The sequence below is a fragment of the Pecten maximus genome, chromosome 8, assembly GCF_902652985.1.
Source record: "Pecten maximus chromosome 8, xPecMax1.1, whole genome shotgun sequence".
NCBI lineage: Eukaryota > Metazoa > Mollusca > Bivalvia > Pectinida > Pectinidae > Pecten > Pecten maximus.
The window spans coordinates 39,723,113-39,795,201 of NC_047022.1; the positions used below are offsets into that span (position 1 = coordinate 39,723,113).

At 35.7% G+C, this 72,089-nt stretch overlaps 1 protein-coding gene across 1 annotated transcript; it reads left to right on the forward strand.

The window, feature by feature from the left end:
• The first annotated feature begins 23,792 nt into the window (after positions 1-23,792).
• Positions 23,793-25,861, forward strand: LOC117332320 (putative uncharacterized protein YHR217C). The gene is made up of 2 exons (XM_033891205.1): positions 23,793-23,864; positions 25,358-25,861. The coding sequence occupies exons 1-2, from the start codon at positions 23,793-23,795 to the stop codon at positions 25,859-25,861; spliced, it is 576 nt and encodes a 191-aa protein (XP_033747096.1).
• Positions 25,862-72,089: the final 46,228 nt, after the last annotated feature.

Sequence of the window (72,089 nt, forward strand, 5' to 3'; positions counted from 1 at the left end):
AGACAGACAGGGCTAGGACTACCAATGGTTACCGACAGACAGGGCTAGGCTTACCAATGGTTACAGACAGACAGACAGGGCTAGGCCTACCAATGTTTACAGACAGACAGGGCTAGGACTACCAATGGTTACAGACAGACAGACAGGGCTAGGACTACCAATGGTTACAGACAGACAGGGCTAGGCTTACCAATGGTTACAGACAAACAGGGCTAGGGTTACCAATGGTTACAGACAGACAGGGCTAGGACTACCAATGTTTACAGACAGACAGGGCTAGGCCTACCAATGGTTACAGACAGACAGGGCTAGGCCTACCAATGTTTACAGACAGACAGGGCTAGGCCTACCAATGGTTACAGACAGACAGGGCTAGGCTTACCTATGTTTACAGACAGACAGGGCTAGGCTTACCAATGGTTACAGACAGACAGTGCTAGGCTTACCAATGGTTACAGACAGACAGGGCTAGGCTTACCAATGGTTACAGACAGACAGGGCTAGGCCTACCAATGTTTACAGACAGACAGGGCTAGGACTACCAATGTTTACAGACAGACAGGGCTAGGCTTACCAATGGTTACAGACAGACAGTGCTAGGACTACCAATGGTTACAGACAGACAGACAGTGCTAGGCCTACCAATGGTTACAGACAGACAGACAGGGCTAGGCCTACCAATGGTTACAGACAGACAGGGCTAGGCTTACCAATGGTTACAGACAGACAGGGCTAGGCCTACCAATGGTTACAGACAGACAGACAGGGCTAGGCCTACCAATGGTTACAGACAGAGCTAGGCTTACTAATGGTTACAGACAGACAGGGCTAGGCTTACCAATGTTTACAGACAGACAGGGCTAGGCCTACCAATGTTTACAGACAGACAGGGCTAGGACTACCAATGGTTACAGACAGACAGGGCTAGGCTTACCAATGGTTACAGACAGACAGGGCTAGGCTTACCAATGGTTACAGACAAAGCTAGGCTTACCAATGGTTTCAGACAGAGCTAGGCTTACTAATGGTTACAGACAGACAGGGCTAGGCTTACCAATGGTTACAGACAGACAGGGCTAGGCTTACCAATGTTTACAAACAGACAGGGCTAGGCCTATCAATGTTTACAAACAAACATGACTAGGCCTACCAATGTTTACAAACAAACGTGACTAGGCCTACCAATGTTTACAAACAAACATGACTAGGCCTACCAATGTTTACAAACAAACATGACTAGGCCTACCAATGTTTACAAACAAACATGACTAGGCCTACCAATGTTTACAATTTGTAAATAACAAGCATATCGAACGTTTTGACTGAAAATGATCGTAAAAATGTCAAAAGTTTTATTTTTGAAATGCTTTATCGGTTACCTGGGCATGACAAGTAGACCGTGAATCGTCGTTGGTCAAAGAAACAGCCGAGATCGTATCTGACCGTTACGGCCACAGCCTGTGTTGTTACTGTCACACACCGGTCAGGCCACATCTGGACTGACACCCGTTAGACGGCGTGCAGGAAGTATAAAATGGAGGATTAAAATCTAATGCTTGTGTTTAATCACATTTTTATACACCATGTACGAGGAAGTGTGGAAGTAGTCTTTCTAAATGTGACTCACATATTGATTGTATGATAACGTATGCTAACCGTTTACCTGTATACATAAAATTTGCATGATACTGTCAATTATATTACTGAAAAGTGTGCTTACTGTATTTGAAGAAAACATTACTTGCTACACACTGTCGGTTGCTCGATACATGTTCCAATAACCAATGAAATCTTCGTGTATGGTGTTTTAGTGACAACATCATAAGAACTCTTCATTTGTCACGTGACCAATAGAGCATGAAGTAAAATGTATGAACATTGCTAAATTGAATGGGTAATAATTCAAAATTGTTAAGTACTTTGTCATAGAGGTGACAGATCATATGGGACCCCTTATCTCGATTTAGTAATGACTCGTTAAAGCGCACAAAGATTGTGTCCTTTTTGACGTGATATATGATTTGTTGTGACAGAGCATTTTCTTATCTGGTTTTGTTCTTACCATCTTGATTCATGTGTTTAAATATTTCAGAATGATTCGTGATTTCGTAGGTAGATATCCTCTTTATGTTTTGAACAATAACTCCTTTACATAAAGGACGTTGACCTTACCTTTCCTTGTCACTTTCCATTTAGGGTCTTTGGTTTATATATATATAACTATCCTAGATAAAAAAAAAACAATTGAGAATAGTAAAACGAAACTGTAATTCTAACTCAAAATCGAGAAATTGAAGGCAAGATGTGAACAAAAAGGATATGCATGAACGAATACAGAAATTATAAGACCATGCGTTCCGGAGGTAAGAGTCCTCGCCTAAAGATGAATCTCAAAAGATCCACTATAATAAATCTTCAGGAAAAGGAGTTTGCTTTCATCGAAGTATGTAATTTAATCTTGATTTGATTTAGATATTCCAACGGCAACGGGGTTGGATGTATGTTGAATTAAAATCCTTTCCTTGCACTCTATCGATACGGTAAGGATATAATCGCTATACTGTATTACGTGTGTTCATGTCAAGTTTGTAGTTTGGGAAATGTTCCCTAACAGGCTTTCTCTTAATTTTAGATTTAGTGACAGCGATTTAAGACTTCATCGAAACTTCCCATGTCCCCGCTGTCGTTAAGTACGAACAGTCATTAATTACGCGAGTTCATTTGTTTTATTGAAATGGTAAAATATGTACTACAGGGAAGAGTAAGGCATTCGGTGGCCTACCCTATAATACCAAACTGTATGACACTACTGTGTGGCCTATTGTTAACTATGGAGCTGCAATGTGGGGTAGCCGACAGTATAGTTGTATCAGTGCTGTACAAAACAGGCCATGTCGGTCCTTTTTAGCCCTTAGCGTTTGGTGCGTACCACCAGAGCTGTTGGACCCCAGTAATTGTACGTCAATGTACAACTGTCTATAGGCAATGGAGTAGACGTTTAAATGATTTACCTAACGATAGGCTCAATAAACACTTATTCGTGTATGCTTATCACAGAAGTTGTGTGTACGTGATAGTTTAGGTCATTAGATATGTCAATATTTGATAATGGTCCATTTGATACTTAAAATCTTATATATGTTGGTGACCAGAGAGGTTTAGACAAATTTATAAATGAGTGAAATTTGGATGTAAACAGAGATCAGATTAGCAATGGGAGACAAGGGGGAAATAAGTTGAGGTTATACAAACTGTTTGAACATAATTACGAAACTGAGAAATAGTTCATTGTTTTAATGCCTAAAGCTCATAGAAGTGCTCTCGCAAAATTCAGGAGTGATGTAGCCCCGTTATGTATGGAAACCGGACGGTATGGGAGATTACCAATTGAAGATTCCGAGATATTGCGTTTTAATTGTACAGACCAAGTAGACTGTGAGCATCATGTTTTATTTGAATGTCCGGTGTATGTTGACATAAGTAATGAGCTCCATGCCCATGCTACATCTTTTATTGATAACTATATGAATAATAAGGATAAAATGTTAGCACTCCTCAGTAATTCTTGTGTATAACGTTTTACTGCCAAAACCTGCTACAATATCGTATGTCGCCGGGGGCAAGTTCTTTATAAACAGTTACTAATTGTGATATATTATAGTGTCTCATAATTCCAATATGGAATTACATCGTATCCAAGTGTTGTATGGAGAATGTGTTGTTTTTACACGAACTCTTTTTTTATTATTGGTATGTATGTATATTGTGCATATGATGTGTGACACTTTAATAAAAAAAAAATTGAATTGGATTGAACTAAACAATTAATTCTGATATTAATCAAACTACTTCCATTTAATATAGAAGCAAAAATTTACATTTGCGTCTCATTAATGAAAGGGGGCCGCGGTGGCCAAGTGGTTAAGTTGTCCCGACACTTTATCACTAGCCCTCCACCGCTGGGTTACGAGTTCGAAACCTACGTAGGGCAGTTGCCAGGCACTGACCGTGGGCCGGTGGTTTTCTCCGGGTACTCCGGCTTTCCTCCACCTCCAAAATCTGGCACGTCCTTAAATTGGCACGTCCTTAAATGACCCTGGCTGTTAATAGGACGTTAAACAAAAACAAAGAAACATTAATGAAAGCGTATTTATCAACCATTTAATAAATACAAAATGTATATATTTATAACAAAACCGAATATTTTCAAGTATTCTATCTGTCGAACGAGCAAGTCAGAGAAATAAATCAAAATAATTTACAGTGGCTACAGACATGAAAAGTGATTTTTTTTAAATCTAGTAGTCCGTTTTAGTGTGTACTCGAAATACGGTCACGTGTAGGTGTTAGGTGTTACCAGTTTTAAATCCTTAAAAAACGCGCTTCAGACAATAACGATGAATGCATTCTCTGCTGCAGCGCCATCTATGCTAACCAATGTTATTATCAATTGCACTGTGTCGATATACAAACATACTGCTACACGATTTATTGTGCATGGAAATCTTTATATTGGCATACGTGGACAAACCAATAACCATTTAAAATACATTCTCAGTGCCGGCAAATTATAGAATACACGTTGTCTATTGTTTTAATTTACGATGCCTCGAATCGATAAAGGAATATTAAAAATTGTTATCCTATAACACGAGACATCAAAACACCCCTGAGATTTAGTTAAGCGATAAAATTCTCCAAAAGCCTTTATAATAATTAAACGCCTAGCTACCCGCTGTAATGCATAACACTTCCTTTCTCGTCAAACACTGATCAGACTATGCTTCTCGTCCGTTTCATATAGGAGTTTTACCAGATAAAATCTGATTTCATCTCGCTAATTAACAGATGAGCATTTTACAGCCCAATTTGTTGACGAGTATAGTTGTATATCACCGACACACGCTTCTAAAGGAAATGTCACGTCTTTGATTCTGAAATCGCAGAATGATAGCATCATCTTCATTACTAATCACCGCCAATCACAATATATTACTGAGCGTGCGAAGGTTGGAAATATTGTGGAGCGCGCCACTAGAAATTACTAGTAATGATACATTTCCACCGGCATAAAACTCATTGGAATAAAGTAGAGAAGAAGAAAAAAGAAAGTGTAAAACCGATAGATTAAGAGATGGTGGAGAAGAGCGTCCAGGAGATTGGATTGATGTATAGGCCATTGCTTGATTTGGCGTAGCGCCTATGGTGTTGTGTGGTAAGATTACATACCGAACTAGCGATACCAACTTTCATTAGCAAAGAGGGTGGCATTGTGACGCTCACGTTTAATCATAAAACCGGTCTGATCAGAGCTTTGTATTGTGTATTTATGGATATTGGGGAAGGCCATATTCGCTTCTTGGTCGAAATTTCATTAATGCGACATGGTCTTAAAAGATATTTTAATTCAATTCCATTTCTATACTATCTTTTCTGTTCTAAAGAAAAAAGACAAAATTAATTTTTGTTTTCATCTGAAGATGAATAAGAATAGTTTCGCAGTAGTATAAGGTATTATATATTACTGAAATACTTTAAGTGCGTAGATAACGAAAACGGCTAAATGTATCCAGTGATAACGTTTTTGTCTTTGTGACGGGATAGGTATTCGGATATCAGGTTTTTTTTCTCTGACGGGAAAGGTATCCGGTGTTAACGTTTTTTGTTTCTATGACGGTATAGGTATCCGGCGTTAACATTTTTGTCTCTATGACGGGATAGGTATCCGGTGTTAACGTTTTTGTCTCTATGACGGGATAGGTATCCGCTGTTAACGTTTTTGTCTCTATGACGGGATAGGTATCCGGTGTTAACGTTTTTGTCTGTATGACGGGATAGGTATCCAGTGTTAACTTGTCTCTATGACGGGATAGGTATCCAGTGTTAACGTTTTTGTCTGTATGACGGGTAAGGTATCCAGTGTTAACTTGTCTCTATGACGGGATAGGTATCCGGTGTTAACGTTTTTGTCTCTATGACGGTATAGGTATCCGGTGTTAACGTTTTTGTCTCTATGACGGGATAGGTATCCGGTGTTAACGTTTTTGTCTGTATGACGGGATAGGTATCCGGTGTTAACGTTTTTGTCTGTATGACGGGATAGGTATCCGGTGTTAACTTGTCTCTATGACGGGATAGGCATCCGGTGTTAACGTGTTTGTCTGTATGACGGGATAGGTATCCGGTGTTAACTTGTCTCTATGACGGGATAGGTATCCGGTGTTAGAGTTTTTGTCTCTATGACGGGATAGGTATCCGGTGTTAACGTTTTTGTCTCTATGACGGGATAGGTATCCGGTGTTAACTTGTCTCTATGACGGGATAGGTATCCGGTGTTAGAGTTTTTGTCTCTATGACGGGATAGGTATCCGGTGTTAACGTTTTTGTCTCTATGACGGGATAGGTATCCAGTGTTAACTTGTCTCTATGACGGGATAGGTATCCGATGTTAACGTTTTTTGTTTCTATGACGGTATAGGTATCCGGCGTTAACATTTTTGTCTCTATGACGGGATAGGTATCCGGTGTTAACGTTTTTGTCTGTATGACGGGATAGGTATCCAGTGTTAACGTTTTTGTCTGTATGACGGGATAGGTATCCAGTGTTAACTTGTCTCTATGACGGGATAGGTATCCGGTGTTAACGTTTTTGTCTCTATGACGGTATAGGTATCCGGTGTTAACGTTTTTGTCTCTATGACGGGATAGGTATCCGGTGTTAACGTTTTTGTCTGTATGACGGGATAGGTATCCGGTGTTAACGTTTTTGTCTGTATGACGGGATAGGTATCCGGTGTTAACTTGTCTCTATGACGGGATAGGCATCCGGTGTTAACGTGTTTGTCTGTATGACGGGATAGGTATCCGGTGTTAACTTGTCTCTATGACGGGATAGGTATCCGGTGTTAGAGTTTTTGTCTCTATGACGGGATAGGTATCCGGTGTTAACGTTTTTGTCTCTATGACGGGATAGGTATCCGGTGTTAACTTGTCTCTATGACGGGATAGGTATCCGGTGTTAGAGTTTTTGTCTCTATGACGGGATAGGTATCCGGTGTTAACGTTTTTGTCTCTATGACGGGATAGGTATCCAGTGTTCACTTGTCTCTATGACGGGATAGGTATCCGGCGTTAACGTTTTTGTCTGTATGACGGGATAGGTATCCGGTGTTAACTTGTCTCTATGACGGGATAGGTATCCGGTGTTAACGTTTTTGTCTCTATGACGGGATAGGTATCCGGTGTTAACTTGTCTCTATGACGGGATAGGTATCCAGTGTTAACGTGTTTGTCTCTATGACGGGATAGGTATCCAGTGTTAACGTTTTTGTCTGTATGACGGGATAGGTATCCGGTGTTAACGTTTTTGTCTCTATGACGGGATAGGTATCCGGTGTTAACGTTTTTGTCTCTATGACGGGATAAGTATCCGGTGTTAACTTGTCTCTATGACGGGATAGGTATCCGGTGTTAACGTTTTTGTCTCTATGACGGGATAGGTATCCGGTGTTAACTTGTCTCTATAAAGGGATAGGTATACGGTGTTAACTTGTCTCTATGACGGGATAGGTATCCAGTGTTAACGTTTTTGTCTCTATGACGGGATAGGTATCCAGTGTTAACGTTTTTGTCTCTATGACGGTATAGGTATCCAGTGTTAACGTTTTTGTCTCTATGACGGGATAGGTATCCGGCGTTAATGTTTTTGTCTCTATGACGAGATAGGTATCCAGTGTTAACGTTTTTGTCTGTATGACGGGATAGGTATCCGGTGTTAACGTTTTTGTCTCTATGACGGGATAGGTATCCGGCGTTAATGTTTTTGTCTCTATGACGGGATAGGTATCCAGTGTTAACGTTTTTGTCTGTATGACGGGATAGGTCTCCGGTGTTAACGTTTTTGTCTCTATGACGGGATAGGTATCCGCTGTTAACGTTTTTGTCTCTATGACGGGATAGGTATACGGTGTTAACTTGTCTCTATAAAGGGATAGGTATCCGGTGTTAACTTGTCTCTATGACGGGATAGGTATTCGGTGTTAACTTTTTTGTCTCTATAAAGGGATAGGTATCCGGTATTAACGTTTTTGTCTCTATGACGGTATAGGTATCCGGTGTTAACGTTTTTGTCTGTATGGCGGGATAGGTATCCGGTGTTAACTTGTCTCTATAAAGGGATAGGTATCCGGTGTTAACTTGTCTCTATGACGGGATAGGTATCCGGTGTTAACGTTTTTGTCTCTATGACGGTATAGGTATCCGATGTTAACGTTTTTGTCTCTATGACGGGATAGGTATCCGATGTTAACGTTTTTGTCTCTATGACGGGATAGGTATCCGGTGTTAACGTTTTTGTCTCTATGACGGGATAGGTATCCGGTGTTAACTTGTCTCTATAAAGGGATAGGTATCCGGTGTTAACTTGTCTCTATAAAGGGATAGGTATCCGGTGTTAACGTTTTTGTCTCTATGACGGGATAGGTATCCGGTGTTAACGTTTTTGTCTGTATGACGGGATAGGTATCCGGTGTTAACTTGTCTCTATGACGGGATAGGTATCCGGTGTTAACTTGTCTCTATAAAGGGATAGGTATCCGGTGTTAACTTGTCTCTATAAAGGGATAGGTATCCGGTGTTAACGTTTTTGTCTCTATGACGGTATAGGTATCCGGTGTTAACGTTTTTGTCTCTATGACGGGATAGGTATCCGGTGTTAACTTGTCTCTATGACGGTATAGGTATCCAGTGTTAACGTGTTTGTCTGTATGACGGGATAGGTATCCGGTGTTAACGTTTTTGTCTCTATGACGGGATAGGTATCCGGTGTTAACGTTTTTGTCTCTATGACGGTATAGGTATCCGGTGTTAACTTGTCTCTATGACGGGATAGGTATCCGGTGTTAACTTGTCTCTATAAAGGGATAGGTATCCGGTGTTAACTTGTCTCTATGACGGGATAGGTATCCGGTGTTAACGTTTTTGTCTCTATGACGGGATAGGTATCCGGTGTTAACTTGTCTCTATAAAGGGATAGGTATCCGGTGTTAACGTTTTTGTCTCTATGACGGGATAGGTATCCGGTGTTAACGTTTTTGTCTGTATCACGGTATAGGTATCCGGTGTTAACTTGTCTCTATAAAGGGATAGGTATCCGGTGTTAACTTGTCTCTATGACGGGATAGGTATCCGGTGTTAACTTGTCTCTATAAAGGGATAGGTATCCGGTGTTAACTTGTCTCTATGACGGGATAGGTATCCGGTGTTAACGTTTTTGTCTCTATGACGGGATAGGTATCCGGTGTTAACGTTTTTGTCTCTATGACGGGATAAGTATCCGGTGTTAACTTGTCTCTATGACGGGATAGGTATCCGGTGTTAACGTTTTTGTCTCTATGACGGGATAGGTATCCGGTGTTAACTTGTCTCTATGACGGGATAGGTATCCAGTGTTAACGTTTTTGTCTCTATGACGGGATAGGTATCCAGTGTTAACGTTTTTGTCTGTATGACGGGATAGGTATCCGGTGTTAACGTTTTTGTCTCTATGACGGGATAGGTATCCGGTGTTAACGTTTTTGTCTCTATGACGGGATAAGTATCCGGTGTTAACTTGTCTCTATGACGGGATAGGTATCCGGTGTTAACGTTTTTGTCTCTATGACGGGATAGGTATCCGGTGTTAACTTGTCTCTATGACGGGATAGGTATCCAGTGTTAACGTTTTTGTCTCTATGACGGGATAGGTATCCAGTGTTAACGTTTTTGTCTCTATGACGGTATAGGTATCCAGTGTTAACGTTTTTGTCTCTATGACGGGATAGGTATCCGGCGTTAATGTTTTTGTCTCTATGACGAGATAGGCATCCAGTGTTAACGTTTTGTCTGTATGACGGGATAGGTCTCCGGTGTTAACGTTTTTGTCTCTATGACGGGATAGGTATCCGGCGTTAATGTTTTTGTCTCTATGACGGGATAGGTATCCAGTGTTAACGTTTTTGTCTGTATGACGGGATAGGTCTCCGGTGTTAACGTTTTTGTCTCTATGACGGGATAGGTATCCGCTGTTAACGTTTTTGTCTCTATGACGGGATAGGTATACGGTGTTAACTTGTCTCTATAAAGGGATAGGTATCCGGTGTTAACTTGTCTCTATAAAGGGATAGGTATCCGGTGTTAACTTGTCTCTATAAAGGGATAGGTATCCGGTGTTAACTTGTCTCTATAAAGGGATAGGTATCCGGTGTTAACGTTTCTGTCTGTATTACTGGATTGGCTCCGGCGTTAGCGTTTATATATATATATATAAGTTTATCCTTTTGATGAACACGTTTTTTACAGATTTTTTCCAATATCTAGATGACACGAATCTACGAATTGTTAATCAAAAAATTGTGTTGAAACATCTGCGCGTTAATGTTGCAATAAAAACATGTCCCTTTAGGATATGTTAATATATAACCATACACTCCTTAATCGTATATAAGGTGATTGGGGAAAAAAATACGGAAAATTCAGAACGCCATTTTCTCAACACGACATATTTTGCCAAAGGTTCATAACTACAGTCGTGATAAGAGGTAGCTCTGTGTTGCGTGCCAAGTTTCTATAACACAGAGAAGCCGACTCGTTGTCGTCCGTCATTCTAACATTGGTATTCTGATTTTTCAGACGCCAATCGACAGAATTATTATTCAAATCTGTTGTTATCACTCTCTAACGCTGTGGTCCGGTCCGTTATCACGCCTAGACGTCTGCAGTACGACCGGAAATGACCATAGCTCTCGTAAACGTGATCAGAATTGTCATGTTGGTGAGACACCGGCAAAATGGCTTTGTTTTCGTCCTGTATGAGAGCAAATCACAAGCTTGTTTATGTATGATTATATTTGATATTTCCACCTCTTCCCCGTGGTGATTTAACAGGGAAGACGTCCTATTGAATATGTATAACGAATATGTATATTTTATACAAGGTTCCCATAAACACTGTTATCAGATACCGTAACAGGGGTTTTATTTTGAAAAGTGTCGTATGTGTCAAAACACCAGGTACAAAAGTGTTCCCATGTCAATACATTTATAAAACACATAACTTTGTAAATTGTAGGATTTATACATTTATTTGGAGAGATAGCATCAGCTATCGTGGTCTTTTATCGCTCGCTTTATCTCGGGCCATGTACACGAGTCGCCCGAGGCACAGCAAATCACTCGGCCTACCTCCACGGCAGGGAAGGCACACCGGTGAAATACACATATTAGCATATTTAAATGACATTAACATTCATATAATCATTTCCCTAATAGAAACCCTTTTATTTTAATACCAAATGAAATGTCATGTTCTTGTTGCCCCTTCCGTCCTCGTAATATATCGGCATGAATGCGATCATTTGCATAAGCGATATTTGTTAACAAAGAACACATACATATGTAAGACCTTTTCAATGCGTTTGTCGACCTTTGAACGATCTGATTCTGTGGTTAATGTATATTGCTAAATAAGTAAAAGATGTGAACCTGTTATTCCAAATGTAAAAGGCGGGGCCTGTTAGTTAAAATGTATCTGTTTTATTCATATATGAAGATAACATGCGACGCCTGTACTTTTATACAAACACCGAGCTGGTTTTCAAACAGTCATTTATTTTATTTTATTTATATTTTTCGACTCTCGACGTTTTGAATTACACTAATTGTCTGTTGTGAGAGACAATTAAACAAGCGGAGTAGGAGTCATCCATGATTACCTGATCAGATGGTAGGCAAACCCCCATGGGAACAGTCGAACTTTGTCGAGATGCTGATCACCAGAGTATAGGCTGCTGAACGCAATGTCCTGCCAAAAGAAAAGGCATACCCTATTCCAATAATACATTTGCCCAGGTCAAAGACGTGTACGATATTACATTTGGCACCAGGCCCGAGTCTGAAACAGGCTCTTTGAAATCCTACTTTCTTTCTGATTACATTAGAAGATGAGCGCGTGCACGAAATAGTCACGTCCTGGTCTCGAGGGTTATTAGTAAAGAGAGCCCGAAAGTGTTTCTATATTCGTACTAATGCTTTATAATGCCTGGAGGTCTACCCTATTGCATAAGTATTCTGAAGGAAGGATCCAAGCGATGATGAAAATAAAGCAAATTCATTTGACCTGAGCTTTATGTCACGTTTTGATTCATTTTTTGTACTGACGCGTGTACTTGTCGTTATTTTGAAATTAAATATCTAAAATTAAGATAATTATTACATAATAACGTGTACACACCCTATCTCAATTTCTACATCAGATTTGACTATTCTCATTTCCTTGATAAGATTTTTTACATCTCTGACGATTCATAGAAGGACGAAATACCCGTAGGAAGCTGTGTATTTTATTCGTTTATGCTCTACTGTATATCTAACTCTCAATTTTATTGAAATATGTTTTCGTTGTGTTTTTTTCGAACATTTTTTCTCGGATAACTGTTTAACTTCTTTATTTAGTTGTAAATTTGCACTCTCTTTGGTGACATGACAAATACCTAACGTCTCCTCTCTGACGTTATACCTCTGCCGTTGTCTTCTCTCTGACCTTATAACCCTAACGTTGTCTCCAATCTGACGTTATAATCCTGACGTTGTCTCCACTCTAACGTTATAACCCTAACGCTGTCTCCACTCTGACGTTATAACCCTGACGCTGTTTCTAGCCTGACGTTATAACCCTGACGCTGTCTCTAGCCTGACGTTAAAACCCTGACGCTGTCTCCACCCTGACGTTATAACCTTGACGCTGTCTCCACTCTGACGTTATAACCCTGACTCTGTCTTCATTCTTACGTTATAATCCTGACGCTGTCTCCATTCTTACGTTATAACCCTGACGCCGTCTCCACTCTGACGTTATAACCCTGACGCTGTTTCTAGCCTGACGTTATAACCCTGACGCTGTCTCCACTCTGACGTTATAACCCTGACGCTGTCTCTAGCCTGACGTTATAACCCTGACGTTGTCTCCACTCTGACGTTATAACCCTGTCGTTGTCTCCACTCTGACGTTATAACCCTGACGCTGTCCCTACTCTGACGTTATAACCCTGACGCTGTCTCCACTCTGACGTTATAATCCTGACGTTGTCTCCACTCTGACGTTATAATCCTGACGTTGTCCCCGCTCTGACGTTATAACCATAACGCTGTCTCTAGCCTGATGTTATAACCCTGACGCTGTCTCTAGCCTGACGTTATAACCCTGACGTTGTCTCCACTCTGACATTATAACCCTGACGCAGTCTCTAGCCTGACGTTATAATCCTGACGCTGTCTCTAGCCTGACGTTATAACCCTGACGTTGTCTCCACTCTGACGTTATAACCTTGACGCTGTCTCTAGTCTGACGTTATAACCTTGACGCTGTCTTCTCTATTACGTTATAATCCTGACGCTGTCTCCACTCTGACGTTATAACCCTGACGCTGTCTCTAGCCTGACGTTATAACCCTGACGTTGTCTCCTCTCTGACGTTATAACCCTGACGCTGTCTCCTCTCTGACGTTATAACCCTGACGCTGTCTCTAGCCTGACGTTATAACCCTGACTCTGTCTCCATTCTTACGTTATAATCCTGACGCTGTATCCACTCTGACGTTATAACCCTGACGATGTCTTAACTCTGACATAACGACAATGACGCTGTCTACTCTCTGCGTTATGACACTTACACTGTCTACTCTCTGTGTTATGTCACTGACTCTGTCTACTCTCTGTGTCATGACACTGACGCTGTCTACTCTCTGCCTTATGACACTGACGCTGTCTACTCTCTGTGTTATGACACTGACGCTGTCTACTCTATGTGTTATGACACTGACGCTGTCTACTCTGTGCGTTATGACACTGACGCTGTCTACTCTCTGCGTTATGACACTGACGCTGTCTACTCTCTGTGTGTTAAGACACTGACGCTGTCTACTCTCTGTGTCATGTCACTGACTCTGTCTACTCTCTGTGTCATGACACTGACGCTGTCTACTCTCTGTGTTATGACACTGACTCTGTCTACTCTCTGTGTTATGACACTGACGCTGTCTACTTTCTGCGTCGTGACACTGACTCTGTCTACTCTCTGTGCTATGACACTGACTCTGTCTACTCTCTGTGTTATGACACTGACGATGTCTACTCTCTGTGTTATGACACTGACGCTGTCTACTCTCTGTGTTATGACACTGACGCTGTCTACTCTCTGTGTTATGACACTGACGCTGTCTACTCTCTGTGTTATGACACTGACGCTGTCTACTCTCTGTGTTATGATACTGACGCTGTCTACTCTCTGTGTTACGACACTGACGCTGTCTACGCTCTGTGTTATGACACTGACGCTGTCTACTCTGTGTGTTATGACACTGACGCTGTCTACTCTGTGTGTTATGACACTGACGCTGTCTACTCTCTGTGTTATGACACTGACGCTGTCTACTCTCTGTGTCATCATACTGACGCTGTCTACTCTCTGTGTTATGACACTGACGCTGTCTACTCTCTGTGTCATCACACTGACGCTGTCTACTCTCTGTGTTATGACACTGACGCTGTCTACTCTCTGTGTTATGACACTGACGCTGTCTACTCTCTGTGTTATGACACTGACGCTGTCTACTCTCTGTGTTATGACACTGACGCTGTCTACTCTCTGTGTTATGACACTGACGCTGTCTACTCTCTGTGTTGTGACACTGACGCTGTCTACTCTCTGTGTTATGACACTGACGCTGTCTACTCTCTGTGTTATGACACTGACGCTGTCTACTCTCTGTGTCATCACATTGACGCTGTTTCTCTCTGTGTCATCATACTGACGCTGTCTACTCTCTGTGTTATGACACTGACGCTGTCTACTCTCTGTGTTATGACACTGACGCTGTCTACTCTCTGTGTTATGACACTGACGCTGTCTACTCTCTGTGTTGTGACACTGACGCTGTCTACTCTCTGTGTTATGACACTGACGCTGTCTACTCTCTGTGTTATGACACTGACGCTGTCTACTCTCTGTGTCATCACATTGACGCTGTTTCTCTCTGTGTCATCATACTGACGCTGTCTACTCTCTGTGTTATGACACTGACGCTGTCTACTCTCTGTGTTATGACACTGACGCTGTCTACTCTCTGTGTGTTAAGACACTGACGCTGTCTACTCTCTGTGTTATGACACTGACGATGTCTACTCTCTGTGTTATGACACTGACGCTGTCTACTCTCTGTGTTATGACACTGACTCTGTCTACTCTCTGTGTCATGACACTGACTCTGTCTACACTCTCTGTTATGACACTGACTCTGTCTACTCTCTGTGTTATGACACTGACGATGTCTACTCTCTCTGTTATGACACTGACTCTGTCTACTCTCTGTGTTATGACACTGACGATGTCTACTCTCTGTGTTATGACACTGACGCTGTCTACTCTCTGTGTTATGACACTGACGCTGTCTACTCTCTGTGTTATGACACTGACGCTGTCTACTCTCTGTGTTATGACACTGACGCTGTCTACTCTCTATGTTATGACACTGACGCTGTCTACTCTGTGTTATGACACTGACGCTGTTTACTCTCTGTGGTATGACACTGACGCTGTCTACTCTCTGTGTTATGACACTGACGCTGTCTACTCTCTGTGTTATGACACTGACGATGTCTACTCTATGTGTCAGCACACTGACGCTGTCTACTCTCTGTGTTATGACACTGACGCTGTCTACTCTCTGTGTTATGACACTGACGCTGTCTACTCTCTGTGTTATGACACTGACGCTGTCTACTCTCTGTGTTATGACACTGACGCTGTCTACTCTCTGTGCGTTATGACACTGACGATGTCTACTCTCTGTGTCATGACACTGACGCTGTCTACTCTCTGTGTTATGACACTGTTTTCTCTGACATTACGTTATAACCCTGACGTAGTTACCTCTTTAACGAAGACGAGGTCTTTTCTCTGACGTATACCAAACTGGCCTGTTTCTTTCCTCATATCTTGCCATGTTGGGCAGAGTTTGTCTATGTAAGATAACTATTTAAGAATAATAAAATCTAACATGGGTCTGTTCCGTGGACAGGATATATCAACCCGAGTGTAAGAGTTTGGCCAGTCAATACGAAGCTTGCCAAGTGCTGGCCCGCCAAACTCTAACAGGAGGGGTTCGTTATCCTTGTTCACGGAACAGACCAACGTTTGATTATTTTTCTCACATACTTGCTAGTAAATGTAAGCTTTTATGAAAGTTTTTCATCGCGTCATCTACAAAGCACCTTGGATAATGCGTCAAAATTAATGACGTCATAATTTAAGACTTGGTTACTCCAAGTTAAATGGTGAAGTTACGTTAACATGAGCAGCGTCATATATCGCGCGCCAGCTGTCTTCACCCCTCTGTGTGCGATCGATTCATCTACCCCCTAGTAACCGCGGGACAACCATGTGAAGTATGTGAGAAAACTATCTTACACAGAAAAAATAACCTCGCTCAAGTGAGATAACTCTTAAAACGTCATCTGCTTGAGTTAACGCGGATCATCGGCTTGTTAACAAGCAACGATTCAGACATTTAATGAATTATCCACTGCAATTAACAGACGCATTTTTCGTTCAATAATAATATTTATATCAATTTAAGGTGTGTATTGAAAAACTCAGTTTTTAACTCTCTTTTTTGTTTTCAAAATGGTCACTGTTAAATGGAAACAAACCTATATGCGTCATACGTCTTTGCACACCTGATTTTTTTTTTTCTTTTGCATAATCAAATTTGCACAATCTGCTGTGATCATAATGACCCGCAATTTTGAAAAGTTTAAGTTTATGAAAGTTTATTCCCTAACGGGTACACGACAGTTGTAATGGAGATCGAGAAAACTCAGTCCTCGGTTTACTTTTTTTTTAATAATTGTTGATTCGACTTCTTTTTATAGATGTTGAAATATTCGACAACTTTATCGACGATACGTTCATCGATGAATAAAAGGACTGAAAGAGGTATGGCATATATAAGCATGTTTTGACCTAAAGGTGGCGTTTTTAAAATAATAAAAAAGTACAAAATTCAAACCTTTAATCTGTTACAGAAACGTATATATAATGTTATTTGTGGAAAAAAAAAACTGTTTGTAAATTGCAATAGATAATTCTTTATGTGACCGTAAAGTTGCTTGCTCGGGCTTTTTGCAACTTTTAAGGAAGGTTTTCCCGAATTCAAATTTAAACAGACCATGGAGGACCAACTTTTACAACGTTTTATTTAATTCTATGTACCAAGCGAGTCTGACCTATCGTCTCCTCATGGTCATCTAATCAAACTACATATTTCCAAACCTATTCAATCATGTTTTAAACGTAGCATCTGGTTACATGACCTTGGTAACTACGACGAATAGAGAGACAAACTTTCCAAAATTGACTGGGACTCCATTTTAGACAATAATGACGTTGACAGAAGTACCGAAATGATTACCAACAATGTACTAGAAATAGCTAGATAATGTATACCAAATAAAACTATAACTGTTAGAAGTAACGCTCCTGCATGGTTAAACAACACCGTAAGAAATCTTATTCGTAAAAGAAAATACTGTCATCGGAAAGCGAAGCTTTCTGGTAAATTTTAAAGTAGATGACTGGGCTAAATTCAGAAAATACAGAAACGATTGTAAAAATGCCGTTCGAAATTCCAAACGTGAATATCTAGATAAACTCTGCGATAAACTTAACCACAGTAGTGACACTAATACTAAGGAATGGTGGAAAATTATCACTGTTTTTATGAGCGTCCAACTCTTAAAGAAAATCCGATATCCCTACTATTTCTGTCAACCATGACATTCCCGATAAAGCAAACTCTTTCAACACGTTCCTCACCTGATAACACATCCTTTTCATGTGCCACAAACACCTTAGTGTGTCTTTCTCATCTAACGGAAGTTGGACTAACCATATACAACATTTTATTGGTAAATCCTCTAAAAAAAACGTAGTTTGATTAGAAATCTTAAATTCATCATTGATAGGAAGTCTCTCCAAACTATTTATTACTTGAATACAGAGACATCATATGGGATAATATAACTTGAGGCCAAAGTCAGATGTTAGAAAATATACAGCTTGAAGCAGCCAGAATCGTCACTGGGGCAAGTCACAACAAATTATATATAGAAACTGGATGGGACCTCTTGTCGTCCGGAGAAGAAAACACAAATTTATTCAATTTCTTTAGATTGTTCATGATCCTTGTCTTTCATATCTTACTAAAACTCTGCCTGCTCGCCATTTAACTGCCGAACTAATCTATTTAAAGACTCTTTCCTAACCTCCTCTGTTGAATTATGGAATTCACTCCCCGACGACATACACTATAGTCCCTCAATTACCCACCTTAAAGCATGCTTAAATACCGACACTCACTCTGTCCCTAAACACTATTACTACTGCAATAGCAGACATGGTCAAATTCATCATGCAAGGCTTCGAATGAACTGCAGCTCTTTAAACGATCACCTGTTTAGACGAAATTTAGTTGATAGTCCTCTTTGTTCATGTAAATTGTCTTCTGAAACTACTGAACATTTTCTCCCCCATTGTCCTAACTATCAACAGCCTAGAATCCAATGCTATAGTCATCTACCCCAACTATAATGTTAACATTCTACTTAACGGCAATCAAGAAAGAAATACTAGATCACATGAACGAAATTATTTTTGATTGTGTACAAAGTTTCATCTGTCAGTCTAGACGCTTTTAAAACATTACATAAAGTGTTTATGTACTAATAAATAGTTACTTCATACAATATGCACAGACCCATTGCCCCTTCTTCATATACGGAATTCGATGAATAAACCTGCGCTTGTCCTACCTTCACCGTAAGCATTATCCCCAACCCCTTTCAATACCCTGCATCCTTTCTCTTTATTTTCCATGCACATGTTAATATGTAATTAAATGTTCAAGGATATATGTCCAAATAACATTAAATATTGTCAGTACTGCTCCATAGCTACTTTATGTCTACAAGGTGACAGATTTACATAAGTACTTAGTACTTGTTTCTTAATCCTTTTTGAAATTATATTGTATATATTGTATTGATTTAAACATATTTTTATTGCCTTTAAGCAACGGGATTGGGCACAAGTTGTACAACTTATTCAAAGCCCTTTCCCTATGACAAAACATTGGTATATATACAATACAATTCAAGATGGCATAAAATAATATAACATGTATATATACACTCTCATGCAATTTTGCAACCTATTTACACAATGAGAGAGAGAGAGAGAGAGAGAGAGAGAGAGAGAGAGAGTTATTCATTTGATTGAGCGTTATGTACTTTCAGTTTTTTGTTTTTTTTATTATTTTATTATGCTGTGGAGGATCATTTCCGACACCGAAGGCAGTGCAGTTACACAAGTCACTATTCAGAACTCACATCTTGTACTAATGTTCATAAATCCAATCCATGATTAGCGTTCACCTGGTCATTCCTTTCTCTCTTCAATATTCGTCTCCCTGGTGCCTTCGGCATCAGAGTTGACCCAGCACAGCATTTAAAATAAATTCTACACGATAGTATTTGCCAAATTTTCAAGATATAAAGGAAATGGGGGGGGGGGGGGGGGTGTTCTAAAATCTATCAGAATCCAAATATATTGTATTGCTATGTATTATTGAATTAAATAAAGTTTAAACTAAAAGTCCACTAAAATCATATCCCTTTTAAATTGGCTTCTGATGCACTGGTATCGAAAATTGTAAAAACGTAGATGATGAAATATTATGATTTTAACATAAACTAGATTGACATTAAATGATAACAAACTTCACTTCACATCAAGTCAGATTGTAGAGCCACCACTTAGCAGCCTGAGGAATCAAATCACCAAAATGTTGTATTTCTTGTTATGTTCCTTGCTACTATTAAATTGTTCTATATCGTACTTAAACAATATGTTTAAGTATTCTTAATATAATCACCCGGATAAAGAAGTAGAACTAAACGATTTACTCCGTATCCGTTCATAGTAAATGTTAACAAGCTGCGGCGTGGACAAGAGACCTACATGGATAGGTAGTGTAAAATTCCTGTTTGATTTGTCGGTCTAACTTTATACGGGGTTTCAATTTTATTTTTCTGTCAGACATAAAGTGAATGTGACAATATGTCACAATACATCGAATTCATGTATACTTGGCGGATAGCAAAATACAAATATAATAAACAACAGGTGCTACAATGATAAACTAACGATATACATCCAACAGCTTTTTACGTTTTTTGGGAAAAAATACTGACATTTGATAAAACCTTCACGTTAAACCTTGCATTTTAATAAGGCTAGGATTAGTAAGGTAGTAATTTGGAAACACTGATTTTCTTATCTGCTTAACAGTTGCATGTCCACATTAAAGTAAATAATGACATTCGTCACCGATTTCATTTAAACATAGATTACAAGTTCTATTTTCTTTGTGTATTCAAATTCAGCTTCCATTTTCTATAGGTAAGTGCATAATTGAAGTTCTAACTCTAGTTCCCAATATCGTTAAACCATTTTTGGATAAATTGGTCTTGTAATTTTTGTTTCAAAGTAAACTTAAATAATCTCATTTAAATTTACATATTGTGTGATAACCCAAGATAAAATTCATACCAGTTTCTATAAATATATTCTGAACATTGTTTTAAACCATTTGTACTCCCTGATTCCATTTGCCTGTAAATTAAAAATTAAGCTTATTTTCTCATATACAGCAACCATAGCTTTTTTGGATTGTTCCAACCATTTCATTTTTGCTTTGTTAAAACTCCCATTATAATTCATCAAAACTCCTGAATAGGAGAATGATTCTAGATCCTGTATCACCTCATTAAATATCGTAAAACGAACATTTGTTCGACAGTGTCTTTTTGAAAAATGACAATTTTAGTTAGTTTGTTTGGGTTTTTTTGTTTTTTTTTTAATCAAGCTTCCATCGATTAAAATGTAATTTAAATGTATTAACTGGCTGATTGGCGTTCTTCAGCCGATTCAGACAAGAAAACTGTATCATCTTTCATCTACATAAAGAATTATAAACAGTTTGATATAAATTCCAATATTTTCACCTAAATTCAATCCAACACGTTCTCCAGTCAAGAAATCCCTAGATATCTAGGGACGCTGTGGCCACTGTCATGATCAAACCTGTCAGATGTGTCGGCTGCTCTCACAGTCCCTCAGATAGCCCAATCGTAAATCGCTGACAAAATATAGAACATATGACAAAACTGCAGACATAAACAATCCATGAACACCTACGAAAAGCCAAGCAATTTGAATGTCACTTCACTTCATATATATTAATAACAGAATTCGCCCACGCGCTCCCAAACATTAATAATTCTAAGAAACTGAGAATTCGAATTCTCCGAAGAATATTGATATTCAGAAGTATTAGGTAATGTATCATACATTGTATACAACAAATGCCGAATACCATAATAACCAAACGGTAGATTAGCAATTCAGAACAACTAACAATCACCTATGAGCTTCCGTACCTAAAATGCATACGTACTAAGAATGCAATATACAATAATAATCAGGTTTTAGATCAGTTGCACACAACTAAGGCACATTATCTTCTTCATACCATCAATGTATATCGATTGTTTCGAATAAAGCATGCACCATGCACAAAAAAGCAGATGAAATGCACACGAAAACAACTCAGTCACGCATGAGTGGACCGCACCCCAAAGACTGACTGACCGGTCTCCATCAGGTTAAACGCACCATCAACGTGGATGAAATGCAAGGGGCATGAACAAACAGATATAAACTTACCACAGTCAGTTTTCTGTGCTTTTCTTCTAGACTGGCCACCAGACCCTTAGTTTATGTGTTGAGAATGGCTAAATTCTAATACTAGATTATCTCCCCTAGTTTGAAACTTAGGATCAGACATATCCTAGGGACCAAAATCACGAAGCTCAACTTTCTTTGTAATTTTAATATTCTAGAGACAGGGGGCCAGTATACTTTTCTTCATGAAAGTCGCCTTTGAAAATACACCAATACTCCGCTCTCCACGTGAACTAGCGATACCACAATGATTCAATGTTTTTCTTCCAGCACCTCTCGTGTCTTTTCTTATATACAATTACCTGGCCGCAACATCACTATAATAGCTAGCGTTCCACCAAATAGCAGCCTTGCATACGCAACACAACCAAAATAAAACAAATTTATATGAGCGTGACTCGGACTCCTCTCTGACGCTATAACCCTGTCACGGTCTTCTGATGTTATTTCCTGAAGAACCTTCTTTCTGGCAGTATAACTCTGTCAAAGTCACTTCTCTGACGATATTACCCTGACGAGGTCTCAGTATAACTCTGTCAAAGTCTCTTCTCTGATGACACTGACCTTGACGAGATCTCCTTTCTGACAGTGTAACTCTGTCAAAGTCTCTTCTCTGACGATATTACCCTGACGAGATCTCCTCTCTGACAGTATAACTCTGTCAAAGTCACTCCTCTGACGATATACCCCTACGAGGTCTCCTCTCTGACAGTATAACTCTGTCAAAGTCACTCCTCTGATGACATATCTTGACGAGATCTCCTTTCTGACAGTGTAACTCTGTCAGTCTCCTCTCTGACAGTATAACTCTTTCAAAGTCTCTTCTCTGATGATATACCCCTACGAGATCTCCTCTCTGACAGTATAACTCTGTCAAAATCTCTTCTCTGACGATATACCTTGACGAGGTCTCATCTCTGACGATATTACCTTGACGAGATCTCCTCTCTGACAGTATAACTCTGTCAAAGTCTCTTCTCTGATGATATACCCTGACGAGATCTCCTCTCTGACAGTATAACTCTGTCAAAGTCTCCTCTCTGACAGTATAACTCTGTCAAAGTCTCCTCTCTGACAGTATAACTCTGTCAAAGTCACTCCTCTGATGACATATCTTGACGAGATCTCCTCTCTGACAGTATAACTCTGTCAAAGTCTCTTCTCTGATGACACTGACCTTGACGAGATCTCCTTTCTGACAGTGTAACTCTGTCAAAGTCTCTTCTCTGACGATATTACCCTGACGAGATCTCCTCTCTGACAGTATAACTCTGTCAAAGTCTCCTCTCTGACGATATTACCCTGACGAGATCTCCTCTCTGACAGTATAACTCTGTCAAAGTCACTCCTCTGACGATATTACCCTGACGAGGTCTCCTCTCTGACAGTATAACTCTGTCAAAGTCACTCCTCTGATGACATATCTTGACGAGATCTCCTTTCTGACAGTGTAACTCTGTCAGTCTCCTCTCTGACAGTATAACTCTTTCAAAGTCTCTTCTCTGATGACACTGACCTTGACGAGATCTCCTTTCTGACAGTGTAACTCTGTCACTGTCTCCTCTCTGATAATATACCCTGACAGTATAAAATTTATCAAAACCGGATGTCATGTACTTTTGTCGCCCGTGCAGGATATTGGTTGAGAAGAGCATCCTAGTATACAGTAAAATAAAGGATATATGGAGGGATTTGAAAACATCCTCAGCAAAATCGAGTGTTAACATATTGTCGAGGAAAGCTTAACATAACCATTTACAACCGGTATAAGAAACTGACACCGAAGCAACACGGATAATATAATTTTGGAGATACATGTACAGGACAGAAAACAATACAAAAAACAATTTGATTACTCTTGGAATCACAGAACAGCGAAATAAGACAAAGCAGAAAGATGGAAACTCTTTACTTCATACAGTTATGGAGTACATCGGTATGGAATGAGGAAGTCAAAAAGGTGATCAGGGTAGAGAAAACATTGAAAGAAAATGGGAATGATAAAGACAAGACAACCCTTATCACATTAGACTCACTGGAAACAAAGAAGGAAATAATCAGGGGAAAAGGCTTTCAAGAGAGCACATACCAAAATACCTCACAAAATATGCAAGGAAAGGGGAGGGGCAGGAATAGTAATCATTCGAATTGACTGACAGAGTGTGGGGATCATCAGACGACACAGAAACCCTATAAAGACATCCGAGAAACAATCATTATAATAATTCGGGTCAAATCATTCGAGATACCAAACGAATAAAACGAATCAGTTTTATTAATATATTAGATATGGATATAGAGGAGATTTAGTTGAGTACACACGTCACAATACAAATCATACATACATATAGGATTGGAAAACAATATGCCTGCATCCATTTATAACTAGACCATCGGTTTAGCTGAAACAATAAAAACCTCATTAGAGTTTGTTGTGGAATGTCAAACATACTAATACAAAAACAATACCGGATAACCAGCTAATTACCTGTCGCTAGAGTGAAACCTGAAGTGGATTTATTTAATTCCAATCAAAGTGCACTCTCCACGCACTTACACGGAGCAAAAGTTCACTAAATACTAACAAATGTATCTATGGTGTTCCTGCTTTATGTAACAGTCTCTGGGATATTCATAATGAGGCGCATTAACGACAGGGGATCAACACAAATTACACTTCGCATGCAGTTGATATCGTCATCAATTTCCCGTCTTAACGGATGACAGGCAATGTAAGCCAGTGAAAAGTACGATAGCACATCAACTTAGTCCGGATATGGAGTTTAATTGTAATAAAATAGTCATTTTAAATCAGGCATTTGTGGGAAAACGCGCTCATACGATCGCCAATTGAATGAGGCGTGATTTAATTAACAGTGCCACGACAAACTCTTGGAGTGCATCCTCATCATCTATCCCCATCATCCATCCTCATCATCTATCCCCATCATCTATCCTCATCATCTATCCTCAGCATTCATCCTCATCATCTATCCCCATCATCCATCCTCATCATCTATCCTCATCATCTATCCTCATCATCCATCCTCATTATCTACCCTTATCATTCCTCCTCAATATTTGAAGTGGGACGACTGGTTCGCCCGTTGTCAGTATAATGTGACCGGGTGGGGTGTCCTGCTGGGTGTCTTCGGCAATATGCTTCAGTGAGGTATCACTATAAATCGGCAAAAGTTCCGGCCTATCACAAGGAGACTTGACAAGAACATACCGCAGCCTCCCAAAACACACATACGCACTCAACACACGCATGCATGTCGCACGCACGGGAGGCCGTCATTAAATGACTTTAGCTGTTAATAGGACGTTAAACAAAATAAACCAAACCAAACCTCCTCATTATTCCTCCACATCATTCCCCCTCACCATTCGTCATCATCATTCCCCATCATCCATCCTCATCATCCATCCTCATCATCCATCCTCATCATCCATTCTCAGCATTCATCCTCATCATCCATCCTCATCATCCATCCTCAGCATTCATTCTCAGCATTCATCCTCATCATCCATCCTCATCATCCATCCTCAGCATTCATTCTCAGCATTCATCCTCATCATCCATCCTTATCATCCATCCTCATCATCCATCCCCATCATCTATCCCCATCATCCATCCTCATCATCCATCCTCATCATCCATCCTCATCATCCATCCTCATCATCCATCCTCATCATTCATCCTCATCATCCATCCTCATCATCTATCCTCATCATCCATCCTCATCATCCATCCTCATCATCCATCCTCACCATCCATCCTCATCATTCATCCTCATCATCCATCCACACCATCCATCCTCATCATTCATCCTCATCATCTATCATCATCATCCATCCTTATCATCTATCCTCATCATTCCTCCTCATCATCCATCCTCATCATCCATCCTCATCATCTATCCTCATCATTCCTCCTCATCATTCATGGATTTCACCTCATGAGAAGTACAAATATTCTTAATAGAAAAATCCCGCGGATAAGCAATTAGATCGACTATGGTTGAGAAGATGAATTATTTATACGACCATATCTGTAAACTGTAAAACGAAAGTAGGTCTAGCCAGGTGAAGCAAATGCTGCTATTTTCGCAATAACTGTTCGTTTTACTTGATACGATAGCTATGAACAAAATCAGTGTTACCTTCCGTTGTAATTTAGTACATTGGTGTCTCAAAAAATGCGAAAATAATCCGGTATAATGTTCAATGATCTTCTGTTTTTATTATCGTTATGCATGTTTTCCGGGTCACGTTCTAAAAGCATGTGAACTTCCGGTTACGTCATCAAATTCATTTCCCGCGAATTTATTGGGAAATCTAAATCAACACCTGAAATGAAATGAAATGGAAGAAATAAAAAAAATTCTAAATAAAAATATTGTGATCAATATTTAGTGCAACATTAAAGTTTCATCGTAAATAATTGCTACGATTCGCCAACCTAAAGCATAAGTAATTGAAATCAAATTATTCTAAAATTCACATTTCGTTTCTATTTTAATCTTAATTTTTTTATCACAAGATCGTTTAGAAGCTTTGCAGTACTGACTCTTTCAAACGCACAGATGCTTTGATTTGAGCAAAGATGGCGACCTGAAGCTGTGTGGCGGTTTGGATTGGAATTAAATTGCGTATATTTCGGCAAGTAAACATCGTACAAGGTTCCCGTTTGGTCAGATCATCTAATTTTGTCATCATGTATTCAGAACAGTTGTTGTTTAGTCGCTACCGTCATTAACATAAAAATTCGGATTATTATATAAATACTTATTTAATTATATCAAGCTTCCATCGGTTACAATGTTATTCAAATGTATTAACTGGCTGATTGGCGTTCTTCAGCCGATTCAGACAAGAAAACTGTATCATCTATCATCTACATAAAGAATTATAAACAGTTTGATATAAATTCCAATATTTTCACCTAAATTCAATCAAACACGTTCTCCAGTCAAGAAATCCCTGGATATCTTGGGATGGTGTGGACACTCCCATGATCAAACCTGTCAGATGTGTCGGCTGCTCTATGAGTCCCTCAGATAGCCCAATCGTAAATCGCTGACAAAAGTTAGAACATATGACAAAATTGTAGAAATAGACAAGCCATGGACACTTACGAAAAGTCAAGCAATTTGAATGGCACTTCATATATATCAATAACATAATTCACCCACGCGCTCCCAAACATTTATAATTCTAAGAAACTGAGAATTCGAATTCTCCGAAGAATATTGATATTCAGAAGTATTAGGTAATGTATCACACATTGTATACAACAAATGCCGAATACCATAATAACCAAACGGTAGATTAGCAATTCAGAACAACTAGCAATCACCTATGGGCTTCCGTACCTAAAATGCATACGTACTAATAATGCAATATACAATAATAATCAGGTTTTAGATCATTTGCACACAACTAAGGCACAATATCTTCTTCATACCATTAATGTATATCGATTGTTTCGAATAAAGCATGCACCATGCACAAGAAAAGCAGATGAAACGCACACGAAAACAACTCAGTCACGCATGAGTGGACCGCACCCCAAAGACTGATAGACCAGTCTCCATCAGGTTAAACGCACCATCAACGTGGATGAAATGCAAGGGGCATGAACAAACAGATATAAACTTACCACAGTCAGTTTTCTGTTCCTTTCTTCTAGACTGGCCACCAGACCCTTAGTTTATGTGTTGAGAATGGCTAAATTCTAATACTAGATTATCTGCCCCTAGTTTGAAACCTGGGATCAGACATATCCTAGGGACCAAATCATAAAGCTCAACTTTCTTTGTAATTTTAATATTATAGAGACAGAAAAAACACCAATACTCCGCTCTCCACGTGAACTAGCGATACCACAATGATTCAATGTTTCTCTTCCAGCACCTCTCGTGTCTTTTCTTATATACAATTACCTGGCCGCAACATCACTATAATAGCTAGCGTTCCACCAAATAGCAGCCTTGCATACGCAACACAACCAAAACAAAACAAAATACCTACTTGAGCGTAACTCCTCTCTGACGTTATAACCCTGTCACGGTCTTCTGATGTTATATCCTGAAGAACCTTCTTTCTGACAGTATAACTCTGTCAAAGTCACTTCTCTGATGGTATACCCTGACGAGATCTCCTCTCTGACGATATACCCTGACGAGATATCTTTTCTGACAGTATAACTCTGTCAAAGTCTCCTCTCTGATGATATTACCCTGACGAGATCTCCTCTCTGACAGTATAACTCTGTCAAAGACACTTCTCAGACGATATACCTTGACGATATCTCCTCTCTGACAGAATAACTCTGTCAAAGTCTCTTTCCTGATGGTATACCCTGACAAGATCTCCTCTCTGACAGTACAACTCTGTCAAAGTCACTTCTCTGACGATATACCCTGACGAGATCTCCTTTCTGACAGTATAACTCTGTCAAAGTCTCCTCTCTGACGATATACCCTGACGAGATCTCCTCTCTGACAGTTTAACTCTGTTAAAGTCTCTTCTCTGACGATATTACCCTGATGAGGTCTCATCTCTGGTGATATACCTTGACGAGAGATCTCCTCTCTGACAGTATAACTCTGTCAAAGTCACTTCTCTGATGATATACCCTGACGAGGTCTCCTCTCTGACAGTATAACTCTGTCAAAGTCTCTTCTCTGATGATATACCCTGACGAGGTCTCCTCTCTAACAGTATAACTCTGTCAAAGTCTCTTCTCTGACGATATACCTTGACGAGATCTCATCTCTGACGATATTACCTTGACGAGATCTCCTCTCTGATAGTATAACTCTGTCAAAGTCTCTCTTCTGACGATATTACCTTGACGAGATCTCCTTTCTGACAATATAACTCTGTCAAAGTCTCTCTTCTGACGATATTACCTTGACGAGATCTCCTTTCTGACAATATAACTCTGTCAAAGTCTCTCTTCTGACGATATTACCTTGACGAGATCTCCTTTCTGACAATATAACTCTGTCAAAGTCTCTCTTCTGACGATATTACCTTGACGAGATCTCCTTTCTGACAATATCACTCTGTCAAAGTCTCTCTTCTGACGATATTACCTTGACGAGATCTCCTTTCTGGCAATATAACTCTGTCACTGTCTCCTCTCTGATAATATACATGTACCCTGACGAAGTCTCTTCTCTGACAGTATAAAATTTATCAAAACCGGATGTCATGTACTTTTGTCGCCCGTGCAGGATATTGGTTGAGAATAGCATCCTAGTATACAGTAAAATAAAGGATGTATGGAGGGATTTGAAAACATCCTCAGCAAAATCGAGTGTTAACATATTGTTCAGGAAAGCTTAACATAACCATTTACAACCGGTATAAGAAACTGACACCGCAGCAACACGGATAATATAATTTTGGAGATACATGTACAGGACAAAAAACAAAAAACAATTTGATTACTCTTGGAATCACAGAACAGGGAAATTAGACAAAGCAGAAAGATGGAAACTCTTTACTTCATACAGTTATGGAGTACATCGGCATGGAATGAGGAAGTCAAAAAGGTGATCAAGGTAGAGAAACGATTGAAAGAAAATGGGAACGATAAAGACAAGACAACTCTTATCACATTATACTGGAAACAAAGAAGGAAATAATAAGGGGAAAAGGCTTTCCAGAGGGCACATACCAAAATACCTCACAAAATATGCAAGGAAAGGGGAGGGGGCAGGAATAGTAATCATCCGAATTGACTGACAGAGTGTGGGGATCATCAGACGACACAGAAACCCTATAAAGACATCCGAGAAACAATCATTATAATAATTCGGGTCAAATCATTCGAGATACCAAACGAATAAAACGAATCAGTTTTATTAATATATTAGATATGGATATAGAGGAGATTTAGTTTAGTACACACGTCACAATACAAATCATACATACATATAGGATTGGAAAACAATATGCCTGCGTCCATTTATAACTAGACCATCGGTTTAGCTGAAACAATAAAAACCTCATTAGAGTTTGTTGTGGAATGTCAAACATACTAATACAAAAACAATACCGGATAACCAGCTAATTACCTGTCGCTAGAGTGAAACCTGAGGTGGATTTATTTAATTCCAATCAAAGTGCACTCTCCACGCACTTACACGGAGCAAAAGTTCACTAAATACTAACAAATGTATCTATGGTGTTCCTGCTTTATGTAACAGTCTCTGGGATATTTATAATGAGGCGCATTAACGACAGGGGATCAACACAAATTACACTTCACATGCAGTTGATATCATCATCAATTTCCCGTCTTAACGGATGACAGGCAATGTAAGCCAGTGAAAAGTACGATAGCACATCAACTTAGTCCGGATATGGAGTTTAATTGTAATGAAATAGTCATTTTAAATCAGGCATTTGTGGGAAAACGCGCTCATACGATCGCCAATTGAATGAGGCGTGATTTAATTAACAGTGCCACGACAAACTCTTGGAGTGTATCCTCATCATCTATCCCCATCATCCATCCCCATCATCCATCCTCATCATCCATCCTCATCATCTATCCCCATCATCCATCCCCATCATCCATCCTCATCATCCATCCTCATCATCTATCCCCATCATCCATCCTCATCATCTATCCCCATCATCCATCCTCATCATCTATCCCCATCATCTATCCCCATCATCTATCCTCATCATCTATCCTCATCATCTATCCTCATCATTCATCCTCATCATCTATCCTCATCATCTATCCTCATCATCTATCCCCATCATCCATCCTCATCATCTATCCTCATCATCTATCCCCATCATCCATCCTCATCATCTATCCTCATCATCCATCCTCATTATCTACCCTCATCATTCCTCCTCAATATTTGAATGGGACGACTGGTTCACCCCGTTGTCAGTATAATGTGACCGGGTGGGGTGTCCTGCTGGGTGTCTTCGGCAATATGCTTCAGTGAGGTATCACTATAAATCGGCAAAAGTTCCGGCCTATCACAAGGAGACTTAACAAGAACATACCGCAGCCTCCCAAAACACACATACGCACTCAACACACGCATGCATGTCGCACGCACGGGAGGCCGTCCTTAAATGACTTTAGCTGTTAATAGGACGTTAAACAAAATAAACCAAACCAAATCTCCTCATTATTCCTCCACATCATTCCTCCTCATCATTCCTCCTCATCATTCGTCATCATCATTCCCCATCATCCATCCTCATCATCATCTATCCTCATCATCCATCCTCATCATTCATCCTCATCATTCATCTTCATCATTCATCCTTATCATCCATCCTCATCATCCATCCTCATCATCCATCCTCATCATCCATCCTTATCATCCATCCTTATCATCCATCCTCATCATCCATCCTCATCATCCTTCCTCATCATCCATCCTCATCATCCATCCTCATCATTCATCCTCATCATCTATCATCACCATCCATCCTCATCATCTATCCTTATCATCATTCATCCTCATCTTTCATCCTCATCTTTCATCCTCATCATTCATCCTCATCATCCATCCTTATCATCCATCCTTATCATCCATCCTCATCATCCATCCTCATCATCCTTCCTCATCATCCATCCTCATCATTCATCCTCATCATCCATCCTCATCATTTATCCTCATCATTCATCCTTATCATCCATGCTCATCATTCATCCTTATCATCCATCCTCATCATCATCTATCCTCATCATCTATCCTCATCATTCATCCTCATCATTCATCCTCATCATCCATCCTCATCATCCATCCTCATCATCCATCCTCATCACCCATCATCATCATTCATCCTCATCATTCGTCCTCATCATCCATCCTCATCATCCATCCTTATCATCTATCCTCATCATCTATCCTTATCATCATTCATCCTTATCATCATTTATCCTCATCATCCATCCTTATCATCCATCCTTATCATTCATCCTCATCATCCATCCTCATCATTCATCCTTATCATCCATCCTCATCATCCATCCTCATCATCCATCCTCATCATCTATCCTCATTATCTACCCTCATCATTCATCCTCATCATCCATCCTTATCATCCATCCTCATCATCTATCCTCAACATCCAACCTCATCATTAATCCTCATCATTCATCCTCATAATTCATCCTCACCATCCATCCTCATCATCCATCCTCATCATCTATCCTCATCATCTTTCCTCACCATCTATCCTCATCATCCATCCTCATCATCCATCCTCATCATTCATCCTCATCATCCATCCTCATCATCCATCCTCATCATCCATCCCCATCATCCATCCTCATCATCTATTCTCATCATCCATCCTCATCATTCATCCACATCATCCATCCTCATCATCCATCATCATCATCTATCCTCAGCATCCATCCTCAACATCTATCCTCATCATCCATCCTCATCATCCATCCTCATCATTCATCCTCATCATCTATCCTTATCATCATCCATCCTTATCATCCATCCTCATCATCTATCCTCATCATCCATCCTCATCATCTATCCTCATCATCCATCCTTATCATCATTCATCCTCATCACCTATCCTCATCAACAATCCTCATCATCCATCCTTATCATCCATCCTCATCACCTATCCTCATCATCAATCCTTATCATCTATCCTTATCATCATCCATCCTTATCATCTATCATCATCATCCATCATCATCATCATCATCATCATCATCATCATCAATCATCATCATCCATCCTCATCATCCATCCTCATCATCCATCCTCATCATTCCTCCTCATCATCTATCCTCATCATCTATCCTCATCATTCCTCCTCATCATCCATCCTCATCATTCATCCTCATCATTCATCCTCATCATCTATTCTCATCATTCCTCCTCATCATCGATGGATTTCACCTCACATTTTGATGTCGAAGATCAAGGAAATCCTGATAATCACATTCATAAATAATAATACTAGGAAATGAGTATTATACGAGACAACGGTTGTAATTCCACAGCACACATGTTATATATTATTGATACATATTAAGATATCAGTATATATGTTACGTTGACCTTCAAAAAGCCAAATTGACATTGAGATATAATGGATGACAGAACCTGTTTATCAACTGTTTCGAGTCACTGTGCAATTGAAACAACTGTAAATACAATTAAAATCAATAACTGAATCAAGACTGTGGAGAAAGTCAACATGTGGAGACAACTATGGGAACGTAAATAATAACTGACATTTATCAAAAACATCAACAGCTGAAATGAGGGGTGATAAATAACTCCTGAAATCAAGGCAAACGCTTTACTACATTAGCATTGCCACGCGGAACACAATCAAGCTTCCTCTTGATTAAGACGCAGATAAAAAAATTCAATCAATGTAAAACATATGGAACGCAGACGATTGTCAGCGCGTATAATCAGCATGCAGATCGCGTGCATGACGGCATTTCACCCGAGATGTCTCACGTAAGTCGGTCTTGTCAATGTACCTACCGACTACTGGCCTGTATCAAACAATGAACTGTAATGGCTATGCTGAAATTAAGTGAACTCTAAGTAGGTTTTGTTTTAATTAGACAGTGGTATATTTGCTTATTCATTACTTCTAATGTTTTCTTGCTCCAAAAAAGACTAAAAGAACACTGATATTGCTCCCATGCTTCTTTTGAAATTCCTGTGTGTTGGTGATATCATTAATAACTAATAACAATGAAACATTTCAAAAACTGTAGATGTTCGGGCTTTTCATAAAGGATCAAAACTATTGAAGCAAAGAGCGACAGTGCGCCATGCGACAAAATGAACGCGTCATGCGACAAAAATACGCGACAGTGCGGCATAAAAATGTCTCCCTGTCGTATTTGCAAAGTACTTTTGTCGCATGGCGACGGGGCTCTTCTCATAACGCACTGTTCGATTTATTGACGCTTGTAAGTATAAGAGGCGTGGGTTAGTATGACTGGATGTGATGTCCTCTATACGTTTTATATTTTGAGAACGTGACAATTTGACCTTGAAATGTACCTTTCATAAGCACTTGATGTTAGCATCCATGTACGTTTTCAAGGTTACTTTAGCAACCTTTCTTTTGCTCTCGCTCACATTTTGTCAATGTTTCGTCTGGGAGAATTATTATTCGTTTATCCGTCGGTGTATCATCCAATTGTTTTCACTTAAAGGGAGAGAAAATATTTTGCGTAAATAATAACTTTAAGTATCATTTGTTGTTTCAGGAATCTACAGGATTCCTACTTATGAGTCTTTTACTTACAGAATGGTCATATGGTGCCATAATCGTCATCGTCGACAGGTGGTTCCTAACTTCTACTGATGAGGTAGGTAGACAAAGGAGGGCATTGGCCCCGTTGTACTTTCCATTGGTGCATGTTGGTATGGCCTGTCATGACAACCTTCGCCCCTCGGTGTTCCGTTTTTATTTGGATTATGTAATTAGGTAATTGAAGAGAAGGGAATCAGAACGGCTTACGGGCGTACTGTAATACCAGTTATTGCACAAATGCGTTTCTTTTCCAATAGAACCCCCTGGCAGACCTAGAAACACTAGGTTGGCAAAGCTCTGAAGAAATATCACAACATGGGAGACGCCAGAAATAACGGAAACATGTCCCTCGCTATGTATCATCAGTTTATAGTCCAAATAGCGCCTAAGATTACGCGATGGCTGAGAAGAATTTTAGTTTTCTTGCCGAGTCTGATTATGTTAGTTTCATTAACACCTTTACTATAGAAAAAAATAATTGATTTTCCTTACAACGAACGTAAATTTAACAAAATGTTTATTGCATATTAAAGGTTTTGATGTCTTTACGTCAATGCAAGTGCTGCCTTCTACACTTGTAACATTGCTGTGTAGTAGTATATGCATATAAACAGCGGAATGCCAGGGTGACGGAAACACAACGGCTTTCTTGTGTTAATATAATAGAAATGTCCAAACACGAATATCCACAAAGCAACACAATCTGTATCATCCCTTGTGTGGTAATTATCAAATTGTTACCCGTCGCGTGCCCGTGTGGACTAGATCAGAATGACAAACACCAGAACAACATAGATGTGTACGGTGCGCGTGACCTAAGCGTTACCTTTGAGAGTATTAACTCAGAAATCAGAAAATAGGAATTATAACAGGCGTTCCATATGCTAGCATATTCATCTAGTCGGTCCTCAGTTGTAACGTTGTTTTTTTTCCAACGTTTCTGCAAAAGTTCTTGCTAGTTTTTGGTGTTTTTTTTTTTTGCTTTTTTTTTTTTGTTTTTGTTTCAATGTTATTCGGATATCCTCTATCGCACTACATATGATTAATTTTTCTGGTAAGTATCTACTTTGAATTAGCAGTTCTGATGAACTTCTTGTCCTTATTAAAGATACCTCCTCCCGCTGTTTTTAATGGATGTCTTTTGGAATTGGCAGGCATCGTAGGTAGGCTATGATGAAACGGTTTCTTGAGCGGAATTTGAATTTCAGTCTTTTTGGAAAATTTATGATTAATATGAATATAACGTGCTGACAAAATGATTGATATATTTTTTAATCTCTTCTCTGAAGATCCTCTTACTGTCTATCATCCATTTTCTGTGATATTCATACTTGGTAGAATTTGAAGTGTTTGGTACATTCCTTTATTTCATTGTTTTGATGATGGATCCACGTCAATGTGACATCTGACTGGTGTCTATTGTACCGCCCGACAGGACCCATGTTTTATCAGGTAGGTATCACTAAAGTGTCGTTAGGATATAATGCGATAAGTCACTAAATGTTGAGTTAATAAATAAACTGCATGTGTGCACATGTCGCTGAATTGTACAAAGCACAAGCAAGCTATCACCGATCAAAACACACTAAGGGTTACATATGGTAGAGCCAAAATACATTGAAGTGCACCATACAGCTGTCTCACCCTTCTAGGACTCGCAAGACATACTAAGGGCCTACAGTGATTAAAGGCGGCGACTAAACTCAAAATATATCAAAAGAGATATCAATATCTAGATAGGGGGATGTAGGAAAAAATACAATTCCATGATTTGTCAGCATTGCATTTCATGTCACCATAATGAGAGACAATAGATAAATACATAGTAAGGGGCAATATATAAGTATATGACAATAATGAGAAACAATAGATAGATATATGACAATAATAATGATAACTTGTGCCCAATTCCCTTGTATATATTAAGATAAAATAAAATATGTTTAAATCAAAATATTGAGAGACACTATATAAAAACATGACCATAATGAGAGGTAATAGATAAATACATGACCATCATTAGAGACAACCATTGAATTAATCAACCGTGTAACGGCGAATTTCGGCATTAATTAGACATGAATGATGTAAAAAATACTTCAGAACATTTCTCTGATTAGATGATTAATTAAAACACTAGCTAGGTCAACAGTAATAAATTGTAAAGTTGTGACACCGCCAGTTATTCCATCTGTCGTGTTAGGCCTGGTAGGGTTTGTGGAGACGCAGTGATTTATCACACGGACAGATATAGCACTATGTCATGGTTCGAGTAACGGCTTATCCAAAGTTACTCTTTTTATTATTTGTGATTTGGCAGGGAAAAAAATCCGAAAACTTACAAATTTAGGATAATATGGTAAAATGGTTTATGACATGTCCTTAAATTAAGAAAAAAAGCGGGGGGGGGGGGGGGGCAATAAAAGCATGGTCAAAGCCTACATCAAGCTAAACCAAAGATCTCAGCATTGTAAGCTTCACGGCAATTATTCTGTTGAATACCAATTATCTGTCGTACAAGACCTATGTAAATTTCGATAAGTATCATAAATGTTATATTATACAATAGATGGTGTTATGTTAGATGTTGATGCTAAAGTTCTGTTATCAGGATGTAATTGAGGGTGAGAGATAATGAAATGACTCTCGCACAATCATGTAATAACGAGCGAATCAATTACCTTAATAGGCTTCTACCAATCCCGGCAAAAGGTCATCACTTTGTGCTCCAGTCATCGCTAATTGTTCACGGATACTATTTCAGTACCCGATCCATAGATCTCTACGTATTATTCCTCTAATAATGGCGATTTATTGCCTATGGACGTTTCCTTATTACCATCACTATAATGGACGCCCCTTTACTATCTGTCCTAAGATTGTCTAACTATTTTAACGTGTCAGCTGATGTCTTCTCACTGTCTGTTAAATGGACATACATTGTTTATCAGCTGAACTAGACGTTTCCTTTAATGTTAACCCCTCTCTAGCACTGTTTAATTGTTGAAGACGTCTTCGTAATTTCTGTTATATCTTTTATATGACGACACATGTATGAGCTTCTCTAAATAATCTGCTATAATGAATTTTTCTTGCCTTTTTTCCATTCAGTGGAATATTTCCACAGCATGTCTCCTACTGTCCGTTCTGTGGGTGGATGTCTTTGACTGACCGGATGGATGTCTTCGTACTGACCAAATTGTGAATTGCATTATCTATTACGAGATAAAGAGTAGTGTTCATCAGCGAATAATTTAATAATGCTGCCAATATCCGAAATTATATCTTTTATAAATATCAAAAACAACAGGGGCCCTAATATAGAGCCCCGAAGAGGGCAGGATTTAATAGTACTGTAGTTTGAAAATTCTCCATTTACCAAAAAAAATAACTTTTGAACCACCCCAAAATCTTTCCTGTAAAACCTGCTTCATGTAATTTATAGAGAAGACCCTTGTGTCAGACACGATCAAACGCCTTACTTATATCAAGAAACACAACCTGTACCTCCTTCCACAATCTAAAGCTTTACCAATGTCATTTGCGATAATCAATAGTTGCTTAATAGCAGAATCGACACATCTAAAACCTGACTGGTGCTCAGTAAAAAAAGAAGAATCAGGCAAACAATTATGAACATGTTTAAAAATGCACCTTTCCATAACTTGGCTATTATACTTATTAATGAAATAGGAACGATAATTGGAAACAGCACTTGGGTCGTCTTTTTTAAATATTGGGATTACATTGGCCTTTTTCCATGTTTCAGGGTAATATTGATTAAGTAATGATTTGTTAAAAAGATTTTAAAACGGCCCTATTAATTGTCTTTTCCCTTCTTGTATTAGTGTACCACTAATCATATCAGGTCCAAAGGCTTTAGAAACATCTATTATAGCAATGACGTCAGACACGTCTTGAACCTGTAATATCTATATTATCAAGCATTATGCATCATGCATTTTGAATTATGGTTGTGAGATCTGGGGCTTAAACACAGCGCCACAGGTTGAAAAGCTACACTTGTCGTTTTTGAAGTCTGTTTTGGATGTGAAGAAAGCTGTTAATAGTTCTATGGTTTATTTTGATCTTGGTCGTTTTCCGTATTATGTACAACGTAAGATTTCTATTGTCAAATACTGGCTAAAACTATTGCAGACCGATAATTGTATATTGAGGGCTTGTTATAACGAATTAGTACAATTTAATGCCAAATAACCGAATTTTAAGACATTTTGATACAAGACATGTATACATGTAAGTTATTAGATAGTTTCCTCAAAATGTAATTTGTACAGGCATTTAGTAGATGATATCTCACCTACAATATTATTTATGTAAAAACATCCCAAAACGTAATAGAATTGTTTTGACTAGAATTCGTCTATCCGCACATACCCTTCATATTGAAACAGGACGTTATCGAAATATTACAATAAATGAACGTCTGTGTAGAGTCTGTAACTCTAGCGACATAGAAGACGAGTATCACTTTCTGTTAATTTGCCAATTCTTAAGATCCCTAAGATCAACATGTATTAAAAAGTAAAACTGGACAAAACCACCTGTATTCAAGTTGACCCAATTAATATGTACAACTAATTTCAAAGATTTATCAATTCTGAGTAAATATATATATGTGATGCTACATAAGTACGGAAAAGTATGATTTAATGTATATTACCTAATTTTGAATTGTCCATTCTCTACACAATTTATTTAATTTGTTCTACACTGCTATCACCCAGTGCCCGCCTGACTGAACAGTGTATGAATTGTTATACATGTTTGTACCGATGAGCTGTAAAGCTCAAGGTTAATAATAAACAACATCAAAACAAAAACTGGATTTTGCATTTGAAACATGATTAATATTCATCAGGTTTTGGAGATGTATGGCTGGCACAGCATGTGTTAAATGAAAAATATTTGTGTTGCTATATAAACAACGGATATATGATATTTTTATTCAAGAACTGAGAAATAATTTAGAAAATTCTTCGAAACATATTGTCGACAAGTTTGTTACACAGGTCTACCTATGCAAGCCACTGACTTTGAAAATAAAACATATTTTAGCTAAATATAGGATGAGTGCACATTCATTGAATGTTGAAACTGGTAGATATATAGTTTTATTTAGGTAATGTACGCTATGTGAAAGTAATTAAGTTGAAGATGAAACTCATTTTATATTGCTGTGTCCAACTTATTCAGAATTAAGAGTTAAATATATCAATCCATACTTTTACCGTCGACCATCGGTTTACAAAATAACAGAAGTGTTCTCTAGCAATAATGTTAAAACTTCACGGAATTTTGGAAGATATTTAATTCATGCTACGGCTAAGAGAATTATTTTGAAAATAGTTAAGATATTGTTCATATTTGCCATCTTTATAACGTTATGTATTGACTTTTTATTTGTTGTCTTGTTGTTTACAAGTACAGGTATAACATCAATAGTTTCTTCGGTATCTATGATCATAAATATCAAAATAACATGTTTTCCCTACTTTCCAAAACGAGGATTTATATTATATGAACGTTTTCATGAAGTCGTCATAATGGTATGATGCATTTAGCTGTATTTCAAGTATGTTTTGAATTATGCTGGCTGTGTTCTCCGCCATCTTGTCAAATGAAATTTGTAATGATTTGTATGTATATTATAATCCAATATGCTGATGCCTACGGAATAAAATAGAAACTGTGAAAACATGATTGTGAATCTATCTCGCGTCGGTGGCGGAATAAATGTTTCTGGAAAAAGGTCCCAATCTGTTGCTACTCTGTGATACATAATGAGGTGCCAGGCGTGTAAAGACAGAACATTCTACTAGAACAGTATAAAAGTAAAGGAATCGCATGACTAACAAAAGGACATTTAAATGCAATCTTGATAATCTGCCGATATACAAAATGACATAAAATACTGGATAAAGTGGAACGCATATCGTCTGAACATTGTCATAGCAATTCTGTTTTAAATGAAATGATGAATATTTATAATTAAGGCAATTAAGTGAATACACTCAACATGTATCATGTATGTACTATGTATATACGACATGGGTGCCTTTATGTAATGTGGGAGGTACAATAAAATGCCTAACATAATAACTAAGTATATATGGAAGTGAAATTGAGTGCGTGAATTTTTTTTTTAAATCGATGAGTGAAATTCCATAGATTTAGAATATTTTTGTATCGTGGACTGTATCTGGAGCTGCCTATCCCCAGACAGTTCATTGTATGGTTTATAAATGTCTAGGTAAATAAAACTGTATATAACCTAAAAACTATGATGAATGTTTGGGAGTAATATTAAAATATGTCACAGTGCCTTAAATACTTGGTTTGTGTAATACACAGATATTATCTATTTTGTTTGTTACAGGTATGTCTATAGATATGTACTGTTTGTTACAGGTATGTCTATAGAGATGTACTGTTTGTTATAGGTATGTCTATAGAGATGTACTGTTTGTTATAGGTATGTCTATAGAGATGTACTGTTTGTTATAGGTATGTCTATAGAGATGTACTGTTTGTTACAGGTATGTCTATAGAGATGTACTGTTTGTTACAGGTATGTCTATAGAGATGTACTGTTTGTTACAGGTATGTCTATAGAGATGTACTGTTTGTTATAGGTATGTCTATAGAGATGTACTGTTTGTTACAGGTATGTCTATAGAGATGTACTGTTTGTTACAGGTATGTCTATAGAGATGTACTGTTTGTTATAGGTATGTCTATAGAGATGTACTGTTTGTTATAGGTATGTCTATAGAGATGTACTTGGTTTGTGTAATACACAGATATTATCTATTTTGTTTGTTATAGGTATGTCTATAGAGATGTACTTGGTTTGTGTAATACACAGATATTATCTATTTTGTTTGTTATAGGTATGTCTATAGAGATGTACTTGGTTTGTGTAATACACAGATATTATCTATACTGTTTGTTACAGGTATGTCTATAGAGATGTACTGTTTGTTACAGGTATGTCTATAGAGATGTACTGTTTGTTACAGGTATGTCTATAGAGATGTACTGTTTGTTACAGGTATGTCTATAGAGATGTACTGTTTGTTACAGGTATGTCTATAGAGATGTACTGTTTGTTACAGGTATGTCTATAGAGATGTACTGTTTGTTACAGGTATGTCTATAGAGATGTACTGTTTGTTACAGGTATGTCTATAGAGATGTACTGTTTGTTATAGGTATGTCTATAGAGATGTACTGTTTGTTATAGGTATGTCTATAGAGATGTACTGTTTGTTACAGGTATGTCTATAGAGATGTACTGTTTGTTATAGGTATGTCTATAGAGATGTACTGTTTGTTACAGGTATGTCTATAGAGATGTACTCTTTGTTACAGGTATGTCTATAGAGATGTACTCTTTGTTACAGGTATGTCTATAGAGATGTACTCTTTGTTACAGGTATGTCTATAGAGATGTACTCTTTGTTACAGGTATGTCTATAGAGATGTACTGTTTGTTACAGGTATGTCTATAGAGATGTACTGTTTGTTACAGGTATGTCTATAGAGATGTACTGTTTGTTATAGGTATGTCTATAGAGATGTACTTGGTTTGTGTAATACACAGATATTATCTATTTTGTTTGTTACAGGTATGTCTATAGAGATGTACTGTTTGTTATAGGTATGTCTATAGAGATGTACTGTTTGTTATAGGTATGTCTATAGAGATGTACTGTTTGTTACAGGTATGTCTATAGAGATGTACTGTTTGTTACAGGTATGTCTATAGAGATGTACTGTTTGTTATAGGTATGTCTATAGAGATGTACTGTTTGTTATAGGTATGTCTATAGAGATGTACTGTTTGTTATAGGTATGTCTATAGAGATGTACTGTTTGTTATAGGTATGTCTATAGAGATGTACTGTTTGTTACAGGTATGTCTATAGAGATGTACTGTTTGTTACAGGTATGTCTATAGAGATGTACTGTTTGTTATAGGTATGTCTATAGAGATGTACTGTTTGTTACAGGTATGTCTATAGAGATGTACTTGGTTTGTGTAATACACAGATATTATCTATTTTGTTTGTTATAGGTATGTCTATAGAGATGTACTCTTTGTTACAGGTATGTCTATAGAGATGTACTGTTTGTTACAGGTATGTCTATAGAGATGTACTGTTTGTTACAGGTATGTCTATAGAGATGTACTGTTTGTTACAGGTATGTCTATAGAGATGTACTGTTTGTTACAGGTATGTCTATAGAGATGTACTGTTTGTTACAGGTATGTCTATAGAGATGTACTGTTTGTTACAGGTATGTCTATAGAGATGTACTGTTTGTTACAGGTATGTCTATAGAGATGTACTGTTTGTTACAGGTATGTCTATAGAGATGTACTGTTTGTTACAGGTATGTCTATAGAGATGTACTGTTTGTTACAGGTATGTCTATAGAGATGTACTGTTTGTTACAGGTATGTCTATAGAGATGTACTGTTTGTTACAGGTATGTCTATAGAGATGTACTGTTTGTTACAGGTATGTCTATAGAGATGTACTGTTTGTTACAGGTATGTCTATAGAGATGTACTGTTTGTTACAGGTATGTCTATAGAGATGTACTGTTTGTTATAGGTATGTCTATAGAGATGTACTTGGTTTGTGTAATACACAGATATTATCTATTTTGTTTGTTACAGGTATGTCTATAGAGATGTACTGTTTGTTATAGGTATGTCTATAGAGATGTACTGTTTGTTATAGGTATGTCTATAGAGATGTACTGTTTGTTACAGGTATGTCTATAGAGATGTACTGTTTGTTACAGGTATGTCTATAGAGATGTACTGTTTGTTATAGGTATGTCTATAGAGATGTACTGTTTGTTATAGGTATGTCTATAGAGATGTACTGTTTGTTATAGGTATGTCTATAGAGATGTACTGTTTGTTATAGGTATGTCTATAGAGATGTACTGTTTGTTACAGGTATGTCTATAGAGATGTACTGTTTGTTACAGGTATGTCTATAGAGATGTACTGTTTGTTATAGGTATGTCTATAGAGATGTACTGTTTGTTACAGGTATGTCTATAGAGATGTACTTGGTTTGTGTAATACACAGATATTATCTATTTTGTTTGTTATAGGTATGTCTATAGAGATGTACTGTTTGTTACAGGTATGTCTATAGAGATGTACTGTTTGTTATAGGTATGTCTATAGAGATGTACTTGGTTTGTGTAATACACAGATATTATCTATTTTGTTTGTTATAGGTATGTCTATAGAGATGTACTTGGTTTGTGTAATACACAGATATTATCTATTTTGTTTGTTATAGGTATGTCTATAGAGATGTACTTGGTTTGTGTAATACACAGATATTATCTATACTGTTTGTTACAGGTATGTCTATAGAGATGTACTGTTTGTTACAGGTATGTCTATAGAGATGTACTGTTTGTTACAGGTATGTCTATAGAGATGTACTGTTTGTTACAGGTATGTCTATAGAGATGTACTGTTTGTTACAGGTATGTCTATAGAGATGTACTGTTTGTTACAGGTATGTCTATAGAGATGTACTGTTTGTTACAGGTATGTCTATAGAGATGTACTGTTTGTTACAGGTATGTCTATAGAGATGTACTGTTTGTTACAGGTATGTCTATAGAGATGTACTGTTTGTTACAGGTATGTCTATAGAGATGTACTGTTTGTTACAGGTATGTCTATAGAGATGTACTGTTTGTTACAGGTATGTCTATAGAGATGTACTGTTTGTTACAGGTATGTCTATAGAGATGTACTGTTTGTTACAGGTATGTCTATAGAGATGTACTGTTTGTTACAGGTATGTCTATAGAGATGTACTGTTTGTTACAGGTATGTCTTTAGAGATGTACTGTTTGTTACAGGTATGTCTATAGAGATGTACTTCGTCTACTTACAGTGAAAGCATAGACTGTTATTCTCCTAGAATCCTTATTCTGTAACAGTGTATTATAATTAGTATCAATTCTGTGATTGGGCGCAGCCCTTGTAAGATTAAGTGGAATACAATGTATTTTTTGCTGATGTTGCCAGTAGACAATATGGTTGATTAATATTCCTCATAATATAGTACATATGTCGGTTAATCGGTTTCCGTATTTAATTATAATAAGTCAATTACGTTTTGTAATTTTATTATAATACATGTTGTATTCATATATATATATATACATATATAAATACATGTATATTAATTTATGTACTGATGGGTCATAGACCTAAAGTCAATAAATGAATTGAATTGACATAGGATGATAGTATACAATGTCCCGATACAGTGTAATAGTATACAGTTATCAAATGGGTATGAGGGCGATAGTAATTTTGTCAGCCCCGAAGCAACAACTGTAGTCAAATTATCACATTACTTTTATGTAGAGAAAAAACGTAAAGGTATAATAATAATGTCCCGATGCATACAGTGTATGTACACTATCCAATTTTATTAACCATTTCTTGCTAACAGTATCTATATTACGTATCATGTTTTATGGGTGTGCATGTGACAGCTATTACACAGCCGATCGATATTCCTTGGTTATCGTTTGTATTTGGTTCTATAATACACATTGGACATTGTGTGGACTTGTTGGAGTCCGATTACCTTGGTGGCCACTGGCGTGCATATAGCTACAATATGTCATGTAATAATTGTTTTTCCTTTGAAGCCAACAGTCTAAGGGATCGCGTGATTTATTGATGCTATCACTATGGCTAATGATTTGAAACTATGAGGTGTAAGCCGAGACCGAAGCCGCCATGGATATATTTATCTCATCTAATCACTTATGTTATCATCTGGTGTGTTTTACCTGTAATCTGAACCCGATAAACTGACTGGTGTGTTTTACCTGTAATCTGTACCCTATAATCTGCTTCTTGTGTGTTTACCTGTAATCTTTACCCTTTAATCTGCTTCTTGTGTGTTTACCTGTAATCTGTACCCTATAATCTGCTTCTTGTGTGTTTACCTGTAATCTGTACCCTATAATCTGACTGGTGTGTTTACCTGTAATCTGTACCCTATAATCGGCTTCTTGTGTGTTTACCTGTAATCTGTACCCTTTAATCTGCCTCTGGTGTGTTTACCTGAAATCTGTATCTGATTATTAAACTGGTGTGTTTACCTGTAATCTGTACCCTATAATCGGCTTCTTGTGTGTTTACCTGTAATCTGTACCCTTTAATCTGCCTCTGGTGTGTTTACCTGAAATCTGTATCTGATTATTAAACTGGTGTGTTTACCTGTAATCTGTACCCTATAATCCGACTGGTGGGTTTACCTGTAATCTGTACCCTATAATCTGACTGGTGTGTTTACCTGTAATCTGTACCCTATAATCCGACTGGTGTGTTTACCTGTAATCTGTACCCTATAATCTGACTGGTGTGTTTACCTGTAATCTGTACCCTATAATCTGCCTCTTGTGTGTTTACCTGTAATCTGTACCCTATAATCTGACTGGTGTGTTTACCTGTAATCTGTACCCTATAATCTGACTGGTGTGTTTACCTGTAATCTGTACCCTATAATCTGACTGGTGTGTTTACCTGTAATCTGTACCCTATAATCTGACTGGTGTGTTTACCTGTAATCTGTACCCTATAATCTGACTGGTGTGTTTACCTGTAATCTGTACCCTATAATCTGCTTCTTGTGTGTTTACCTGTAATATGTACCCTATAATCTGACTGGTGTGTTTACCTGTAATCTGTACCCTATAATCGGCTTCTTGTGTGTTTACCTGTAATCTGTACCCTTTAATCTGCCTCTGGTGTGTTTACCTGAAATCTGTATCTGATTATTAAACTGGTGTGTTTACCTGTAATCTGTACCCTATAATCGGCTTCTTGTGTGTTTACCTGTAATCTGTACCCTTTAATCTGCCTCTGGTGTGTTTACCTGAAATCTGTATCTGATTATTAAACTGGTGTGTTTACCTGTAATCTGTACCCTATAATCCGACTGGTGTGTTTACCTGTAATCTGTACCCTATAATCTGACTGGTGTGTTTACCTGTAATCTGTACCCTATAATCTACCTCTTGTGTGTTTACCTGTAATCTGTACCCTATAATCTGACTGGTGTGTTTACCTGTAATGTGTACCCTATAATCTGACTGGTGTGTTTACCTGTAATCTGTACCCTATAATCTGACTGGTGTGTTTACCTGTAATCTGTACCTTATAATCTGATTGGTGTGTTTACCTGTAATCTGTACCCTATAATCTGACTGGTGTGCTTACCTGTAATCTGTACCCTATAATCTGCTTCTTGTGTGTTTACCTGTAATCTGTATCCTTTAATCTGACTCTGGTGTGTTTACCTGAAATCTGTATCTGATTATTAAACTGGTGTGTTTACCTGTAATCTGTACCCTATAATCCGACTGGTGTGTTTACCTGTAATCTGTACCCTATAATCTGACTGGTGTGTTTACCTGTAATCTGTACCCTATAATCTACCTCTTGTGTGTTTACCTGTAATCTGTACCCTATAATCTGACTGGTGTGTTTACCTGTAATCTGTACCCTATAATCTGACTGGTGTGTTTACCTGTAATCTGTACCCTATAATCTGACTGGTGTGTTTACCTGTAATCTGTACCTTATAATCTGACTGGTGTGTTTACCTGTAATCTGTACCCTATAATCTGACTGGTGTGTTTACCTGTAATCTGTACCCTATAATCTGCTTCTTGTGTGTTTACCTGTAATCTGTATCCTTTAATCTGACTGGTGTGTTTACCTGTAATCTGTACCCCTTTATCTGCCTCTGATGTGCAAACATTAAAGATACTACATTTCTTTACATCACTACAACAAACTTAAAATATAAACCTATTACACAATGATAAATAGGTTTTGATGTATTATAACAATACATAATCAATAAAGTAAACACAACAATAAAGAATACACGAACGAATGTGTTCTTAGCTTCTCCATTCATAATTTTATACAAAAGTAACATAAGGAATTCAATTATGTTCGAAGTATTACTTTATACTTAGAACACTTCCACATCATCATTGTTTAATGTCTACATTTCTGACAAATAGAGATTTTGATCGATTGAGAAATAGGCTGTCATATATTATCATAAAATACGGAAACATCACACTTTACACTTTTTTTTTAAATTGAAAGTCCATATAAAGATAGTTTGATCCCGAAATATTTGATCATATTTTCTATGTTAACGTTTTCCATTTGTTTATGTTAACAAGCTATATTTCTACAATATGACCGACATTTTGAACATTTTTTTTTGGCCAGCGCAAATTACAGACTTGGGGCGGTGTATCATCTTTATGAAATCTACAGTATCAAAAATAATATTGACTTCTCATTGTGTGAAGATAAACAGGTTTATACATTTACTAAAAAGATTACCTTTCAAAATGAAAAAATCTAAAAATATGATAGTGTAGCGGCCGACAAAAAATACCTTTAAAATATGATAGAGTAGCAGCCGTCAAACAGTACATTTGAAATACATGTATGAAAGTGTAGCGACCAACAAGCAAAATACCATTCTGTACCCAAAAGTACAATGCTGTTGACATAAAATGAATTGTAAATAGTAATATATCTCACACAACTCTATTTAGTACACTACAATCGATTTTAATACGATTAATCATTTTTACTTAAAAACAGTCTATTAGATGGTGACTTTTATAGCCAGGCTAATGTAGCTTTGCCATGCATAGTGTACGACAGGTGTGTCCACGGTAATATAAAAAGGCTTTAAAATGTAATGATAATGGAATTATTCTATGAAGCAAAGAGTTATTTCAGCATTAAACTGCCCTGTTTGGAATATCATTGTCCTATAATCCTGTGAGAAATAGGACAAGGACTTTCCAAATGAGGCAGTTTAAACTATTTATATTTCTGTTGTAAATTTAAGTTTTTCTTACATTCAACCGTTTAACTGTTTACAGTGTTATCGCATTCCAAAGTCAAATGTCCAGCAGTCAATGGGACGTGTCCTTATGACGTCATGACAAGTGGGGACTATATTCTTTATTAATCTTTAGAGTATGTATCTCATTGATATACATAAACAATTGTATAAAATACAATTCATGTCAGATCGGGTAGTAAAATCAATTAGCATATGAAAGTATAGCATGTATCTATATGTGTGTGTGTGTGTGTGTGTTTCAATAAAGTAAAATGCATTACATGGATAAAACTACTACTTACTTGAAGCCATCAGAGTAGCACGATAAATAAACTTGCCCATATTACTTTATACTTTTAATATTACCAGTTGATAGTAAATTGATTATCCTATAGACAGACGGATTAAGTCGATATGTGGTTTGATGTATTTTATTCTCAGTTCCATAAAGGAATGGCATTTAAGAATGAAATGGTATTCATCTTCTTCAACATTTGTACAATATGGACAATTATGAAGAATTTATCTATGTCGTCAAGTTTCTATAATTTAACAATAGGCTTTTTTATTGTTTACAGGAAAAGGCTTAAGTAAGGCTGCAGCATACATGGTCAATAATATGTTTATACAATGAACATTTGGACGATTTTAAAAAGCACCTTGCTTGAAAATATCTAGTAATAGTTGTTTTACTAACGCCAAAAAAAAGTTCTAGTATTATAATAATCTTGCGTCGGCCAGTACCCCGCCACACCAATGACACAAAGTTCCTGTTTAACTGAAGACACACAATGTTTGCGATGTGGGTTTGATTCACATCCAATGTACATATCTTGATAACAAGCACTTAATATACAATTACTAGACCTTAACAATTAACACCAGTACTTAAAAGTTTTTATGTTACGTGAAATGAGAAGAGCCAATCTACCGAGTTCAAAATATATCATTGCGTTAGGTGTATATTTACGAACTCCTAAAATTGTTTTTACAAAAGTCTACATGATTTTGTTCGATATCAGTCGCTTTGTGTAAACTCCACATCTCGCTCGCTTAGTTGGCTACACTGCCGACGTATGTGTCAAAAAGAGCAGCAAAGTACGGCAATTTATAACATTGAATTACATTATCTTTTTAGAGAAAACTACATTGTGAAGCTGTGAAATTTTCGTTGTAATTAAGTTTCACTCCTAAATATTTTAAAATACAACAAACATAGACGGATAGCACCACAAATATAGCAATATAACTTACATGTAATGAATGTTTAGGGTTAATATGTGGTTCATTAATGAGTTAGATAAATATCAAATCTTTGTTGTCGATACGTAAGTCTTTTTGTTTTACTAGGAATCTTCACTACCAAGTGAACAACGGGAATATTTACAGACACATGAAAAAGTACAAGAACATTATTGTTCCGGGAGGATAAATCCCTTCTACATGTACTTCATCGCATTTACTTGATGTCAAATTTAGATATTATCGGACCATCAAAGTCGGAGTCTTGACGCATTAACAAGTAATATTAGCACTCTATTTATATTTTTCCTGTAGAAGTCATTAAAAGAACATTACTTCTGTCTTTTTGAATATGATTTCAGGCCAACAATAAAAAAAAAACCAGGGATATGTGATATACAGAATTTTACAATTTCATAGGGAACTATGAATAGTTACCGGCATAAGATGTGTTTATGGAAAGATATCAGTACACTGGAGGCAGTTATCGTTACAGTACGGGCTAGAGTGTATAAAAACATTTTTCGTAATAGTATAATTATCTACTTTAATATAAACATCATTTCATCCACTAATGTAGTTTACAATAAAACTAGAGGTGAGAAATTTCGAACTAAGAATGCCCAAAGGAAAACATAGAGTTTTCAGATAAACACGTGGTTAAGAAGCAAATATGATTATACAGCTATTGCTATTGTATATACAGTCAAAATATACGAGGATGTGATTTAGAAACAAGTTTTAAAAAACTTAATTAATTTCCAATAGTAAAGACTTTAGAATGACGGCATAGGTTGTGAAACGCTTATATCAAACACAGTTTGTAGGGTTGTGTGGAGTGTGAAAGGAATGAGAGTTTGGGATGAAGTTGGAGTGTTGAAGAATGAGAGGGGAAGGGGTGTGTTGGAATAGGTTGGGTAAGATGGATGTGAGAGACGTAGGCTTGCCCGAGCCAATGAGAATAGAAATTAACTGGGATATAATAAGGAAGGCTGAACGAATGGCATCTGTTAAATAGTTTGGAGTTAATAATTAAAGAATGTACACATGAAAATAATGTAACATCTTCATCAACAGGAAGCTCATCATTCCCGAACAAAAGTAAATCAGTTTTTAATGGATAGTTTAATGTCCTTAAATATACGCAGGTAGATTTGTAAACAAAAACCGACAATGTAATATATGTAATGCCAATGCACCCAAGTATTTTTCAGATTTAAAGCATTAGTACTAGGATGGTGATAGTCGGTACTAGCATGGTGATAGTCGGTACTAGGATGGTGAAAGTTGGTACTAGGTTGATAGGTAATAGAGAATAAGAATTATAATTATAAACCAAATACCCTTTTCTCTCGTCACCCCTTTTAGAATTCGTGTCAATCTGTACCTATAATCAGTATATCGTCATCAAAGGTAAGTTGTGGCCAGCATGGTTATTTATTCAACATTTGCATTCGATTGTTTAGACAGAGTAAAACTGGGCCACCTTTCGACAATCAAAAGTCAATCTTTCCAACTGCCATCTGGAATGTAACTGGTTTGATCACTGCTACATGTATTGCATACTTTATTTACTTTAATCCGCAAAAAGGTACATGTGGTCACATAGGCACGTTCATACTGAATTACTGCTAACAAAAAGGTACATGTGGTCACATAGGCACGTTCATACTGAATTACTGCTAACAAAAAGGTACATGTGGTCACATAGGCACGTTCATACTGAATTACTGCTAACAAAAAGGTACATGTGGTCACATAGGCACGTTCATACTGAATTACTGCTAACAAAAAGGTACATGTGGTCACACAGGCACGTTCATACTGAATTACTGCTAACAAAAAGGTACATGTGGTCACACAGGCACGTTCATACTGAATTACTGCTAACAAAAAGGTACACGTGGTCACATAGGCACGTTCATACTGAATTACTGCTAACAAAAAGGTACATGTGGTCACATAGGCACGTTCATACTGAATTACTGCTAACAAAAAGGTACATGTGGTCACATAGGCACGTTCATACTGAATTACTGCTAACAAAAAGGTACATGTGGTCACATAGGCACGTTCATACTGAATTACTGCTAACAAAAAGGTACATGTGGTCACATAGGCACGTTCATACTGAATTACTGCTAACAAAAAGGTACATGTGGTCACATAGGCACGTTCATACTGAATTACTGCTAACAAAATATTTCAGACTGCAGAGACAAAGTGATGTGTAATATATACCTGATTATAAGTCTACGTTTGAGCCTAAGACAGTTTCTTAGACATGCTTTACATGACTGGTGATAAGTATGTTTTCCATGTATGGCAAACTGTGCTTTAGATATAGATTTGAATTAGATTTTTGATTATTTATGCTAACGATAGAGTAAAGATCAACCTAGGACGGAGTGGTATGGCATCCATTACAGATTACAATCAACAGAGCGAGACACAGTGTTTACTCGTTAGCGGATTATTGAGGTGTCACTATTAGTAACAGCTTGTATTGTTTGTCACCGTGACGACTTATCGCTTACATCAGCGTCTCTTAACATTCCATTAAGTGGAATCCTGAATAATGACAGCATGCTGTAAACCCAACTACACGTGCCTGCGCGTGCAACCTTATTCCGGTAACAGGTTTTATAGCGTCATTTGTGCCTCCAATGTTATAATTTACAAAACAATTAGCTTGTATAACGGTACAATGAATCGCCTATTGGTATTCATGCTTTTATTATCACCTGTATTTCTACCTGGTTATGAATATGACTTTAATATGTTAATATAAATTCAGGATACCAAATCATTTTCATCACATAATTATCGTTTGTTAATTTCTTTTGTCCAGATACTGTACATTGAGAGAGAACAATAAAAAATAGATTAGTATTAACAGAGAACAAAGATGCCTCTTTCGGTTTCATGTTGTTATTTTTCTTTATGTTCCCTTAAATTGAAAATGGAATATTAAAATAACTGAGAATTCACAATATATAAATGCCTTTCTATAGATTTTATAGTTGTCTTTCCGAACATTTCAACAAAATAATTTTCCTTTAATTACTTGGCACAATTATTTTTAATAGTAGCGGCAATTGCTTCCTATCATGTATTCCTCTTATAACGTTGTATAAATATCCATACTTTATTAAACAATATATATATATGTTACGAGGTTTATTACATTATACATTCTGAGTGATGATTTTTTATATGAACATACGAACTGAAAACACTATGAATAAAGAAAACATCGTTTCACGTGCTGATTTTCCACACAAAACATCAGTTAAATATTAATACGCCAGAAAAATAGTCCCCGGCTCATTTCAGTGAATAGTGTATTCTATGCCATATATTCACATAAAATAAATCTTATTTAAAACAAATTATTTTATTTCATTTTATGACTTGTTTTGAATAAAGCAAAGAATGGAAACTGCGGAAGGACATGGTAAGCGGTGCATTTGCGGTACCACCGGCTGTTCCATTAGTTTTGCATCGTTTGTATATAGCTATCATAAGTTATCGATTTAAAAGTAACTCTGATCTTAATGTTTTTATTCCAAATCATGTAAATATAAAATATCTGATTTTTTTTCATTCAACTTTCATTTGATAACACGCACCAGGGAATACATGTATGTAGGTAGCCTACGTATTATAATTATTATGAAGAAAGAGGATCCCTGAACGTGATTGATAACCTGCCCCCTCATATATATTAACATTACCTCAGGCCTATACTGACTTCCCTTCGAAAATACAAAACAGGTGATGTTTTCCATATTCATTATTTAAATTATTAGAATCATTATTATAAATTGCATCTATTATTATAATAAACTGTTTTTAATATATTATCATAAATAGTATATATTATCATAATAAACTATTTATTATCAATATAAATTGTATCTATTATTATCATTGGTATCTCTCATATAATCAATGATATCTCTCATTATTATAAATTGTATCTATTATTATAATACTTTGTATATATTATAAGTATAAATGGTAGCAGAGTACAGTAAAAATGCCCAATTTTGAAAAACATGGCACATGTTTTAGATATGTGAACATTGCCAGTTAACCTTACATATTACCTCTAATAAAGTACATGTGTATATATATTTGTAATCTTGACAACATTTGCAATTCTAATACAGCTCTGAAGGATAAGTAAACTTTTTTTCTGTGACTTTTAGAGCTGTGAATACCATGGTAACAGCTTAAAAATTGCAAAATATTATGATATTTGACCCAAAATGACACAATTCTCTACACAATTGTTTTCTGAAACCTTTTTGAAATTAAATATCTCTATCCCAAAGACAGAATGAATCTTGTTTTGACATATGTTGTAAATTAAGTTTTCCTGCTATCTTACCTTTACTGTGGGCTTCCATTTTTCGCTGTAGGCAAAACTAAATTTCCTGTGTAAAAACACTTTCGGAAAATCCGTAAATTTAAAATACGGAACCAATTTATTAATTTTTAAGTTTTAATAAATGTGAAGCCTGTATGTACTACTTCATACTGAATATACCAATTATAGTGTACATTTATTTTTTTCATTTTTTATGCATATCATAATACAGGAGTTATTTGCTTAAGAAAAAAGTCGCCCATGGCTAGGCTGTCCTACTGTAGTGTGCTACCTATATATTGTTATTATTAATGGTATTTCTCATTATTATAAATTGTATTCATATCATTTTAGATTAAATCTATTGTTATAATAAGCTGTATCCAATATTATCATTAATTGCATCTATTATTATAATTAATTGTATATATTATTATAATAAATTGTATATATTATTATCATAAATTGTATATATTATCATAAATTGTATATATTATTATCATAAATTGTATATATTATTATCATAAATTGTATATATTATTATCATAAATTGTATATATTATTATCATAAATTGCATATATTATTATCATAAATTGTATATATTATTAACATAAATTGTATATATTATTATCATAAATTGTATATATTATTATAAATTGTATATATTATTATCATACATTGTATATATTATTATCATAAATTGTATATATTATTATAAATTGTATATATTATTATCATACATTGTATATATATTATTATCATAAATTGTATATATTATTATCATACATTGTATATATTATTATCATAAATTGTATATATTATTATCATAAATTGTATATGTTATTATTACAATATTATTGTAGCGCTATTTTTACCTGTTTGTCTTTTGTATAATCTTTTAAAACTAAACAATACCGATGGGGCATATATGACTGATAATCCGGAGATTGGGTAGGATCTTTTTTCATTTATTATAGATTTATGAAAGACCAATGTGTCATAGCATATTTATTCACGGTTTAAAATAAAAAAGATTTATCATTTTGGTGTGGTACAATATAAAATATATATAACTGTCATAACTTTACAAATTAAGTTGTTTCCAAGAACGTCCCTTAAAATACTAGTGTATTACCTTATAATACCTGAAAAATGTAAGCTACCAAAGTACCTATCTTGAGGTGCGTAAATCAAAACAGATTAATTGCGTTCTTGCCAATGAAATAATGACTTCCTGGATTATATTGATAATTCTCAAGTGTACGATATAGCATTAATTTATTATTCTTTACATTACTTTATATATAAAGTATCATGTTATTATTAAAATATTTTAAATATTCTAAAACAATCTGATGTATATTACTTTTAAATTCTTAATTCTTTCTTTGAGTGCACATACTTCATTCTTAAAAAAATATCGAACTTAAATTTATTTTGTATATGTATAAAGAAATTATCTTCCACTTTGAATTATTTTTTTTTGTATTAAATATTCCATCGTTTGTTTGTTTTTGTTTTTTGTTGTTTTCTTAGTGTAATCTATATGCTATACGTCTCGTTATAATTGTTTTTAATTTTCCCGTTTATCGTTTTTTCCTTTAAAGGCCTACACTACGGGTTCAAAAATTAACTCGTACGTTACAATTTAATTCTTGCGTTCTGCCTTTATAACTACTAGATCGCACGACTTTGTTACCTGCATACTCTCTAAATGTATATCATTTCAAATATAACCAGTAAATGTATAGCAATAAGCTGCTCGACCGTTCGATTTTTATTGTTTTTGTTTTGTTTTTTTTTATTCTTATTTATTTTTTTTTTTTTTTCATACGACTTATTTATTATATTTTTCGTTCTAAAACATGGCACGAATAAATTTTCATTACTTCATCTCCACAAAATGATATGAAAGTGGGATTTTTACATTAAAAGATAGTACTGGACCCCTTGCTACTAGCCTGATTCTATGTTGTTTTTTCATACGAACGTATTTATGGATTTAAGTAAGTAAACCTTAATTAAGGAACGTTTTGAAATCAGAGCCTAGATTTAGATCTTATTAAGGGTAATTATTTAAGACAGCCTGATTTGTATTATCATCGCTGTCGGACAAACTGCATACAACCGCCTTACATGTTGTTTGTTTGTTGAAATATATCTCTTACTTAATTTACAGTACAGATATCTACACAGCACAATCCATGTTGAAGATAAACTAGCTGATTTTACTGCTTAATATATTGATTTCCACAACGACTTCATTAACTTGTCCAGAAATGAATAGATGGGTGACAGTTAATTCACTAACCAAGATACTAAGCTCATTATTTGATGTGATTTTCAGATACAATAATTCACGGTTTGTGTTGCCGAATAGTTTTTTATTGGAGAACATGTGGGGGGTTCTAACCTGTATTTTCATTAGCATGATGATTTTGACTTTCATATCACTAGTTTCCCATTTATGGATGATGACATCTATCTACGGTGTTTACAAGTTAATTAGACATTTAGGACCTGTTCTCACTATCAAGACATTCGTATCAGATGTCAACTGGTTACAAGACTTTCAAAAGAAGAGTTTTAGATATGAGATATGAAGACTATCAGTAAGTGGTCGACATTATTCTATATCATTTGGTGATATTCTTTTTCATTTTGCGATAAGGGATTAATTTTTAAAAACTTCAAACTATTTCCGTATGTGTATAAAAAGATAAAAAGATGGATTTAGCTGGAAAATTACTAAAAAAATTGTGATTGTCTTTTTTATTCTGTTGGATGTCAAGAGATGTGGGTTTTGCCAAAGGCAGTTAATACCTTCGTTTATGTTCTAGCTACTCCCAAAAGCGATATGACAAAATATGACATAATCGTATCTAATCGCTATGATTTTATATGAGGCATTTTGGAGATTTTCCCTACAATTCAGCCAGCATTTATTTCTAGATCTAGAGTCTGGATTTGATGATCTGACATTAACGTGTAGATCTGGAGATATTACTCCGACAGTCAGCGTTCGTCATTACCGTTTATGACCTAAGTAACTGCCGCCTTAGCTGTCTGGCCTATCTTTGTCTAAATGTTAGTCGGCTCCTTGATGTCGCTGTCAGTCTTTTCCGACCACCGCCATTGCTGGAGGAGAAGCATATAGTGCTCTAAGGAACTCCTCCTTCCTCGTTATCAGTCAGTGTAACATTTACAAGACGGGTGCTTTCTAATTAACCTTTCTGGGATATCATTTTCCTTGTCGTCACATTATTTGGCACTACCGATTTTCCTATTATCTTTTATCTGTCCCCAACATTAATGTAATTAACGACCGAATAACACATACGAATTGGTTTTTGTTGTTATTATTTCCTATTGATAAGTAAACACAACTCGACCTTAAATCTTAGCATTCAGTATGTTTTCTCTTTTCTTTGTCCTCCTGTTGTGCTCAACAAGTAAGCTTAAAACAAAGACATATTCACAATTGCATTGCAGAGAAAACAATAAAGTACGAGGATCTTTGATTTTTTATGAATAGATACAGTATAGATAAAGGCCAAAAGATTAATAAAGAGGTATCATATTTCTGGTTCGTTCTTCTATGAGTCGTCACTGATGATTGTGGCATCATTTAGTTGTGTCGGCCTTCTATGGCTGGTCAGTGATGGTAGTGACATCATATAGCTGTTTCAGCGTTCTACGACTCATAATTGATGTTTGGGAAAGCATACAGCTTTTTCGTCCTTCTAGAAGTCGTCAGCTATGATCAAAAGTACAACTGTGATGTCGGAAGTATCAAAATGGTGTAAGGAAATAGTTAGGTATAGAAAGGAGATGTGTATTAATACATCAATTCATATATATGCGTGTGTATTTGGAAACTTTAAATTTTCATAATTTTTTTCTGATGTTAAATAGAAGCTTTATCATAGATAGGTGACACATTATCTCTTCTTTTATACTTCATATCCGTGTAAGTAGAAGACTACGCAAAACATGGAAATATACATCTATAATGAAAAAAAAATCGATAAAATAAGGGCAAAATATTACCAAAGTATGAATTTTGTCCATGAACCAGTGTTATTTGTAGTAACCATAGTAACAACAAATGAAATATGTTTAAAACGTTAAAATCTTGCCCACCCTAGGACTACGACAGAGTTCATTTTTTATCCAAAAATATCACATCAATATGCTCTCAAATGATCTTATATTCTCAAGAGTATGATTTGCTGCAAACTATGAGCTCAAATATATAAATAAGTATTGCACAATATAAATGACAAAAAATATTCAAATTTTGCACAATTTTAGATATGCCAATATTTGACGGAAGTGACACTTTCGGTTCTTGTACACCAAAACAATTTTGTGTTTGTTTGACATATTATTTTAACCAGTGATGGTCAAACTTTTGAAGTCGGGAACCGGTCTAAATGTCAAAAAATAAGGGGGTTAAAAACAAGAGGCGTTAAAAAATTAGAAGGTACAAAAGGGGTATAAAAGTGAAATTAGACCTCTAAACATAACCAGGAAGGTCGACTGAGAAATCTAACAGGTGGGGAAAAAAGATAGATTTTTCGTTGTCGTAGAAAGATGGCGCACTCCTGATCTTTTGTCCTTAATTCTTATCCGTCCGAATTTTAGAATACAAATTGTTTTTGTCCTCACGCAACTCACTTTTCACAACAACTACAATTCATTACTGCGTATTTCTACATCTCAAATTAAAACGGTGTTCCCCGAATGTTCAGTGTTAGGAGATTATGCTGGAACATAGCTTGCTTCATGTTTGTTTCGAAATATAGAAATGTTTAATTTGATTTGTATAAAGACAACTTAATGTTGATATCGATCAGATGTAATAATCAATAGACAAACTTAAATAATGGTATCGTCAGGAACACAAACATGCATGAAATTAAGGTTGTACCTCATTTTGACTGCGTATACGGTAGTATGCCCGCAATTGGCAACGAACGTTTCCTATGGTTAGCGCGTTAGCGCTCAATGGGATTCGGTCGTTGCCAACTTGTTATCAAATTAAAAGAAACAACTTAATTTTTCTGTTTAATACCTTTTTCGTCTGTAATTAATTGATATATTCACAATCCACATTTTTCGTCCAAGATGAACTATTGTTGTCAAACGCAGCGTGTATTGACTCAGATTTAGTAGTGAAGTGGTCAAATCTTCTCTTGGAACTGTACGCGTCAGCTATTTGTTGTTAGCTTACCTCGTGGAGAAGTTAAATATGCACTCATTTCCGCAATATTCAGTTTAGTTTTTGACAAAATACTCACTTGACGTTAGCTTTTTGTGAAGAAATCATCGAGTAACAGGGAAAAACGCTAAAACTGCGTTGACCAGTCCTTTCAAAATGGCGCCGTCTAGATGACGTTTCGATAACGTCACAAATAGAGGACGTCATAATTATGGCACCGATTCCCCTGCTGATTAATCCGCTGAGCATTTTTTTCACTCCGTATACGCTAATTGTTTCGCAGAGTTTTCTAAGATGAAGAAAAGAGATGTAAATAGTAAATGACATCGTCAGGAACATAAACATGCATGTAATGGATGGTATCGTCAGAAAAGTACACATACATGTAATAAATGGTATCACCAGGTACACAAACATACATGTAATAAATGGTATCATCGTCAGGTACACAAACATACATGTAATGAATGGTATCGTCAGGAACACAAACATACATGTAATAAATGGTATCGTCAGGAACATAAACATACATGTAATAAATTGTATCATCAGGAACATAAACATACATGTAATAAATGGTATCGTCAGGAACACAAACATACATGTAATAAATGGTATCGTCAGGAACACAAACATATAGGTAATAAATGGTACCGTCAGGAACATAAACATACATGTAATAAATGGTACCGTCAGGAAAACAAACATACATGTAATAAATGGTATCGTCAGGAACACAAACATATAGGTAATAAATGGTACCGTCAGGAACATAAACATACATGTAATAAATGGTATCGTCAGGAACTCAAACATATAGGTAATAAATGGTATCGTCAGGAACTCAAACATATAGGTAATAAATGGTACCGTCAGGAACATAAACATACATGTAATAAATGGTACCGTCAGGAAAACAAACATACATGTAATAAATGGTACCGTCAGGAACATAAACATACATGTAATAAATGGTATCGTCAGGAACATAAACATACATGTAATAAATGGTACCGTCAGGAACATAAACATACATGTAATAAATGGTACCGTCAGGAACATAAACATACATGTAATAAATGGTACCGTCAGGTACACAAACATACATGTATTAAATGGTATCGTCAGGAACACAAACATACATGTCATAAATGGTATCGTCAGGAACACAAACATATAGGTAATAAATGGTACCGTCAGGAACATAAACATACATGTAATAAATGATACCGTCAGGAACATAAACATACATGTAATAAATGGTACCGTCAGGTACACAAACATACATGTATTAAATGGTATCGTCAGGAACACAAACATACATGTCATAAATGGTATCGTCAGGAACATAAACATATAGGTAATGAATGGTATCGTCAGGAACGTAAACATACATGTAATAAATGGTACCGTCAGGAACGTAAACATACATGTAATAGATGGTACCGTCAGGAAAACAAACATACATGTAATAAATGGTACCGTCAGGAACATAAACATACATGTAATAAATGGTACCGTCAGGAAAACAAACATACATGTAATAAATGGTACCGTCAGGAACACAAACATAATGTAAAAAATGGTATCACAAGGCATACAAACATACATGTAATAAATGGTATCGTCAGGAACGCAAACATATAGGTAATAAATGGTACCGTCAGGAAAACAAACATACATGTAATAAATGGTACCGTCAGGAACACAAACATAATGTAAAAAATGGTATCACAAGGCATACAAACATACATGTAATAAATGGTATCGTCAGGAACACAAACATACATGTAATAAATGGTATCGTCAGGAACGCAAACATGCATGTAATAAATGGTATCGTCAGGAACCCAAACATACATGTAATAGATAGTACCGTCAGGCACACAAACGTATATTGTAATAGATGGTATCGTCAGGAACGCAAACGTATATTGTAATAAATGGTATCACCAGGCACAAAAAAGTATATTGTTATGACAAAAACCAGGCAACAGTGACACGCTGAGTCCTCCAGCTTTCACATTACCTTGGAATGATGTTTCAGTTAATTAAAGTCGGTTATAGAAACATACCTTGCTTAGATTGATAATTAATTAATACACTTTCTAATGCAGTAATATTTCATTAACTTCAATCAGCGAATGATATCCCAATGACAGCCAGGTAGGTATTTATTACCGTCTGTTAGTCTAATATCAATAGATAGAATGATATTGTCCACAGACAATACGGATACAAGACAGGCACCAGGCCCAGTAAGTATAATATCAATAGACAGAATGATATAGTCCACAGACAATACGGATACAGGACAGGCACCAGGTCCAGTAAGTATAATATCAATAGACAGAATGATATTGTCCACAGACAATACGGATACAGGACAGGCTCAGTAAGTTCTTATTCGAATACAATCTTAACAAAGCATTAGTGGAATGTCTAATTGTTTAATGAGTTAACCATTACATTGACAAGAAGTCTTCTGCTGATCCCATGACGTCAGAAATAGTGTTTAACTTATATCTTCAGGTATTTATGACATCGCCATAATGCATCGTAGACAATGGCAATCATGTGATTGGATACAAATATTATCGGTAGGAACAATAATATTATGCATTTCTCTTTGCACTTTAATCCGATTTTGGGTTTAAAAGAAAGCTTGGAAAGTAAACCAAACAATTCCATTAGCTACTTTTGGTTTCTGAGAAAAGCTATTGTGTCGTGTCAAACGAACTTGTGTGTTTTCTGTGCGCTGTAATCAAATAAAAACAGCTGCCTATGTATTGTAAGTAATACCAAAGAAACACACCGGAAAAATCGATCAACAGTAAAATAATTTCCTGTTGAAATACGTTCCTTCTGGGGAGATTTGGTAAGGAGTCGCTCAAAGATAAAACACGACATACGTAAGGCTGATTGGATTATAGCATAGAACCTCGGTACATCCAGTCGGGGTTAAGGACACCGTAACGTTTTATGGTCCATATTTGTTCTCACCGTGAAACTACAGAGATCTAGAGGAGACATAAAGACATGTGTAAGGTATTCTCGTCAAAAGATAGGATATCTAATTTCATCACATTTTTACATTCAACTTTCACCATACCAATATTTATACATACACCACAACCATCATACTTCAATCTTGTCATTCATAGTTATCACTGAAACACTATGACATAAAATAGGAAACTAAACCCATATTACACGAGTGTTTGTTTCATCACTTGACTTTTTCACTTTCAAATTATCTGCATTTACTTCTGTTACAACACTTGTGTATTAACATTCATGTTATTTTTAACATTGTTCCCCCGGATGTTAGAGTATTCAGAGATAACACCCTAAACAGTTGTCTTTACCTGTTTAATCATCTTAATTGCGGCTTAAACATTTTTTTTTTTAATTTTGATATTAAAGACACTTTATTTTTCAATGTACATAAAAAAAGTAAATATCTAACGTTTGCTAAGTTTTCTTCAATCAAATGACTCGTTCTAGCTACCTGCCGTTATATGTTAGTAATTGAAAGTAGCTTCTCAAATACTTCTCTCTTTTTGTACATGCACATTATTAATATGCATTTAAAAGTTAATAAAATGCTGCACTAAAATGATAACGGTACAGAAATATATCTAATTAACACCAACAAATGATACCTATGGTTCAAAAATATATCTAATTAACACCAACAAATGGCACCCACGGTATAGAAATATATCTAATTACCACCAACAAATGGTACCCACGGTATAGAAATATATCTAATTAACACCAACAAATGGTACCCACGGTATAGAAATATATCTAATTAACACCAACAAATGGTACCCACGGTATAGAAATATATCTAATTAACACCAACAAATGGCACCCACGGTATAGAAATATATCTAATTAACACCAACAAATGATACCTATGGTTCAAAAATATATCTAACTAACACCAACAAATGATACCCAGGGTTCAAAAATATATCTAATTAACACCAACAAATGATACCTATGGTACATAAATATATCTAATTAACACCAACAAATGGCACCCACGGTATAGAAATATATCTAATTAACACCAACAAATGGTACCTATGGTTCAAAAATATATCTAATTAATCGAACAAATGATACCTATGGTTCAAAAATATATCTAATTAACACCAACAAATGGTACCTAGGGTTCAAAAATATATCTAATTAACACCAACAAATGGTACCTATGGTTCAAAAATATATCTAATTAACACCAACAAATGATACCTATGGTTCAAAAATATATCTAATTAACACCAACAAATGGTACCCACGGTATAAAAATATATCTAATCAACACCAACAAATGGTACCCACGGTATAGAAATATATCTAATTAACAACAACAAATGATACCCATGGTTCAAAAATATATCTAATTAACACCAACAAATGATACCTATGGTTCAAAAATATATCTAATTAACACCAACAAATGATACCTATGGTTCAAAAATATATCTAATTAACACCAACAAATGGTACCCACGGTATAGAAATATATCTAATTAACACCAACAAATGGTACCCACAGTATAGAAAATATCTAATTAACACCAACAAATGGTACCTATGGTTCAAAAATATATCTAATTAACACCAACAAATGATACCCAGGGTTCAAAAATATATCTAATTAACATCAACAAATGATACCCATGGTTCAAAAATATATCTAATTAACACCAACAAATGATACCTATGGTTCAAAAATATATCTAATTAACATCAACAAATGATACCTATGGTTCAAAAATATATCTAATTAACACCAACAAATGGCACCTACGGTATAGAAGTATATCTAATTAACACCAACAAATGGTACCTATGGTTCAAAAATATATCTAATTAACACCAACAAATGATACCTATGCTTCAAAAATATATCTAATTAACACCAACAAATGACACCCACGGTATAGAAATATATCTAATTAACACCAACAAATGGTACCTAGGGTTCAAAAATATATCTAATTAACACCAACAAATGATACATATGGTTCAAAAATATATCTAATTAACACCAACAAATGATACCTATGGTTCAAAAATATATCTAATTAACACCAACAAATGGCACCTACGGTATAGAAATATATCTAATTAACACCAACAAATGATACCTATGGTTCAAAAATATATCTAATGAACACCAACAAATGATACCTATGGTTCAAAAATATATCTAATTAACACCAACAAATGATACCTATGGTTCAAAAATATATCTAATGAACACCAACAAATGATACCTATGGTTCAAAAATATATCTAATTAACACCAACAAATGATACCTATGGTTCAAAAATATATCTAATGAACACCAACAAATGATACCTATGGTTCAAAAATATATCTAATTAACACCAACAAATGATACCTATGGTTCAAAAATATATCTAATTAACACCAACAAATGACACCCACGGTATAGAAATATATCTAATTAACACCAACAAATGATACCTATGGTTCAAAAATATATCTAATTAACACCAACAAATGATACCTATGGTTCAAAAATATATCTAATTAACACAAACAAATGGTACCCACGGTATATAAATATATCTAATTAACACCAACAAATGGTACCCACGGTATAGAAATATATCCCATTAACACCGACAAATGATATCCACGGTACAGAAATATATCTAATTAACACCAACAAATGATACCCATGGTTCAAAAATATATCTAATTAACACCAACAAATGATACCTATGGTTCAAAAATATATCTAATTAACACCAACAAATGGCACCCACGGTATAGAAATATATCTAATTAACACCAACAAATGGCACCCTTGGTATAGAAATATATCTAATTAACACCAACAAATGATACCTATGGTTCAAAAATATATCTAACTAACACCAACAAATGATACCCATGGTTCAAAAATATATCTAATTAACACCAACAAATGATACCTATGGTTCAAAAATATATCTAATTAACATCAACAAATGATACCTATGGTTCAAAAATATATCTAATTAACACCAACAAATGGCACCTACGGTATAGAAGTATATCTAATTAACACCAACAAATGGTACCTATGGTTCAAAAATATATCTAATTAACACCAACAAATGATACCTATGCTTCAAAAATATATCTAATTAACACCAACAAATGACACCCACGGTATAGAAATATATCTAATTAACACCAACAAATGGTACCTAGGGTTCAAAAATATATCTAATTAACACCAACAAATGATACATATGGTTCAAAAATATATCTAATTAACACCAACAAATGATACCTATGGTTCAAAAATATATCTAATTAACACCAACAAATGGCACCTACGGTATAGAAATATATCTAATTAACACCAACAAATGATACCTATGGTTCAAAAATATATCTAATGAACACCAACAAATGATACCTATGGTTCAAAAATATATCTAATTAACACCAACAAATGATACCTATGGTTCAAAAATATATCTAATGAACACCAACAAATGATACCTATGGTTCAAAAATATATCTAATTAACACCAACAAATGATACCTATGGTTCAAAAATATATCTAATGAACACCAACAAATGATACCTATGGTTCAAAAATATATCTAATTAACACCAACAAATGATACCTATGGTTCAAAAATATATCTAATTAACACCAACAAATGACACCCACGGTATAGAAATATATCTAATTAACACCAACAAATGATACCTATGGTTCAAAAATATATCTAATTAACACCAACAAATGATACCTATGGTTCAAAAATATATCTAATTAACACAAACAAATGGTACCCACGGTATATAAATATATCTAATTAACACCAACAAATGGTACCCACGGTATAGAAATATATCCCATTAACACCGACAAATGATATCCACGGTACAGAAATATATCTAATTAACACCAACAAATGATACCCATGGTTCAAAAATATATCTAATTAACACCAACAAATGATACCTATGGTTCAAAAATATATCTAATTAACACCAACAAATGGCACCCACGGTATAGAAATATATCTAATTAACACCAACAAATGGCACCCTTGGTATAGAAATATATCTAATTAACACCAACAAATGATACCTATGGTTCAAAAATATATCTAACTAACACCAACAAATGATACCCAGGGTTCAAAAATATATCTAATTAACACCAACAAATGATACCCATGGTTCAAAAATATATCTAATTAACACCAACAAATGATACCTATGGTTCAAACATATATCTAATTAACACCAACAAATGATACCTATGGTTCAAAAATATATCTAACTAACACCAACAAATGATACCCAGGGTTCAAAAATATATCTAATTAACACCAACAAATGGTACCCACGGCATAGAAATAAATCTAATTAACACCAACAAATGATACCTATGGTTCAAAAATATATCCAATTAACACCAACAAATGATACCTATGGTTCAAAAATATATTTTATTAACACCACCAAATGGCACCCACGGTATAGAAATATATCTAATTAACACCAACAAATGATACCTATGGTTCAAAAATATATCTAATTAACACCAACAAATGACACCCACGGTATAGAAATATATCTAATTAACACCAACAAATGGCACCCACGGTATAGAAATATATCTAATTAACACCAACAAATGACACCCACGGTATAGAAATATATCTAATTAACACCAACAAATGATACCCACGGTATAGAAATATATCTAATTAACACAAACAAATGATACCCACGGTATAGAAATATATCTAATTAACACCAACAAATGGCACCCACGGTATAGAAATATATCTAATTAACACCAACAAATGGTACCTATGGTTCAAAAATATATCTAATTAACACCAACAAATGATACCTATGGTTCAAAAATATATCTAATTAACACCAACAAATGATACCTATGGTTCAAAAATATATCTAATTAACACCAACAAATGGCACCCACGGTATAGAAATATATCTAATTAACACCAACAAATGGCACCCACGGTATAGAAATATATCTAATTAACACCAACAAATGATACCCACGGTATAGAAATATATCTAATTAACACCAACAAATGATACCTATGGTTCAAAAATATATCTAATTAACACCAACAAATGATACCTATGGTTCAAAAATATATCTAATTAACACAAACAAATGGTACCCACGGTATATAAATATATCTAATTAACACCAAAAAATGCTACCCACGGTATAGAAATATATCCCATTAACACCGACAAATGATACCTATGGTTCAAAAATATATCCAATTAACACCAACAAATGATACCTATGGTTCAAAAATATATTTTATTAACACCACCAAATGGCACCCACGGTATAGAAATATATCTAATTAACACCAACAAATGATACCTATGGTTCAAAAATATATCTAATTAACACCAACAAATGACACCCACGGTATAGAAATATATCTAATTAACACCAACAAATGGCACCCACGGTATAGAAATATATCTAATTAACACCAACAAATGACACCCACGGTATAGAAATATATCTAATTAACACCAACAAATGATACCCACGGTATAGAAATATATCTAATTAACACAAACAAATGATACCCACGGTATAGAAATATATCTAATTAACACCAACAAATGGCACCCACGGTATAGAAATATATCTAATTAACACCAACAAATGGTACCTATGGTTCAAAAATATATCTAATTAACACCAACAAATGATACCTATGGTTCAAAAATATATCTAATTAACACCAACAAATGATACCTATGGTTCAAAAATATATCTAATTAACACCAACAAATGGCACCCACGGTATAGAAATATATCTAATTAACACCAACAAATGGCACCCACGGTATAGAAATATATCTAATTAACACCAACAAATGATACCCACGGTATAGAAATATATCTAATTAACACCAACAAATGATACCTATGGTTCAAAAATATATCTAATTAACACCAACAAATGATACCTATGGTTCAAAAATATATCTAATTAACACAAACAAATGGTACCCACGGTATATAAATATATCTAATTAACACCAAAAAATGCTACCCACGGTATAGAAATATATCCCATTAACACCGACAAATGATATCCACGGTACAGAAATATATCTAATTAACACCAACAAATGATACCCATGGTTCAAAAATATATCTAATTAACACCAACAAATGATACCTATGGTTCAAAAATATATCTAATTAACACCAACAAATGGCACCCACGGTATAGAAATATATCTAATTAACACCAACAAATGATATCCATGGTTCAAAAATATTTCTAATTAACAACAACAAATGATACCCATGGTTCAAAAATATATCTAATTAACACCAACAAATGATACCTATGGTTCAAAATATATCTAATTAACACCAACAAATGATACCCATGGTTCAAAAATATATCTAATTAACACCAACAAATGATACCTATGGTTCAAAAATATATCTAATTTACACCAACAAATGGCACCCACGGTATAGAAATATATCTAATTAACACCAACAAATGATACCCATGGTTCAAAAATATATCTTATTAACACCAACAAATGATGCCCATGGTTTAAAAATATATCTAATTAACACCAACAAATGATACCTATGGTTCAAAAATATATCTAATTAACACCACCAAATGATACCCATGGTTCAAAAATACATGTATATCTAATTAACACCAACAAATGGCACCCACGGTATAGAAATATATCTAATTAACACCAACAAATGACACCCAGGGTATAGACATATATCTAATTAACACCAACAAATGACACCCACGGTATAGAAATATATCTAATTAACACCAACAAATGGTACCCACGGTATAGAAATATATCTAATTAACACCAACAAATGATACCTATGGTTCAAAAATATATCTAATTAACACCAACAAATGGCACCCACGGTATAGAAATATATCTAATTAACACCAACAAATGACACCCACGGTATAGAAATATATCTAATTAACACCAACAAATGGCACCCACGGTATAGAAATATATCTAATTAACACCAACAAATGGTACCCACGGTATAGAAATATATCTAATTAACACCAACAAATGATACCTATGGTTCAAAAATATATCTAATTAACACCACCAAATGGCACCCACGGTATAGAAATATATCTAATTAACACCAACAAATGATACCTATGGTTCAAAAATATATCTAATTAACACCAACAAATGACACCCACGGTATAGAAATATATCTAATTAACACCAACAAATGGCACCCACGGTATAGAAATATATCTAATTAACACCAACAAATGACACCCACGGTATAGAAATATATCTAATTAACACCAACAAATGATACCCACGGTATAGAAATATATCTAATTAACACAAACAAATGATACCCACGGTATAGAAATATATCTAATTAACACCAACAAATGACACCCACGGTATAGAAATATATCTAATTAACACCAACAAATGGCACCCACGGTATAGAAATATATCTAATTAACACCAACAAATGGTACCCACGGTATAGAAATATATCTAATTAACACCAACAAATGATACCTATGGTTCAAAAATATATCTAATTAACACCACCAAATGGCACCCACGGTATAGAAATATATCTAATTAACACCAACAAATGATACCTATGGTTCAAAAATATATCTAATTAACACCAACAAATGACACCCACGGTATAGAAATATATCTAATTAACACCAACAAATGGCACCCACGGTATAGAAATATATCTAATTAACACCAACAAATGACACCCACGGTATAGAAATATATCTAATTAACACCAACAAATGATACCCACGGTATAGAAATATATCTAATTAACACAAACAAATGATACCCACGGTATAGAAATATATCTAATTAACACCAACAAATGGCACCCACGGTATAGAAATATATCTAATTAACACCAACAAATGGTACCTATGGTTCAAAAATATATCTAATTAACACCAACAAATGATACCTATGGTTCAAAAATATATCTAATTAACACCAACAAATGATACCTATGGTTCAAAAATATATCTAATTAACACCAACAAATGGCACCCACGGTATAGAAATATATCTAATTAACACCAACAAATGGCACCCACGGTATAGAAATATATCTAATTAACACCAACAAATGATACCCACGGTATAGAAATATATCTAATTAACACCAACAAATGATACCTATGGTTCAAAAATATATCTAATTAACACCAACAAATGGCACCCACGGTATAGAAATATATCTAATTAACACCAACAAATGACACCCACGGTATAGAAATATATCTAATTAACACCAACAAATGGCACCCACGGTATAGAAATATATCTAATTAACACCAACAAATGATACCCATGGTTCAAAAATATATCTAATTAACACCAAAAAATGGCACCCACGGTATAGAAATATATCTAATTAACACCAACATATGATACCTATGGTTCAAAAATATATTTAATTAACACCAACAAATGGCACCCACGGTATAGAAAAATATATATATTTACACCAACAAATGATACCTATGGTTCAAAAATATATCTAATTAACACCAACAAATGGCACCCACGGTATAGAAATATATCTAATTAACACCAACAAATGACACCCACGGTATAGAAATATATCTAATTAACACCAACAAATGGCACCCACGGTATAGAAATATATCTAATTAACACCAACAAATGACACCCACGGTATAGAAATATATCTAATTAACACCAAAAAATGGCACCCACGGTATAGAAATATATCTAATTAACACCAACAAATGATACCTATGGTTCAAAAATATATTTAATTAACACCAACAAATGGCACCCACGGTATAGAAAAATATATATATTTACACCAACAAATGATACCTATGGTTCAAAAATATATCTAATTAACACCAATAAATGATACCAATGGATCAAAAATATATCTAATTAACACCAACAAATGATATCCATGGTTCAACAATATATCTAGTTAACACCAATAAATGATAGCTATGGTTCCAAAATATATCTAGTTAACACCAATAAATGATACCTATGGTTCCAAAATATATCTAGTTAACACCAATAAATGATACCTATGGTTCCAAAATATGTCTAATTAACACCAACAAATGATACCCTCGATATGAAACTTTTTATTGTATTCAATGATGTTGCACCTTTAAAACAATGGTACAGACAGTTGTACTTAAGTCTAATTTGCCCTATTTTGCTGAATTGACTGATGATTTTATTGCATATTGTCAATCACTTATTATTAAAAGAGTGAAAATGTTTCTAGAAATACAAATTATCAAACAAATTAATTCTTACAATGTGTAAACCAAACAATAAACCACTCGACTGCCTAATTCAATCTCATCTCCATATTATCTGATCCTATAGTGCATTTTAATAACAAAACTTCAAAATCTAAAACATCGCATATTAGTATTGGATTCACATTCCCACAGCCTACCATTGTGTACATACGTTTAGTGACTTATTATGCAATGGTGGTGTGGATAAAGAACTAAGTCCCATTAAATTTCGGGACTGATTTTCCATGACAATAATAAACAATACTTTTCAATGGATGTTTTTTTTTATTCATGTAATTGTATAGATATGTTAGCGCAGACCGGGTACAGGGTTGGATCGAAGCCTCGTCATTCCGATCATAACACACTAAACATAATCGTTGACAAGTAAGATGGTCTGGCTAATGCCCGTCAAACACAAGTCGTCTGGACGTATATGTGATTACATCTTCATTAATGATGGGTTATTTAACGTTTTAAAGCTTCGCAGTGACAGATTGAATCACGTGATTTGGTGGAGGAGGTCTGTCCAGGAGATGATAATGGTGGAATCGGATAACTTTTCTCGACATCCGGGCCCTTGTCACCAACTCATAAACAGGGATTAGCATTCATTGCCTAGAATATAACAATGCGATGTCGGAGGTTACGATAA

Excerpts from the sequence above, each read along its gene's own strand:
- LOC117332320 (XM_033891205.1), top strand. The coding sequence starts at position 23,793 with ATGGAAACTCTTTACTTCATACAGTTATGGAGTACATCGGTATGGAAT. Across the intron at positions 23,865-25,357 it reads AAGTCAAAAAGGTGATCAGG|CATTCATCCTCATCATCCAT; the intron begins GTAGAGAAAACA and ends ATCCATTCTCAG.